At 40.5% G+C, this 72,089-nt stretch overlaps 1 protein-coding gene across 6 annotated transcripts; it reads left to right on the top strand.

Moving 5' to 3' along the window:
• Window positions 1-29,275: 29,275 nt before the first annotated feature.
• LRRN1 (leucine rich repeat neuronal 1) lies at window positions 29,276-68,083 on the top strand. Of its 6 annotated transcripts, XM_046654688.1 has the most exons (4): window positions 29,276-29,397; window positions 29,726-30,222; window positions 33,306-33,391; window positions 64,841-68,083. In XM_046654688.1, the coding sequence occupies exon 4, from the start codon at window positions 65,123-65,125 to the stop codon at window positions 67,271-67,273; it is 2,151 nt and encodes a 716-aa protein (XP_046510644.1). In that variant the 5' UTR covers window positions 29,276-29,397; window positions 29,726-30,222; window positions 33,306-33,391; window positions 64,841-65,122; the 3' UTR covers window positions 67,274-68,083. The 6 variants fall into 6 exon arrangements, with proteins under 6 accessions (XP_046510644.1, XP_046510625.1, XP_046510634.1 ...); XM_046654669.1 differs by lacking the exon at window positions 29,276-29,397 and having other exon boundaries at window positions 29,676-30,222; XM_046654696.1 differs by lacking the exons at window positions 29,276-29,397; window positions 29,726-30,222 and adding an exon at window positions 30,552-30,666.
• Window positions 68,084-72,089: the final 4,006 nt, after the last annotated feature.

Here is a 72,089-nt window from a genome sequence, read left to right as displayed (position 1 = left end):
TCCAAGGACAACCAAACCTCTCTGAAGCTTGAGTTTCCTCTGCATCTTTCAGAGTTGGGAAATCGGGACCTACTACCGCGAGATAGCGCGTACACAGTCTGCCTAAATTTGATGAACATTTGAAAGGTTTTACAAAAAGCCAAAGCAATGCAATAGGACAGGGGTCTTTTTGCTTGTTTGTTTTGTAGGTTTTCTGGGTTTTTTGCCTATTGAGAGGGTGGAGGAGAAAGAAATGTTTTCAAGCACTATGATGTGTGATAATTAGAGCACTATTTCTGAAGTATATTTAATTACAAATTGTCTTAAGCTGTCAAAAGGACAAAGCTTGTAGATAGATGCATCCTGAATATGAAACATTATGGTATTAATCATGTATTAAATCATTTTTTTAAAACAAAAACCCCACTACTTCTAGAGTATGTAAAAAAAAGTGTCCACAGCTTTTCATATATACTTTGTGAAGGAAAGGGGTTTTTGCAAAATTTTAAACATCAGTGAGTTCAAGGGAATAAGATCATCTGTCCAAAGCCTTGTGAGGGTCTAGGTTTCATTCATTCATCCCACAAGTATTTTTGGGAGCCCAGTTGGGCCACCCTTCTAGGTTCTGAGGATGCAGCAGTGAATGAAACAAAGTCTCTCTTCTCCTAGGGCAGGTCTATTACGGGGAAACATTATAAACAGAGAGCAAATAAAAGTGCAATAAAATGTGAAGGAGGAATACAGTCTCTGAAGATGAATACAGCAGCCAAAGAGGAGGTAAGTGAAGGAAGGGCTTATGAAAACGGTCTGCCAATGTCTTATCTTCTGACGTCATCCCCCAGGAAGCGAATGGTGAAACTAAGAAACAGCTCTGGGTTAGGAGCCAGGACATATGGGCTGTAGTTACACCCTTCTCAGCAAGGGCTCATCTTTGTTAGAGACAGTTATATTCAAGATCTCAGGCAAGTCTGGAAAAATGAGAAGGCCTGAGAAATTAAGAAACAAGAAAGAACTCCCTTGACACTGTTTGTTGAAGGCCAGGTCTGTTGCTTTATTGGGAGGCAGGAAAGAACACGGGCCATGAAGCAGAAAAGCCTAGTTCAATCTCTTCCTAGCTGTGTGACCTCTGGCAAGTTGCTTCATCACTGTAAGCCAGTATCCTCATCCATCATATAGAGTTATATACCTACCTCAGAAGGTTTCCGTGAGAATTAAACGGGAATCGGGCATGCAAAATTAGCTCAATGCTTGGCTCATGGTAACCACTCAATAAATGGGATACCGTGTTATTACAGTAGATAACAAATAACACAATGACTAACACCTTCAAAACACAGCCAACAAGCCTTTTTTATTTTCTCAAGATGTCCCTTTTTTCCAGGTGAAATAAACTGATCATTGTAAATTGCTTTCTTTAGGCTGGTAAATGGTACCTGTCATGTTATAGATTGGTCCACTAAATATTTTCATTTTTAAAATAATAGAATCCATTTGCAGCTATTCAGATAAGCAGAAGGGGAAAGAATCACTGAAAACTAATGCTAGTCATTTAGATACTGGGTCTGAATCATTTACAGCTGCAGGGGCTGGATTTCCCTAGGTTTGGACTCACATGCAGACATCAGCCATGGAGAGAGGAGCTCTGGTACTAAGTGAGTGTGTTTACATGTGTGAGACTGACTGCATCCAAAATACAAATATAAAAATAAATGGTAACTCTGACTCTTTTGTGGATTATTATTACCCAGAGCTTTCTGCTAAAGCTGACAAAGATATTTGTGTTGACTTGAAATACATTTCTGTCATTTATATACCCTGCTCAGAAACAAAAAAGAAGGAAATAGAGAAACATTTTTAAAACTTTTCAAGAAAACAGCGTGCAGCAAACAGAAGATTAGCCATTTGGCAACAGAAGGCAGACAGAGGAAAGCTTACGGCAGGAATGTAGACAGAATATGACAGAGAGACATGGTGTATTGGGATAGATGGAGTTCCCAAGCAGTATCTCTTACTTTTGATCCCTGAAGCGACAGGTGTTCCTGGAAATAGGATCCCATGTTTGGCTCGGGCCGTGTCCTCTGTCAAAAGGGGGACAAAGGATTGGAAAAATCACCACCACATTGACAATTCCCATTAACCTCTCGCATGGAATGGCATGCTATTATCTACCAGCAACTGCTGCCTGGTCTGCAACCCACCTCTTATCTTCGTTTGCAGGCTGCGGAATTACCCCAGCCTCTGAAAATGCACCAAGAGCAAATATTGCTGCAACCTGAACTTCTTTGGTGATTAAGACCTCCCTGAGGCCCAGAGAGGAGGGTTGCAGATAAATGTTTATCTTGATGAGCACACATCACACTGTCTGAGCTTTTTTATCCAGGCCAGTAATTGTTCTTTGTTCCAAAAATTCACAGGGACTGAATATCAGTCAAACTAAGAGAGGAAGGGAAAGGAGAGTAGCAGTAAGAAGAGGGTTGTTGTCACATGCCCATGGCCATCCTGCTGTCTCAGTCAGCAAGGCGAGCATTTGGGACAGAAGTGACATCCTTCTTTCACCTGTAAGAAGCCTCTAAAGAAGGAATGGCCAGAGCAGGACATTGCCCAATCACTCACCTAGGACAGACACCCCAAATCAGTGAGGCCTCTTTCACTTGGTCGTACATAAAGAGTCAATCTCGACCCAGTAGTCCAGCAATCACTTCCAACCGATCCAAATGGGCACACGAGAAGAAATGTGCTTCATATGTTTTAGATAAGGACACAGTATAATTACCACACACACTTTTCCCTATGGGGGATGAAATCCTAAAACAACCTTAAGCTTAGGAATCTTAAACACCATTCCTGGCTAGATATTGACTCACGTGACATCATTTTAGAAACCACATGGTCTATAAAGGAAAATGTTATTACAAAGTAGCAGATGTGAAGCCTTGAAATGTCAAGTGGATTTAGAGAAAAACTGTACTCTTAAATGGCAACAGGTGGCCTTTACTTTTCGTACTCATTTTAAGAGAGAAGATGACAAAAGAGAATACATTTTCTCATCAAGATGATGATGGATAATCAGGCAAGAGGTGAAAATATAATGCTACAAGTCAAAACATTTGAAAAACTTAAAAAAATTTGTTTTCCATGATCCTGAGTGGTTTTCAATCCTTTTGCGGGAGGAGCGTGCACGAGCATGCATTGTGTCATTTCAACTGTGATTTCTCCTTTCAGGTAGAAAAAAATGGGTTTTGCAGAGAAGGCTCAACTTGTATTTCACGAGCAAAGCAAACGGAGATGGTAGAGAATGAATGACAATGAAAATACTGCATGTGTCTTCTCTACAGTCTAATCCAACTCTCTGACGAAAGTTGCGTTTATCCACATTTCACTAGATTCACAAGTGGTCTCCTACTTGGCAGAAAATCAAGCCTTGCATTCAGCAAGGGGCTCATTGTGAAGCCAAGTCATTTGGTTTTGTGCACAAGTCATTGTCCTGCAGCTTTTTATTGGCTGTGTTTTCAATTACTCAAAGCTAGCCGTTTTGCATAAGCAATTTTCTCAGTACACGATATGATGAACTAATGTCTTGTGCTACCAAAATAGAGAACTTCAAGGTGGAGAAACTCTACGGAGGCACTGACCCATCTTCCTGCCCAAGTGGTAGTCTTGCTTGGCAGGTATTTTTCTAGTGCTTTGTTTAGTCTTGTTTTAAATATATCAAGCAAGGAGGTTTCCACCGCCTAAGACTTCTCATTGTTCAAGAGGTTTCCTTTCTTACCTTTAAATGTACACTGGACTATGTTCATCCCATTATTTCCTTTTACTGCTTCTCACCAGCACTCATTTTGTCCCCATCAAAAGTAGATACAGAGAGATAGAGAAAAAGAGGGACAGATAATTGATTGTCAGAAGGATTTGAAAGGAAAAACAGAGTTGAAGAAATAGCTCTTAATTCTGCCAAAGAATGAAGAATACATGAAGTGCTTTATAATCATCAGCTAGTTGATCTCCTGCAGCAGCAGGTGAATTTCCTACTCTGTGCCCCAAATTTTTAATGCCTTTTTCTGCTTTCTTTACTTCCAGATGTAAAGTCTCACCCCACTACATTTTCCAGATGTTGATTCCCGCAACTGACTTAACCCAAGACAAAAGAGTCACAGAAATTCTGAAAGAATTTCAAAATTATATCCATATGACAATTGTGAATAATTTTTTTCTGCCAAAAATTCCTAAAGGAATATTTTTATCTTCGGTTATTCATTTTAATGACTTTCAACAATTTTTTTATTTTATTGTATAATTAAATTCTACACAGTTAATAATCAAAATGAATTCACAAATTAGGTAAAGCAACATTTACGTTTTGATATTTGTTGCATTCTTGCCGGGTCTAATTAATGACATTTCAATGAAAATAAATAAATGAATCTTGAATGATAAAATTACAGGGGCTGGCTCCGTGGCCAAGAGGTTAGATTCATACGCTCTGCTTCGTCAGCCCAGGGTTTCACCAGTTCGGATCCTGGGTGCAGACATGGCACCGTTCATCAGGCCATGTTGAGGTGGCATCCCACATGCCACAACCAGAGGGACCCACAACTAAAATATGCAGCTATGTATTGAGGAACTTTGGGGAGAAAAAGCAAAAGAAAAAAAGATTGGCAACAGTTGTTAACTCAGGTGCCAATCTTTAAAAAAAAAAAAGATAAAATTACAGATCAGAGTCATATGATATGATGATTTCTAAGCTCCAGAGAGACCACTCAAAATTCTAACATCTTTTTCTTTAATTTTGCAACAATCTGAATTCAAGAGCAAAGAGGGATGAAAGGACTGACTATCAGAGAGGCCATTTCTTACGGAGAATTTATAATAGCCAAGGCCCCTCCTTTATAAATTATACCTTTGGAAAGACTCAGAATTTTTCACATGTCTCCTTTCCATTTCATGTCCTGTTTCTATCCTGTGTTCCTTTTAAGAATATGTGTATGTGTTTATTGGAGAATACAAAAATACTAAGAATAATAACAAATGACATCTAATGGGAATTTACTCCAATCCAACTACTAGTTTAAGCTCTGTATGTGATAATGCATTTCACTTGATTATTATGCCCATTTTATGAATAAAGAAATTGAGGTACAAAAAATTAAGTAACTTCTCCAATCTCATCCAGCCATGACGGTGGATCCAGAGTCTAAAATCCTAACCACCACATTTCACTGTATTCCTCAAAAGAGCAAGCTAAATTGAAGTCATCTATTATTCCCTTGTTTTTTCCTTTCAGTCTATTCAACATGAAGAAGCAAACACTTGGTAGCAATTATCTGAGTTGTTTGCCTTCAAATGCTGCTGAGGCCAGAAGATAATTCTAAGTTGCTCTGCCTAGCTCTACAAGTCCCTACACGTTGAATGTTATTTCACTCCAACTAAAATGCTATACCACCTCAAAATGGTGTGCTTGGAAATAATTGGCACTATCTTGTCCATTTCTGAAACCTAAGTAGAAGTTAGAACTCCTGATTAAGAGTCAAGGCAGTATTCCAAAGAATGGTGGGGAGATATCTTGCACTGACATTGACCTTGGAGAGAATTAAAATACCAACAAAATAAAACAAGAATAAAAAGCATTTCTGACATCAACCCTTCACCTTCTCTACTCTCCCTTTTGTTTCGGCTTCATCCAAGAAACCTGTCCCTAACAGTCTGATTCCCACAGATCTCTTCTTCTCACAATCTCTGCAGAGTTGATGTGCCATCCTTGCTTTCGCTGTCATCCTATGAAACTTGCGTAGTTACTGAATGGTTCCATGCATGTGCCCTCCCTACAAACTCCCCTGAGGGTTTCTTCTATATGTTAAATGGATTGCTTATGATCATGATATTCTAGAACAAGAAGGAACTCATGGAAAGCATCTGGTAGATCCCATTATTTGCAGAGGAATGAACTAACGCTAAGGAGGCTAGATAGCACATCATAGGTCACATAGCTAGATAAGGAGCAGATTAACCACCAGTATCTAGATGTTTTTATCCCTGGTCCTGAACTCTTAACCTGAAATCAAGTCTTTCAGCTGAAGAGAAGCCCCATAGAAAAGAAACGATACAGAAATACCTGGCTGCTTCCATATGTCCATATCTACACATTCAAGCAAATTATATATTAGAAGGTCTGAAAATGAAAAGACCATCAGCAACATTTGAGAATTTAAATAAACAGGAGACTAGCCAAAGAATTGAGTCAGATATATAGGATGACAAATTTCACCCAAGATTAGACTGCAGAAACGCAGGGACAGTATATATATGACATCAAACCCATGCGAACTACAAAAATCAGTGATCAAAAAATGATACACGGGCATTTAGAAACAAATCTCCTCTCCCCTGGGTGCCATTGTGAATTTGTTAAGAACAAGTCATCCTAAAATAATCTCATTCTTTTCTTGACAATCTCATTCCTGATAATAATTAAAGCTACCATTTACGGAGAGTTGCTATATATAATGCTGTGTTCTAATTGCTTTAGTAAGCGAGGCACCCTCGATTCACAGCATCCTTACCACCATGATGAGGGGTAGAAAACCACTGTCTTAGGGGAAGTGGCAGACACTGTTTGAACTCAGGTACCTCTGATGCCTAAGATTTCTCCTTTGACCCTGCCGTACTCACAGACAGCCTGATGGGAACCAATAAGCTGCTGGATCAGGGGAAGGGCTTAGATACAGTTTGTATCCACCTTAGCAAAGCACTTCACACAGTCTTCCATAATCATCTGTTGGGTTAGCAATCCACCCACAAGGATTAGCAATTATTTGAACCATTCCCAACGAGTGCTGCTTAATAGAGCAATATTGAATTGGAAAGAAGTCTCTAGCATAGTGCCACGAAGCTGTTGGAGGTCCAATTCTCTTGAATATTTTAATCAGTACATCAGGTTGAGATGTAGAATGTGTGTCTGCAAAAAAAGTTTTAGAACACACACACAACTCTGGGAAAGACAACAGTAATTTTCAAAGCCGTCTCCACAGACACACTGGGCTGAAACCAATCAAGAAATTTCACATGCATTAAAGCAGATTCCTATAGTTAAGCTTCAAACAAACAACAGCAAAAAACCAACTACACAAATGTAAGATGAGAGAGGCCGAGCTTGAGACCCCTCCTTTTAAAAACATTAATGACTTTTATCTCTTCACTGTCTAAGCTCCCTTTTCACAAGAGAGTACAAGGGGTGCTGTCATGGACGGAACGTTTGTGTGCTCCCAACCTTCATGGGTTGAAATTTTAACCTCCCAATGTGATGGTATTAAGAGGTGGGGCCTGTGGGAGGTGATTAGGCCATGAGGGTAGAGCATCATGAATGGGATTAGTGCTCTTAAAAAAGAGATCCCAGGGGCCAGCCCGGTAGCCTAGTGGTTAAGTTCCTACACTCCACTTTGGCGGCCTTGGGTTCTCAGGTTCGGATCCTAGGTGCAGACTTAGCATCACTCATCAAGCCACGCTGTGGTGGCATCCCATATAAAATAGAGGAAGATCGGCACAGATGTTAGCTCAGTGACAATCTTCCTCCCTGTCCCCCCCCCAAAAAAGAGATCCAGAGAGCTCTCTTGCTCCTTTCCACCATGTGAGGACACAGCAAGAAGATGGCTATCTATAAAGCAGGAAGCAGGCCCTCAACTGACACTGGATGTGCCAGGACCCTGATATTGGACTTCCCAGCCTCTAGAACTGTCAGAAATGTTTATCGTTTAAGCCACCCAGTCATTGGTATTTTTTATAGCAGCCCAAGCTGACTAATAAGACAGATGGCATACTGGCAGATGAGCTGGAGTCAGGGGTGGGTAAGGCTAGATCATGGGTTGGAGAGCTGTCCTGAAAGGAAAAAATTGGCCATTGGGCCATGCAGAGTCCTAGTGGAATATCACACAAAAGGGGCAGGAAGAACAGAGGAAAAGAGATGCAGGGCAACGGGATGTGACAGGAACAAGAGGTCTTAGGGCAGTGCTAGAGAATTCGCAACTGTGAGAAGTAGGCACAACTCCTGAGGTCCTAGACTGGACATGTGGTGTTTATAGGCCATGACCTGCCAGAGATAATATGTAGACAGATGAGTGTGGCTGTGTTCCAATAAAACTCTATTAGGACACTGAAATACGAATTTTATATAATTTTCACATGTCACAAAATATCATTCTTCTTTCATTTTTTTTCCCCTAACCATTTAAAAAATGAAAAAACATTCTTAGCTCACAAGTAGCACAAACACAGGCTGGGGCTTTAGTCTGTCAACTCCAGTGGTAGACTATAGCTGAATGAATGAATGAAAATGACTTATTAGGTGTTTTAGGGAACAGAGAAAGATAACACCGGGACCAATGGAAGCTGGACTTCAAGAAGAGAAAATAATTCTATGATAATCCAGCTACTATAGGAAAATTCTGGGGGAAAATGCTAATTTGTGAAAAATACTAAAAAAAAAAATCACAACTGTGCAGTAGAAACCTAGGCCAAAAATTCACCCCTGGAAATGTGGAGCTGCTTCCTTCAAAAGAAAGGAATTTCATCATTCCGCAGCTTAAGACATTCCTTGAAGCTGAAGTCAGGAGAGACACATGAGGGTTGAACATGTGCAAAGGACAGAGGACAGCAGCTCCTCTAGGACAGGACTGAATTCCTATGACATTACTTCAGACTGGCAACACAACACTTTCTTCCCCAGAAGAAAGCCTTTTTAGAAATAAACACAAATTAAATTCTCTTCCAGAACACTTCGAATTACCATAAGGTTAGTTTCTACCCCAACTCATTTGTCTATTTTAATTTCATTCTCCTTGTACTTAGAAGTTGAATGAAACTTAGCAGCAGAAATGGCAGCTGTTCCCTTGCTGAAAGAGAAATATGAGAGCAAAGCTAATGGGCTTCCTTATTAGATGTGTGCTTTACACAGAAAAATGTGCTCCCAAGTTTTAATACCATGGAATTGCTTAGACTTAAAGATTTTCCCATGAATCATGTACTGCAATTAAACACTTGAATGCTATTTTCAACAAATATTGCTTTTATGTCAAATATTATGTTCATAAATATGGTGGGTAGTTTACTAGTTTCTAAATGAACAATGTTAATACAAATTCTAGGGTAAGAGTGACAGTCTGGTTGTATATTACACTGCAGAGTTTGCCATCATCCTTTTTACTTTAAAAAATAATGAATCTGGTCTCATTTGTAGGTTCTTAAAAGCAAGCATTATGTGGCCACGTGACCACGTGAAACCACAGCTCATAAATAGTAAATGCAAATAGGATTTTTTTACCTTTCTGAACAAGAACGAGTGAAAGCTTTCTGGTCCTCCAGGGACTCAAACTTCTTTACAAAAAGTTTGGAAGTTAAAGGGGAAAATGAAAAAAAAAAGAAACAACCCCAGAAGCCTCTGAGGAGTGTGATAGATCAAGGATTTGTTTTTCCCTCTTTTCCCTGGAAGTCTACCAGTCATTCTACAGCTAAAATAGTTTTTAGGATGGAAAAATCCAGTGACTCTGGAAAACCTCCATTTGCTCATTTTTATGAGTATCACAAAAGTTCTCTTTTTTCTAGAGTAACTTTGAGAAGTCACGGTCATTCAGTTGAGCGTAACACATATCAATTTCTTAGGGCTGCCGTAACAAAGTACCACAAACTGGGTGGCTTAAAATCATTTAGAATGTATTTTCTCGCAGTTCTTGGGGCTAGAAGTTCAAAGTCAAGGCGTCAGCAGGGCCGTGCTCCCTCTGAGACTCTGGGTTGCAACCTTTCTTGCCTCTTCCCAGCTTCTGGTGGTGGCCATCAAGCCTTGCTGTTCCTCAGCTTACGGCTGCATTACTCCAGTCTCTGCCACCGTCATCTCGTGGCGCTCCTCTGTGTGTGTCTCTTTCTCCTCTTCTAATAAGACATTGGTCATATTAGATTAGGGGCTCACCTTACTCTAGTATGACCTCATCTTTACTAATTACATCTGCAATGAGTCTATTTCCAAAAAGGTCATATTCTGAGGTTCTGGGGGTTAGGACTTCTATAAGTCTCTTTTGGGGACGCAATTCAACCATCACAGTACTTAAAGAAATCTGACTCCAAAAGATTTCAGGACATGTGAATGAAGAATACTGAACAGAGGCCTAGACCATATCAACAGACATTCATGTTGAACTCCTTCCATGTAACACTAATCCTACCCACCTCTTCCTGAGCATCTTTTCCATCACAGGCACAGTGCAACATGTCCCTCACTCAACACTGTTAATTCTACGACTACACCGCATGGTAGATGTTTCATCTCAGGTTTACAGATGAGGAAAATGAGGATCTAAGAGGTAGGTAGACCTGCCCAACGTCAACTCAAGAGAGCAAGAGAAGCAAGCAAGCTTCAAACCCAAGTTTGTCTGATAGGCAAAGCAGTGAGTAAACTTACAGAGCCACGTGGCTAAATAACAATAAAATAAATTGCTAATTGACAGTGAAGTGATCTCATTTGGAAAAGTTGTAAATGTTCAGAGAAATCAGTGTGTGGGCTGACCATTTTATGAGGCTTTCTTCTGAACCCTCTTACAGATTGAATTACGTTGAGAATTACCAGTTCTTGAACACTTATTATCTGCCAGGCCTTGCAGCAGACACTGGAGATAGAAGATTGAATAAGACATAGTCTCTTCTTTCAAGGTGCTCATAGCCTAGTAGGTAAGAAAGACAAGTAAATGGACAATTAAAATTTGATGTGGTAAGATAATAATAGGTAAGATTTATGAGGACTTTATTCCATTCTTGGGTCTACTATAAGAGCTTTTCATGCATAAACTCATTAATCCTCACGTGAGCCCTGTGAGGAGGTACTACTTTAAATCTCTGTTTTACAGATGAGGAAACTGCAAAGCAAGGTTAGCTTACCTAGAGCAACATTGCTAGAGAGTGGCAGAGCCAGGTTTAAGCCCAAAATCTGGCTCCAGAATGCACACCCTTAACTTGCTAAATTCTACCGTCTTCCCAATAAAATATGAAAGAATGGAAGTAAGTATATTTGCTGCAGAAGCTCAAAGGAGAGGGGTAGGCCAAGGCTATAGATTAGGTAAGGAGTGCCTCACAGAGCAAACAATAGGTAAGCAAAAACATAGAAGAGAGGGAGTTTACAGCAAATTCAAAGACTTGGGGCAAAATGTGTATAATAATCTTACCTAGCTCCTGAGATTGTTATATGTATTAAATATGACAAATTAGATAAAGCCCTTAGTTTACTGCTTAACAATTAGTAAGTACTCAGTACATTTGAGCTTCCTTCACCACCACTAACGTTATCCCTAGGCTGACCCCCAAGAGCTGCGCTGTCGGAGGGAGTTCAGGCATCAGGCAGGATGGAAGGAGGTTAATTTGATTAGGATTTCCCAAACCAGAATGGTTAACAAAAACACCTAGGAACTTTTTTTAAAAAAAAATATACAGATTCTGGAGTCCCACAGCAAACTAATAAATAAGAACCTCTGAGGGGTGGAATACAAGAATGTTGCATTTTGGAAAAGTGGCCCAGGTATGAGATTTGGGAACCACTGAACTCCATGATCTTTATCTTTGCTTGACATTCTAGGAGTCCAACCTAACATCTGATCTGGTATCTAGGAAGTAGGAAAGACTGATACAAGTGGAAAAGAGAGAGGAAAGAACATTACAGTTCTTCTCAACAACAACACAGGTGAAGTAAGCAAGATTCTGGCATGGGATTATTTCGCTGCTGCTCAAAACAAGATCATTAAATCTTCTTTCAAAAAAATCACACAAGATATCATACTGTCATATTCACCCAATGCTAAATTTCACTCCAGGCCTGATACTCAGTCCACCTGTGAACCTGACTTCACCTCTCACCACATACTTGAATCTCTCATCATCTTTGATTCTCATACTGTCCCTGAACCTCAAACTATTCTTCAGTCTTGTTCACAGTGAGGGTGCAAGAGGGGTTCATGGATAAAGCATGTCTAGGTCTCTCTTAGTAATTACATAAAGTATTTTTACTGTGACAGAGCAAAAGTGATTTAAGTATTACTATTCCTAGCCTTACCTTCCTCAGTTCTCTAATGAGAATTCTGTCTTTGACAGCTTGGTTCCTGGGATTTTGTGATGGAGAATCTGGGCAATGCAACAACTAGAGAGAGGCAGTGTCAAAAAAAATTCATGATTTGCTTATGGAAGAAGAGAAACAAGTAGTGGAAGGAAAAGGGATAAGGTATTGAAAACAATACCTTAAGCTTGCTTAAACTATAAAAGGAAGAAAGTTGAAGTGTTGACAGTGAAGAGAAAGAGAAAATTTTAAGATCAGCTACTGGTCTGAGAGATATCATGTTTCAGAGAACTAGGAAAAGACAATTTTAATAAAAAATTAATAGGAGTTTCAGATTGATTCTGCCTTGATATTATTCAAGAGATTCTGGTAAATATTCAAATCGCCTAAATTACTTTTGATTGCTGGATTGAAATTTTCTTCTAAGGCAACATTGACAAGGACTGGACTATGTAGAGTACCAGGTTTTATTTGGGTTACATACATTTTGACATAGCCATTTTGATGAGATCAGATCTAAATGGCTTGCCTAAAAGTTCCAGAAGTCTAGTCACCTAGATGAGTGCTTTACTCAAGGCTCGATCTACATCTTCCTAACGTAAGAGCACAGATCCAACTATCACATCTCCATAAGGAAGACAGTAATTTCTACTTGGTCACATCTGTTAACTTGACTAAAGACACATTTGTTGACTGTATTCCTCTTCAGTTTTAAATTTAATGGAAACCTGGGTTTGTGCCATCTCTTTGTCTCAGGTATTAATCACCGCCCCAGTTTAAATGTATTTGATAAAAATATCTGGACTCAAATTAACTATATTCTGGGTAAAAGGAGTTTTTCTGAGACCTAAACAGGCTGTGTGGATATTTCATAGCTGATAATGGAGTTGCTATGAGAATAAGACAGAGCTGGGTTCAAATACTGGCTCTTAAAGTTAATACACAGCAAGATTTCAAGCAAGCTGCTAATTACCCTCAGCCTCCGCTCTTGCAAAGAAAAGCAGCAGAACAATATCTACCTCATGAGATTGTTGGGATGAATAATGGGTTGATATTTGTAAAGTGCTTAGTGCTCAGAAAACACATACACACAAAAGAACTTTGGAAAACATACTTTGCATAAACATCAATAAAAAGGCACAAAAACTTCAACTCCCCGTTAGAAAAAAACTACAAATGTTGAAAATGTGATAGACTTGTCAAAAGTACTTTACATCACTCACAAATAATTGTGAAACATAGCTTACTCTTCTATTTATTACGTAAAAAAATGCAAAAGTCACAATTTTATTTTTGAGGAAGATTAGCCCTAAGCTAACATCCACTGCCAATCCTCCTCTTTTTGCTGAGGAAGACTGGCCCTGAGCTAACATCCATGCCTATCTTCCTCTACTTTATATGTAGGACGCCGGCCACAGCACGGCTTGATAAGCCGTGTGTAGGTCCACGCCCAGGACCCAAACTGGCAAACCCTGGGGCGGCCAAAGCAGAAGACGTGAACTTAACTGCTAAGTCACTGGGCTGGCCCCCCAATTTTTTTCATTAAGAAAATAAAAATGAAAATGCAAAGTCCAACAGCTGATAATGCTTCAATTGCTCATTTTGTTGCCAAGTATAAAATGTGTTCCTTGTTCCTGCAGCCCCTCGAAAAGCATATGAATCATGCTCTACCTATGCTCGTGTGGGATGGCCTGGCTAATAAGGAGACTGCCCAACCCAGGTGAACCATGGGTAACATAGTTAAATGCAGTCTCTGTGTGGGCCACAGGTTCTGCCTGAATTCTAGCTTTCCCATTATAGAAAAGGTAAATCTGAACAAATTTACCAGCTGAATTTTCACTTCCCGTAACTAGTAAGCAATCATCCTCCATTGAAAATGGCAATCGTTACTCCATTTATTTTACTTAAAAAAAAAAAAAGCAACTGAAGCATACATCATCTACCTTCTCTGTTCCACCCTGATGAATAAGGTGGTAATCATTATCAGATTCGGTATTGCAAATTTATTGTGATAAATTAATAACCGAGGAGAAAATGGCCCACTGCCTCTCTTGTTAACGGGGCTAGTTCATGGACCTGGTTTAGTCAGGGCACGTCTATCTTTGGAAAGAGATGGGTGGCAGATAAAGAGGTGGATTTGCTTGTAGCCCATAAGGAACAGAGGTTCCATCCAGGCAATTCCAGAAGTTACTCAAGAGCCACCAAACCAGTAATCGAACTCACACATTTCTTTTGCCCAGACACAGAGAAGGCAAGCTCCTTTGTAATGGATATGATGCCCCAGACATAAGTTCAAAGCATCAACAGGGAATTTGGCCTGAGGTCACTATAAATCCATACTGAGAAACCTCCAGAGAAATAGCTTTAGTCATCCTCAAATTAGCAAGTGGAGTCCAGGAGAATAAAAATTCCTTACCTGTCCCAATGGAAGTATGAAATGCTTCCAGGTCACAGGCAGCTAAATATGCTAAAACTTTCCACTGTGAGTGGAGAACCAACTGCCTCCATCAAAATCACATGAAATACACATTTGTCCCTCATTTATCTTCACCTACTGGTTACACTAAACAGAGTCATTCTTATTACAGAGTTCTGGCATTCTATACCGATTGGTTATTTACCTGAAGTTTCAAGTAAAAGAACTTGTCTAAATATTGGCAAATATACCTGGATTGGGTGAACCCTAGCGATTAGAGCACAATTTAGAAACTGGAAGCCCAGGAACAGGATGGGCCCAAAGACATGGAAGATTTCTATAGAGTTCTAAACACTTGAATTAGCTACCATCTTGGCAATATTTTTAAATGAAATATTTCACATAAAATTCTGTATCTCTGCAAAGAAGATATACAGATGGCCAAAAGACACATGAAAAGATGTTCAACATCACTAATCATTAGGGAAATGCAAATCAAAACTACACTAGGATACCACCTTATACCCGTAAAAATGGCTATAATCGCCAAGACAAAAAATAAGAAGTGCTGGAGGGGATGTGGAGAAAAGGAAAACCTCATACGCTGCTGGTGGGAATGCAAACAAGCACAACCACTATGGAAAACAGAATGGAGAGTCCTCAAAAAACTGCAAATAGAAATACCATATGACCCAGCTATCCCACTACTGGGTATCTACCCAAACAACTTGAAATCAACAATGCAAGGTAACATCTGTACCCGTATGTTCATTGCAGCACTATTCACAATAGCCAAGACATGGAAACAACCCAAATGCCCATCATAGATGATTGGATAAAGAAGATGTGGTATATATACACAATGGAATACTCCTCAGCCAGAAAACAGACAAAATTGTCCCATTCACAACAACATGGATGGACTTAAAGGGTATGATGTTAAGCAAAATTAGCCAGACAGAGAAAGACAAACACCAGGTGATTTCACTCATATGTGGAAGATAAACATACACATGGATAAAGACAACAGTTCAGTGGTTACCAGGCAAAGGGGTGGGCACCGGGGGTCAAGGGGGGCACTTATTTGCTGACAGACAAGTAATAATGTACAACTGAAAGCTCACAATGTTTTAAACTATTATGAACGCAATAAAAATTTAAAAATTAAAAAAAATTTTTTTAAAGTAAATTCCTTAAAAAAAAAATTCTGGATCTCTAATTTCTCTTGGCAAAACTAGATCCACATTCTCACAAGACGACAATCTAATAGTACTGAATAGCAGCTGCCCACTTTACACACGACCTATTCTTGCCAATTCGTCACAGTCCCACCCAGGCCATTTTACTCACTTATCAGCCAGCCTCCTGTAGACATCCTGGTTTGTGATGGCTGTATGAAAGATTCTGGCAGTCCCATGAGCCAAACCAGAAAATCAGCCTTCCCTTCACAGAACTCTCATTTAACATGGTTTATATCTGTCTTAGTGCACTACTTATTATATTTGTATCTTTCACCGCCCAGTGTCTTTCACAGAATAGGTGTCATACATTTTAGTTGAATAAATCAATAATTTAATTTGAAGACAGCTGCTTACATTCTGCTAAAACTTCTCCTCCCTTGTTTCAAACACAATACTTCTTTTAATACAGCCTGAGGTCACATTAGCTTACATTAGCTCACATTATAATCATTCAGCTGGACCCTCCCCCCGTTTCCTACCCTAACAATAAAACACTAAGAATGACCTCTTATAATCCGTGGGCACAAACTCAGGAACATCCTTCAAGCATCAGAAAGGAATGGTTCTAGTTATGCGATTTTAGTATCCCTCCAGCCTCGTTTAAGGGATGATCCCAATGACCTGGTGATGAGCCATCTCTCGGAATCTGCAGTGCCTTAAGCCATAAGAGCATCTGGACCAGATGATTAAATCATCAGGAGAAGAGACCTAATGTGAAGACCAACGTAGCCATCACACAACAACATATGTCAAGATGCTGGATGAACATTTGGCATAAAATTCGTGGCAGAAACTGCCTGATGTGAAAGAGATGGAGAGAGGTTGGAAAAAGAGATAAGGGGAATTATTACAGGAAGAGACAAGTTAGCTACCAATGGTTACATTTTATCTCCTGACTGGTACTTTTAAGGAAAGCTTTTTAGGGTTGCCTAAATTAGCAGATCTGCTAACCTATTACATTACCAGGAAATTAGAAATTACAAATACATTTATCTCCGGTTGGCTAATGTGGGGTTGTATGTGCAGGCTTGTTGCTGCTCATAAACTCCAGGAGCCACACTGCTAGCTTTGACATTTCAGCTGTGCTTTCTCAGGCTCACGGGCACAGAAGGATTTCTGTCTACTTAACAAGGCAAGGTATCCATCTGTCCTGTCTCTGCCACCTTCCCCTGCGATTAAATTTGCAAGTGGCGAGGAAATCACACAGATAAAAGGATTAAAATGCAATAATTTAAGTAAGGGCGAGGCTTCAAAAGGATATGATCTGAGTTGTCTCCTTCTCTCTCTATAAAAATAACATTCATAGTAGTAGACTCGCAGTTTAAAATGCAGATAAAAAAATAAATGAAATACTCATTGCATATTTTATCCCCAGGGCAATACAAACCAACCGGATCACTCTGTCTTCCCAAAACTTGACCATGCTAAGCTCTAGAAGCTTTTAGGAGATACCCAACATATTAAAAAAAAAAATCACACTTGCACTTGGGGAGTTTACAGTTTTGCTAGTAACTTGGAACTCACCCAATGAAAACACTTAAAGAGTATTATCGGGCAATACACGAAGATGACGGAAGGCTAAGGCAGACAAGCATAGGTACATGAAATTTCTTATTTTTAAGCCGGTGGAGAATGTTTTCTTATTTGAAAATAGAAAATTAGAAAATTCTTACACTCCCTTGCTGTGCCAGGCACTCTTACACGTATTATGTCACTGCACCTGTTCAAACAGGCAGCGGCGATGTGTCCCGGCTTCTCTAGGTGAGGCAACTGCGGTTCAGAGAGGTAATTAATTTGTCAAGGCTCATCACAGTAGCAAGAGCCAGGGTCAGGGGCTCAGCTGCTCTCTTCCATCCTGCTCCAGACCTCTTTGCACCACATCACGACTCCATCCCGGCGCAGTTTCTCATTTTAAATGAAGGGAATTAAACACATCAATGCTAGAGAGGCTGTCCAAAAGGGGATGTGAAACATGTTACTATGACCAATTCACCCCAGTCTAGCCACAACCTTCCTGGTTTTAGCACCAAAATACCACACCCAGGGAAATCATTAGGTCTCAGTTTAAAAAAGGAAAATTTGATGCACCAGGCAACCCGTCAGTTGTAGGTAAACTGGAAGGGTTGGTCACCCTACCTGTGGCTTTCCCACATATATAGGGACAGAGTCAATTCTAATGTCTGCCTCTCTAACATCATTTCCCCGTGTCCCCACCACAGCCCGCATCTGATCCTAGAGGACCTAGCTAAAGCTCAGAAAACTCAGAGCCGAAAACAGCCCCTAGAACATGGTAGAAACTCAACAAATATTTGCTAAATTAGTGTCCATGTTTGTCCAGTCTCCCAGTTCATAGGCCATAGTGCTTTGCAAGTAGTCAATGCTCATTGATATTTAGTGAATCAAATATAGATGAAATTGGTCCATGATAAATGGGAAGAGTGATCTTAAAGAGTTAAAGACAACTCCAAGGAAGCGGAGTGATCCATCTCCATGACCCGGTGATGGCAGAGGCCTTGTGGCTTGATTGCACATTTATGAAGATCACATCTCTCTCCTCTAGAAGACCAACTGGTGGAGCCACATTTCCTCTCCCGGGCAGCAGCCTCCCCAAATCACGGTTCAGCTGCCAACATCAATTGGCTTCCAAAGGACCAAAGGCCAGGGTAGGTGCCCCAATGACTGTACTGGACAACATTCCTTATGTCCCAGGCAATGTGCTAATAATTTAACACACATTATCCCATTTAAAATTTACAAGAACGTGAGGCCATGGTTATCATAATTACCATTTTATGGATAAGTTACCTAAAGCTTCTAAAGGGACTGAATCTAGAGCCCAAGCTCTTAGGCACAATGACATAGTTCATCCCAAGGTGTCACACAGTTGATGGACATTCTATGCCTAATAATATGGTACCTCACTGATTTCTGATGTCTTTGGGGCGCCTTGATGATAACTAGAATAGTTATTTTCTGGAAATTGAGAGGTGTTAGCAAAAGATTATGTAAACCCATCTCTGTATAATTTAAGGTAGCTCTTTCTTTTGCTTTTTGGAGCTTGGAGTTTGTAGATCTGAACTTGTGCCAAATGCTGTAAGCAGTTTTCCTATAACTGCATCTGCAAGTACTCACAACTTAAAAACACTTCCCTTGAAAGGCCCAAAATACACCCTTCTGAAAAGAAATCCCATACAACATCTTTGTCAAATGTTCCCTTTTTCCCCCTTCCTTTCCCTTTCCTTTCCTTTTGTGTTAACTGGATGTTCTTGTACTAATATACCTAACTGAGTGAATCAACCAAAATGTAAATGTAGATGAAGCCGTACTCCTTGGGTATAATATTCTTAACTACTGATAATTACACAGAATATATTGGAATTAGCCAAGCCCTACAGGAAAATACTTCTTTAGACACCCCAACTTTAATTTAACCTTGGAAATGCGTAAAATCAAGGAATTTTAGCACTAGAGAGAACCTTAGAAATAATCTAGTTTGGTGGTTTTCTAACTTTGGTCTGCAGGGCCCTTGGGAGCCTGTTTAGCATGTGACCAGCCAACAGTGTCCCATCATCTTTAAGAAATGGTGATGGTGAGGGTCGAGTAGGGGCTCCTGCTCTGGCCATCTTCAATGAGCGCTGATGGCGGATATTGTGAGTTGGCCCATCCAGCACCCAGTCCAACCCCTTTCTAGCTGGCTTCCCATTCTGCACAGGGCCTGGGTTCGGTCAAGCAATACATAGGTACTTAGGAACTACATGAAAAGGCAGCCACAGACTGGGGGCTCAGATCTTCTGGCAGGGACAAGGGCAGCATCATTATGGAGAGCTGTGTAGAGTTTCTGGATTCCAGTCCATAGGGTGGTAGGTATCAAGTGACGGGCAACAGCGACAATGGTGCTTCCACAAGAATAGGTGTGCAGTGGTGGAGTATGTTCTCTAGCTGCTTTGCTCCTGGCTGGGCAACATCCATGCTCAGCTCTCCAGCTCTTCCAGAGACCCTGTAGACCAACTAATACCTTTTAGTAAATCTTTTCCTACCTAAACTACCTAGAGTAGATTTGGTTGTTGAAACCAAGAACCCAGACAAATTTGCTTTTATGTCTTGATGTAGTGTGTCCTTATAATTTAATTTAACCAAGGAATTCTAGAGGGAAGAGAATGTGAAAATAACGCATTCTATGGGCTGCCTCACTTTACACATAGCGAACTTGGGGTTCAGAGAAATGAAACTATTAGTGCTAAAGCTTCATCTGGAATCCAGTTCTCACTGTAGGCTCACCAAGCGATGTTCCAGGAATGACCAACACCGGTCCTGGGCAAACCTCAGCCCACATGATTGCTCAGCCCTTAAGAATAAACTAGGTGGCCCATGGCTGGCCTTTCCTGCACACCTGTCAAAAAGCTCCAGTGTTTCAAGTCAAAATTTCATTGCCTTTCACATTTCAAAACTTGTCAAATCCCCTGCTGTTGACTTTCAAATCTTATTATTTTGTGAACGTCACTGTTATTCTAATAAAATGCGAGTGGTGTTCCTCGTCCTCCTCCTTTCTGCAGGAATTAAGGTATTTGGGAACAGTTTCTGGGACACTTCTTAAATCTGTTTTGTTTTTTTTTATTTTTAAGTTTTTTTCCAAACAGGCGTATCTATGTCAATCTGATCAAAATGGTGCAACCTTTCAGATCATGTTATTCGAGCACAGATAGGATCAGCGCCTATAGATTATATCATAGCCAGGAGGGTGAGTTCTGGTATCTGGGGCAAGTTATTGACCCCCGTTAGGATCTCAGTTCTCTCATCTGAAAAACCGAGAGTGAGAATCATACCCATTTATCTCATAGAATTGTTGTAAGAATTATAGGGAATTCATGCAAAAATTGCACAATGTCTAGTATGTAATACATGCTTAATAAGAGTGAGCTGCTATATTTTATTATTATTATAACAAAATCTTAACTATGATGGGGAAAATTCCACAGAAAATTGCTTCCTGCCTTCCAATCCCAGACTCCCTTCAGGCTTCAAGAGAAACTGTCCTACATGGCATTTAGTCACTTGTCCCAAAGTCTTCTAGTACCACGTTTTCTGCCCAGGAATGAGAACGAAGGGAGCAGGAACAGTCGGCTGGTGCACTCTACATTAGATACCATCCACGTCACACAGACGGTCACGATCTGTGGGAACCTCATTCTGGAAACTCATCTCTCAGAGAGGCTTCCACTATCCTGGCATCATGAAAAAATAGTCCACATATTCCAAAGTTTGCAAAATGCTTCCTTGATTTGATTAAATCAAAGTCTGATTTGATTCAGAAAACAATCCTATGAGAAGACAGGCTGGACATATGTCTTTACTCTGACTTTTCAAAGGACACATTAAAGGTAATGGCACATTGAGAGGTATAGGCCTAGTCAATGGCACACTTGTGTCTTCTGACTTTGGTTCAGGACTCTAGAGATCTGTATGCATGCAATGCATGACTAATATATTTGAATAGCCAATTTTGAATCAATTTATAAATCAGAGGTTGCACATCCGAAACCACACAGGTGGGTAACATAAGTGTGTGACTCAAGCTTGGTGTAAGGCAATAGGCAGGATGGTGACTGAGATCATCTAAAAATTCCTACCTCACTAAAGGTATTCACCTTCCAGAGTTTTTAATGTGCGAGCCAACTGGTGCTCTCACCCTGCTGGTGGGAATGAAAAATGCTACCACCACTTAGAAAAACAGTCTGGCAGTTTCTTAAACAGCCAAACTTACACCTACATATGATCCAGTCATTTCATGCTTGGATATTTACCCAAGAGAAATGAAAGCATATATCCAGACAAAGACTTGAACACAAATATCCAAAGCAGTGTTAAATGTAATAGACAAAAGCTGGAAACAAATGTCTATCAACAGGCGAATGAATAAACGCATTGTGGTATATCCACACAATGGAGTTCTATTCAGCAACAAAAACAAACTATTAATACAAACAACAACATGGAAAAATCTCAAAATAATTATGCTGCATGAAAGAAATTCTAAAAAATACAAATTAATCTATAACGACAGAAGGCAGGTAAGTTTACTGAGTGTAGGGATGGGCAGCAAGGAAGAGGCATGGCAGGTAGGAAGGAATCGAACACAAAGAGGCACAAAGAACCCTTTGAGGGTGATGGATCTGTTCATTGTCTTGACTGTGGTGGTGGTTTCAGGGTGTATACAAAGGTCAAAATTGTATAATTTAAACATGTGCAGTTTCTCGTATGGCAACTGTATCAGTTTGCTAGGGCTGCTCTAATAACTACTGCAAACTGAGTGACTTAAACAACAGAAATTTCTTTTCTCATAGTTTTGAAAACTAGAAGTTGGAGATCAAGGTGTCGGCAGGGTCGGTTCCTTCTGAGGCTGTGAGGGAGAATCTGCTCCAGGCCTCTCCACTAGCTTCTGGGGCTTTGTTGGCAATCTTTGTTTGGTTTGTTCCTTGGTTTGTCGAAGCTTCACCCTGATCTCTGCCTTTGTTTTCACATGGTGTTCTCCCTGTGTGTGTGTCTGTGTCCAGATTTCCCCTTTCTATAAAGACATCAGTCAGATTGAATCAGGGGCCCACCCCACTCCAGTACGACTCATCTTAACTAATTATATCTACATTGACGCTATTTCCAAACAAGGTCACATTCTGAGGTACTGGGGGTTAGGACTCCACATCTGGGAGGGACACAATTCACCTCATGCCAGGAATTACACCTAAATAAAACTGTTTAGAAAAAGAACACAAAACTACCAAACTAGTTAAACCCAAATTCAACCATCAATTTTATGTAATAATTGAACTTTTTCCCTTCTTTTTTCCAAAAGGAAGTCACCTCTCGAAGTGTGAATATGGTACTGATGCCCAGTCTCTCTCTCTCCTTTTTTTTTATTTTTTGCATGCTTAGACTACTCCATGTTATGAGGTAACTCAGTTCTCTCACCCTTTTTTTCGCCTTCCATCACCTGTAACTCATGAAATTTCTGTGGACCCTTCTTTCTTAGAATGTGCTGGCCTTCACCTGGTGAGAAGACATCATTTATACATCAAAACCACCCTATTTTTCTCTCACTGGTTCCAAATACTTTCAGTGGTACTGCTTGGCATGGACGTGATCATAAACACAAACATAGCCACTGGCATTAGATTCACCTGTCTGCATTCAATTATAAGAAGATCACTCAGATGATTCAGAATGTGCTTATGTTAATCTTTCAGATTATTGGAATTAGAAAAATAAATTTCTTATAGCAACCTAGTAGACTCTTGAGAGTATATCCACAAACTTCTTGGAGGCCTGAGGATCCCAGTTAAAGTTACACTAATATCAGGGAAAGATCCCTCATGTAAAAATCAAGAGAACTAGATTTTAGACTTAGCACTCCTATTAACCAGTGGGATGACCTTAGGTAAGGGTTTGAATCCACCCAATTTTCCCAGATGCTCTGAAATACATGGAAGTGTCAGTGTTCTTGAGACTTGACTTTGCTCATCTGTGAAATGAAGAGGTTGAGCCAGATTATCTCTAAGGTTCTTTTCAGCCCTCAAATCAAAAAGTACTCGCTGAATTGAATTGCAGTACAGCCTTGCTTCTAGCGACTAGCGTAAGCCACGATTATATATCACATCTCTCTCTGCAGCTTTTCTTTTTCCAAAGTTACAAAACTCAAAAACTAAGTCCCTTTTCTGAAAGACAGGGTGTTGCAGTGCCAGGTTTGGGCAGGGATAGACTCAAGGGTACAAAGGGAATCAAATTTAAGGGGATAAGGATTACAACAGATGACTAGTCTAGTAGACGAGTACTTAGTTATCCATGAAAATGGAATACCGGCAATGTTTTACTCAGAAGAGACTGCTAACACTCAGAAAGTGTGAGCGTCTCTACTATAAAAATAAAATGAAGTGCAGCAAAATGCAGACAGACTTGACAAAGGAAGGTGTTCGACGAAATGGAGGGAAATTCTGTGAGTCCATGGTTTCTGCAGAATGTGTATAAACCAGCTGTGTCTACTTGACCTGCCAGACTTTCCTTTGTAGCCTGGTAGGCCCCCAGGCCTATGTGGATATGAAATTTATGATAATGGGGCACTGAATTCCAGTGCAGTAGTCTCTAAGCATTTTCTTACGAGGAACGATTGTGAACTTTCTAAAAGTTTTACGGTTACTGAAAGAAAAAGGATGTTACTGAAAGGAAAACGAGTATAAGCTGCTGACGGGGCAGCTGACGGTCTTCCTCTTCCAGCCTGAGGTCTCTGGGAACTTCGAGAAGGCAATGTGGTGATGCTTATCAGGCTAGTAATCATCCAAGAACAGTTTTAAGAGGAACTGAGAATTGGAAAGCCTGCCTAGCAGCTGTTTCATATATATTTTGTTTGCTCTAATGACAGCCTCTTAGTTGCTGTGTGACCCTGATCCAGTCATTTCCTCCCTCCTACCTCATCAGACTTGTTATGAGGACTAAGTAAGATGAGAACCAAGAGTAGGAGACATTGCTGTATTTCTAATGTATATTGCTTTACTTTTCAGATTGATTGCTAAATGTTGCAAAATTTCTCCCTCTACCTTTTAGGCACACACCTGGTCTACACTCCCCAGCTTCCCTTGCTGTTAACTGTAGCTACGTGTCTGAGTTCTTGGCAAAGGAATGTAGGGGGAGGCACATAAGGCATTTCTCAGTCGGGTCCATAAAATTTTCCCACGGGGTGCTTTCTTCACTCTCTCTTTCCCATCCTCTGTGTAAATGGAAAGACGTCTGCAGAAATAGGGAAGAACCAAAAGAGGGAAGCAGCCTGGGCTCTGAATGACCAGGTGGAGTCTACCCAGCCAGGAACACACTCTGTTACACTAGTGTGAAATAAACGTGTCTTATTTAAGGCACTGGGGTTCTCTGGTTTCTTTGTTCCAGCAGCTAGCATTATATTAACTAGTGTGTTACCACTTAGCGAATGCTTGCTACATGCTGGGCACATAGACATCTCTTTAATCCTCATGAACCCTATGATATAGATACTATTATAAACACAGAGAGTTTAAGTAACTGTTCAAATTCACACAGCTGTGTTGAGCTGGAATATAAAGCTCATGGCATAAATCAAGAACCATAACTCTTAACCATTATACTATACTTCCTCTCTCAATATAGGAAACATTACTAACCGTAGGATCTGACACAGAGTAAGTACCCGATTTATGGTAACTATTATTATACAGGCAAGACGGAAATCAGAATGGAGAGCAAATAAAAGAAACTTGATTTTAAAACTCTCTTATCAACTAAAATCTTTACAATATAAAAGCAAAAAACCTAAATAACTGTTTATTTTTTAGTAAAGTGTGACTGTGTAAAGGTAAGTAGTAATAAAAAAAACAGTAGAAAAAGTTGAATATGTTAAATTGGTAATCCAAACTGTAGTTTATGTATCTATAGTTCAATAACCAAAATGGGCATTTCTAATAAGTATGTTTATTATAATATATGCTATAGCAAATAATTGTAAAGCCCTTAGATCTCACCAACAGAAGACTGGTGGAATTATATAGGCATTAAGCATTATAGTTTCAAAAATTGTTTAATGATACAGAGAAAATGCTCATGATATAATGTGTTCCAGCCACATAAAGACATTCATTTATTAATTGATTCAATTCATCCACTCAAAAAATGTTTACTGAGTACCTATTACATGCTAGGGGCTGGGCTTCGAGCTGGCCATCTGGTCTCCTCCTTCAAACGGTATATAGTCTCATTTTTTTAGTGCTGGCTTTGTCAATAGACTAGCAGAGTCCTTTTCTAGGGCTTGGTTTCCTTATCTATAAAATAAAGAGTTTGGATTAGATTATTATCAAGGGCTCAGCAGCAATTAAGGTCTACAAGCAGAAGCAGGATTCTCAACCCAGTCACACACAAAGACATTTTCTGGTGTATCTGCAAGGGTATAACTCAACTAAAATTGCAACAGTACCATAAACTTATTCACGTGAATTCCATCTAGAATAACAAACCATCTTGGTTTGCCTGGGACTGAAGGGTTTCCTGAGATGTGAGACTTTTAGAACTAAAACTCAGAGAGCCCCAGATAAACTGAGATGGTTGGTCACCTTAGTTCCATGTCAAATGATTAGACTTAAAAGCTAAAATTAATTTTAATCATATAAACCTCAACGAATATCTTTTTTGTGTTGAAATGATTTTGTATGCAGTACAAAACTGGAAGAACAGGAACTATGTATATGTAGCAAACCCTCTCAATTGTCCAAAATTTTTAGAGAAAACGCATTTGGCGGGAAACTTGACAACAATCACAGCAGTCACACAATTATGAGTTGCGCAGTCACCATCAGCTTGGTGGTGGTTGTTTTAAAACTATAATATTAATTCAAAGACTGAAAGGACACTGACTACCAGCACTGTATTAATACTTCAGTTAGACAGAAACATATTTTCAACTTTCAAAAACTGGTTTTAAATGGCATCTTATAATTTTGTTCTCAAAATACAGATGTTCTTTTAAAGATTATCCTAATACGATCACCCTTTAAAGTTTCATTGCTCTTTCCTTCCCTCATTTACCACATAGATCAGTACAATTAGGCTAATACCAATTATAATGTTTCTTCAAACCGAAGCTAAGGAACCTCAAGGGGATGGTGAGGCAATCCAGAGGGATTTGTGGTGCCTCAACACAGCCAGCTCCAGAGGCAAGGACTCCTCCTTACATTGACGGTAAGACCTGGCCCTCTTGGGAACGCCTGGGCTCTTTTATCCATTTCCATTCTATTCCAAAGCCTCCAAGGTCTTCTACAATGACTTAAATGAATAAATATTAAGACAAAGTCTTTTTATGCTCATAAATTCAGGACCCCAGGACTGGGTGAGCTCACTAAGAGTAATTCAGGTAGATGTAAAGATTCTAAGAAAGAAACAACTGAGTTGAGTTTAGTTATGCTGGTCCACTGGGAGTTTCCTCTTTTTTTTTTTTTTGCAGGTAGAGATTCGCCCTAAGCTAACATCAGTTGCCAATCTTCCTCCTTTTTTTTTCTTCCTTTTTCCCTTACAAAGCCCCAGTACATAGTTGTGTACAGTTTTTTTTTTTCTTTTTTAAGGCTTGGCACCTGGGCTAACAACTGTTGCTAATCTTTTTTTTTTTTTTTTCTGCTTTATCTCCCCAAACCCCCACTGTACACAGTTGTATATCCTAGTTGCATGTCCTTCTAGTTGTGGGATGTGGGATGCCGTCTCAATGTGGCCTGACAAGCGGTGCCATGTCCACGCCCAGGATTTGAACCCTGGGCCACCGCAGCGGAGTACACGAACTTAACCACTCAGCCACAGAGCTGGCCCCCAGTTTTAAATTTTTCTATGTGAGCCACCACCACAACATGGCTACTGACAGACAAGTGGTGTGGTTCCAAGCCAGGAACCGAACCCGGGCTGCAGAAGCAGAGCATGCCGAACTTTAACTGCTAGGCCATCAGGGCTGGCTCAGGAGTTTCCTCTTCCTTCATCCCAATGACAAGGGGCTTTTAAGTGTTAGTTGGTAAAATAATCCTGAAACCTTTTCACAGAGTTACAAAACAGCAGTTCCTAAAATTTGGATGAATTAACCATTTAGGGAAATCATTAATTTTCCACCAACTACCAAATTTCAGACTCCTTTGTAAATGCTATCCCCACATTTGTCCTTTTCTCTCCCACACCAATTTTTCCTACACACACACCCCTCAAGTCCTCTCCCCATCTCTGACATATACATTTCTTCCTAATGATAATATCCTTTTGTTTAGAGCCAAATAAATGCTGTGATCAAGTAGAAATGGGCAGAGCTTCCTTTCTCATTCTTGCCTTGGGGAAGAGGGAAATTAGTTTAAATAAATGATTCGCTGATCTAAAAACAAATAAATTAAACAGTGGGGAGATGGTCTGTTGCTCTCACTGGACCTGCTGGTGTCTTTAAGATATCCTGGCACTTGTGTCAATTCTTTCAAATAATCATTCTGCCTGTCTGACCTGATGTCTTGCTTAATCTTCACTACCTGGCCAGTAATGCATAGTGCTTACATTTGTTGTATGCTTCTATATACCAAGAACTGCTACATGCTTACTCTCACTTAGCCAGCATGACCTTTTGGGATGGGTACTGTTATTAACCCCACTTTATAGCCAAGGAAAGTAAGACTTAAAGAGGGAAAGTGACTTGCCCAGAGAGACATAGCTCATCAATCGCAGTGCTGAGATTTAAAGCAGTGTTGGCCTGGTTTCAAAGCTTATACACTCAGGCTTGACTTGTTTTCTTCTTAGCTGGGCTTCATACCAGCCTCATGAAGTCTCTTCCAAAACTTGGAGGCTGTTAAAGATCTTGCCTCCCAGAAAGAGTAACTCCCCACCAGTACTAATGGCTACAACTGGCCCCCAAGATCTACCTCCGTAAAGCTCCACTCTGCAGGGTACAGCATCATCTCCCTTTCACTCTCAGAGAGACAGGCCAGAAAACCCAAAGGAGACTCCTAAGAAACTGTGTTCTCTCTTTCCCCGATCATTCAAATTCTGTATTTCCACCAGAGGCTCACCTTTTTTCAGACAAACTCCAAGCTACACATAATCAGCATGAGAAAGGGTGAAAGAGGCAAAAGTACGACTCTTGGGAAAGGTTCTAGACTCGACTTGCTTTGAAAGTTCTTCAACCTTATTCATTTATAGGCACCCTCCCACCTTTTGAACACTAGTTGCAATGAGTCTTTTTGTATAGCTGTCCTTTTACTCTTCATTCTACCTTCTACTCTGAATCCTAATATCTTCATTCTCTAGAACCTTCTAAGGCAAGTAAGTAGATCACCTACTGCTGTCTACGTGACAGTGTCAGGATAGTTACCAAGTAGATGGACATATAGGAGCATCAAACATTTATCAGTCATCTATGAAATACACCAAGAAGTGCTATACAGATCAGATAAAAAGATAAAAGATTATTTTTATTAAATTCAGACTATGTCTTCAAGGAATTCAAACGATGATTCTGTAATATTATGTCCTTCCAAATTCCCCAGAAGCTCTCAGCTTGGACATCATGAGGAAATGTCACTACGTTTTCTTGCTCAAAGTCGTTCAGTACTGAGGGGTTAATAATGCCCTAGCTTAAAGCAGATGCTCCAGCACAGGTACCAGGGTCTTCTCCTGAGCCTGGCTCTTAGCCCGCCACTCGGAAGCTGAGGCTCAGATTCATGTGCAGTTTCCAAAGACCCCTTTTCACCCCTTGCTCTGACACCTCCCACTTCGGACTACATTCTCAATCCTCCACTTATTTGAACACAACTTTCACACCTAACAAATCAGAAAGCTGTAATTGCAAAGTTTCAGAAACGTTTTCCGAAAGCCTTCCTAAATTGGAAGTGGCTTCGCCATTCATTTAAGCGTCTGAATACCACTTCCCGCGGCGAGGGCGCGGACCAGTTCCCCAGCCACGCGTGTACGCACACCCAGGCGTGCACATACAGCCCAAGGGATCGCCAGGCATTTCAAGACGAAAGGTCAGATTCCATACTGAAACTTGGCGCTCTCTCGGGTTGAATTTTGTCTGCTTCTCAAGCCCTGAGCCCAAGTTCCACACTGCGGAGAGATCTGGCCCCATTGTGCCCAGCTGACCTCCCAGCACCGGCATTGTTTTTTCGGTATGTCTTTTGCTAAGAAACGGCAGTGTGCTTTGCCTCCCTAACCCAGCCGCAGCCTGTCGTCCCCCAGACAAAAAGCGGCGGCCCGCTGCTCCCTGCAGCGGCCGCGGCGACGGCGCAGGACGGCGGGGCCACCCGAGACCCGCGGCGCTGCGCCTTTGTTGGGCGGGCTACAGATGGTGCCCCAGCACGGGGCTGAGCCGGGGGCGGCGTGGGGGGCTGGAGGCCGGGAGGGGAGGCCGGGAAGGGGGTCGGGCGGGAGGGGAGGAGACCGCAGAGCAGCCAATCGGCGCGCAGCCCATCAGCTGACCGCTTTTGCTTACACCAGGTGCACGCCGGCTGCGGGGAGCACAAAGCCGGGCAGACCGAGGGCGCCGGCAGCGAGCCGGGGAGCTAGGCGAGGCCCGCGCGCCCGCGCCTGCAGCGCCCTTCGGGCGAGGAGAGGAGCCGGCGGCGTCAGCCCGGGCGGTGGCATCCGCGCGGTGGCATCCCTAGGCGCCCCAAGCGCATTCCTCGGGACCTGGCTGCTCGCTGTCCTTCCCCCTGCACCCCACTTCTCCTACCCTCTTGCCCAGCCCTGCCTGCCTCTGCCCGGCCCCCGAGAGCCGTATTGAGCCCAGGCCCGCCCAGCAGCTGTTGCTCGTGTGTCGCTGCCTTGCCTCCTGTCTTGGTGCTCTGCCGGGGGCCCCCAAAGAGCCAGTGAGCGCTGCGGCTTCGGAGGGAGGCGCCGCTCAGCCGGTGCTCCTCCTCCTCCTCTTCCTCCTGCTGCCGCCGCCGGTGCCCAGTCCGTGCGCACCCCGACACCCCCGCCAGCCGGGCCTCGGGGTAAGTGCTCTCGCCCAGCCGGGAGGCGGCGGGAGATGTGGGCGGCAGCAAGGGGAAGTCGAGGCAAACTTGGTGGCGCGGCGGACCGAGAGGGTCTGGGGAATCGCAGGATAAGATCGCGGGCCTTAAGAGGACGAGGGGGCGCGGCTCACGGAGCTGGGGAAAATGACGAAGTCGGAGAAACGGGAATCTAGTAACCCCCCCCCCCCCCCCCAAATGACGGGTAGGGGAGAGCGATAGTTCGGAAGGAAGGCCAGACAGAAATGGGCAAAAGGCAGTGACAGGAGGCGAGCCCACTGGATTTCAGGGAACGACGCAGGGGTGGGTGATGCCCGGGAATCCGGAGGAAGGAGGGCTGTTGGGATGTGAACTGGGGAAGGCAGCTCGGGCCAGAGAAGAGCGCGGAAAGGGGACCCGAGGAGTTGGAAAGACGACCAAGAAAAGGTAAAGGAAGGTGGCAGGTTGTGGGAAGAGAAAAGAGGAAGGACGTCTTGGCGGTGGCCTTGTTGGCCGAAGAAGGGGGCAAGGGGCATAATTCACAAAGCACCGAGTGTGTTGAGGTCAGAGCATTCTGAAGAATCTGCTCAACTGTTGGGCGGTCTAAGTGGGGAAAAGACCTCACCCTACACATTTTGAGCCCAGAAGAGGTGGCAGCCTCAGGAGGCTTGCCAGAGATGGTAAAATGTCAGGGAAGCCTCGGTCCGCTCCAGGAACGCAGCCGGTGCTGGGTTCCCCGCGCGGTCGGGGTCGGTAGCGAGGAAAGTTTGCCAGCGAGTGTCTTTTGTGCCGCGTGCAGAGGGGTGTGGGCAGCCGCCGACTCGGCGCTTCCCAGGGCCCAGCCGCGACCGCCTCCCGCGGAGGGAGTCTCTGCTGGCTGGCTGGGGTGAGGTGGAAAGATCCAGCAGCGGGAGGGGTGCCGCGCACTCGGGACAGATGGGAAAACCCGTCCCGGGACGCTGGCGAGGGAGTCGGCGTGGATACGCGGACTGGGAGATTCGGCGGTTGTACCTGCTTTGCGAGAGGGGGACCTTGCCTGCTGGGTTCACCACTGTAGCCCCAGCGCCAAGAAGAGTGCCTGGTACTGGGTGAGTGAATGCCCGAGGTGCGAATGGTTTTGAGGCATCTGAACCCCACAGGCAAAGGCCAAGAGTCCAGGAAAATGGACCCTTCTCTCAATCTCATGCCACCATTAGCATTCTCATTCTCAGATCTAGATAATAAAGGAAAAGTGAGATTCTGTGTGAGAACAGATATTGCTGACTTGGGCTTTTGCTTGTAGGATTTTCTAAAAGACAATATGTTGTTTTCTTTTGCAATTTGCTGTGCCACGACGGTCTAAATAATTAATATTACTTGAATATGCTTATTACTTCATTTTTCCGAGGTAGGACTAGAGGAGTGGAAAGTTCAGGAAGGTACTTTGATCACTGTTAAGTCTGGAGTAAAAGTGGTGTTGTTGGCTCCCGGGCCATGTGTGTCCCGAAGTCTCTGATTTGCATGCAAATGTGAGCGAATCCTGGCAGATGTCTGGCCTCATCCATTCACATGAAGGAATTTGAAAAGACAAGGAGTCTTTAGTTAACAATAGACCTTAAGAAAATGGAATAAAGGCACAGTGTGAGTTTTTCTGTTTGGAAATTCCATGTCTTGCTGATACCTTTATTCAAGAGCCAAATTCTCTGAGTGCTGTTGTATAGAAAGCTCCAAGTACTGCTTGCTCTTTACCTGGCTGTGTGTTTTTGTGCAACATTGATGCTGGACGTTCTGAGCTAGTGAGGAAAATGTTTATCTGAAGCAGACAGTAACTTTAATCCACTTCTGGTCATTGAAGTGATTTCTGGAATTGACCCCTCAACTTTTAGAGTTTCTTTTCTGCTTCCTTTAGTAATTCCACCTCCTGCTCACATTTGCTCTCCACCCTCAGAGATGTACAATGTAGGAGAAGATAGTTGTAGTTGACCGACATGAAGATCTCACTCGAATGTTCACTGTCCAGTCAAAATTATTTTAGTTGTTAAGGCACCAAACTTGTAGAAGTGGAGGTGATGAAATCGTCATGTTCTCAGTCACCTGAGGGGTTTTCGGGTCACAGGACAGAACAATGAATGGGGACGCCATCATGCAATAGACTCCAAAACAGGGAAATTTCAGCCTTGTCTAACATTAGCTTTAGACAACAGCACTGCTCACCTCCTGGCGCTGTGCGACGACTGAACAAAAGGCGGGTGGTGTGGCCGCACGTGAGCCCTGGGATTATGCCTACTGACAAGCCAGCCCAGTGGCCTCTTCTTTTGTCAGCCTCAGACACTGCTCAAGGGAAAAAGAACCTATTCACTGAGCAGCATTTGCCCCTATATTCTATATATTCACTGAAAGGGGCATTAAAATACAACCGAAAAAAGAAAAAGACAACATTGTTTTGAGAACTCAGTTTTGGGGGAGGAGGGATGGGCAACAGATGTTAGTCTGCTATTTTACTTGTTTCCTTAAGTTATTTTTGCTGGTTCAGTGACTTTTACACATAAGGCAGTATTTTCCCAGGAGCAGAAAAATGAATTGAGTCAAATTTAAGTAAGAGAATTTTATAGCCAAGATTACATTTTCTGTCTTAGAGCTATCTAGAAATCAGAAAGTAACAAATCATTATAATAAACTCTTCTGTGACTTAACCCTGGGATTCTGTCTTCATTATGGACCTGAGGGCTAACTATAAAATACAGTTGACATTTCTAAACTAGGCTATAAACCATTTTATTGTCAAGTTATCATCTAGGTTTTTTTTAAATAAACCTGGTAACTTTAAAATGGCCAAAGCCTCACCTTTGTGAGAACTTCTCTTTGGCTACTGTCCTGCCTGTGTGAAATCTTTATTCTGCAAGTCTAATGAAAGGGAAGATTAGAGCTCATTCGTTGGTAAATAAAAGTAATAAAGCACTTAGCAAAGGATCACTGTGCTAAATAAAATCTTAGACCAGATCCAGCTGCAGACTCCGCTTCTGAATAACACAGGTAGCTCTGGGTAGTGTCTGGAATGCCCCAAAAAGCAAGGGAAAACTCAACCATTGATCTCTCTCTGGTTTTAGACCCTGCTAAGGCTAGCTTCTTGACCTCAACTGCTGGAACAAGTACCACATATTCTAAAGCAGTGACACTCATGGGAACAAACTCGGTAGGTACTGAAGAAAGGCTGCCTCTACAGAGTTGTATTGTTACTTCCCAAGTCAGTTGGGTATGACTATAAATAATCAGAATGGTGGGCTTTTTATGCCACCATAAATAAGCCATAAGCCATAAATAAAATATGGTAAATTATAGGACCTAGATGGCATTTTTTACTAGACTTTCTTAACGCTTTCTTACAATTTATTTTTAAGTTATAAAATAATAGTTCTTTGAATGATTTCCTTGAGCACTAATGTAAGGTTGCTCAAATATTGTATTTAATTTTTCAAAATTATTATGTTGAGCATCTATTTTCGGCTAAGCCAATCTGGAGATACAGCAGATTCCATTTTAGAATCATATTTTGGTTTCTGGGAACAATGGAATTATCTTTAACTCATGAATAGAGCTTTGATTAATATTTTATTCAAGATGAAATTATAATTATATAGATGAAGTCAGGAAAACATGTATTCTCTCTTGTTTTGGCTCAAAGTGCAGAACAGAGACAAAAGTTAAACCCTATCTGTAAAAAAAAAAAGGGAACCATTCACTTTTATAAGTCTTCTTAAATGAATTTTGTTTTATAAGTTTTCTTGTTTTCGCATATTACCATTCCCTGCTTTATGGATATGTTACAGAGTGTAGCCTCTGAGTCTTGAAACATAGGCAAGTGCTTAATAAATGGTTTGTTGATATTGCAACTACAATACATGATAAAATAATATAGAATATATTTACAGACTTTATGGCCACCCTATAGAACTGTGAAGCATATTACTCAATAATTAGAACATATACCTTTTTATGTTACAATAATTTTTTTTAGAGAAACAATATGCAGGCTTACATATTGTTATATTTTTTACTTTTTGACTATTTTTTCAAAAGGTCTAGAAAGGAAGGATGTTATTAGCAAGTTTATCAGTTATTTGATTGGTAAGCAAGCTATTTTCTAGTCATGGCAAGGTGATCTTGGATCAGTTTCTTAACCCCACTAACCCTCAGTTTCCTCATTTATAACATGACAGGTTGGGCAAATAGGGCTGGAAGGACTGACTGCCACAGTCAGTGAGAGTGCTAAAAGATTTGTAGAGGCTGTGCCTCCACTAGCACAACTAACAAACATTGAACTTGGATGGAGTCATTATACTTAATACACTGAGAATCATCCCTGAGATGCAAAGAAACGAGGTTTAAACTTGCAGTGATACACACTGAAGGTCCGTCAACTCTGACTTGGGAGGACCCTCCAAAGATGCTGTTGTATTTACTTTTGACATTTAATTTTGAAAGCTGTGGAGTGAAAACTGCCTTTATGGTGGCTTATTGCCTTCCATTTACACTCTTTATCGCACAGGGGTTGGAATGTTATTTGAAAGCTCTGATTAATATAAATGAGTCGCAATTTTCTGACCCCAGCCGTCCTAGCTCACATCTATTATCCCACTGGCGGACATGTGGACTCCACAGCTGTCCCCTCATTTGTGTATGAAACAGACACACTGGTGGCATTTTTTGGTTACCATAGTTACATTAACAATATACATGTGGCACGACATCCTTCCACATGAAAGGTTTTTGTGGCAGATATTTTGTAGACCTGGGACTAAAGGACAACTACTTAAAGTTTGGGGAATACGTAAATTAATCTGCCGTGTTTCATGGAGCCACCATTTCAATTATGGGAGGAGAGCCATCCTAGAGTGGTATCCAGCAAAAGCAATTGCAAGTCTCTGGCTAACAAAGATTTCTAAGGGAGGCATTTCCAACAATGTCTAACCTCTACAGGAGGGTGTCTATTAAATATTCATTTCAAAATATTTGCTCCTCCTGTTTATGACTGCCTTTTGTGAGATAATGTATTAGCGCAGTCATTTTCAATTCATACAGGAAAAACTGGACAGCATCAGTATAAGCATCCATCTCAGTAAGACCGAGGAGACAAAAAATCAGTTTGCACTATTAAGCAGTAAGCACAAAGAGAGAATCTTCATTTAGGAAAACTAAAAAAGCTTTACCAAGAAAGAAAGGTTGCTTAATTGGTTTCATGCCTATAATTTTCCCCTCTAGAAAAAATGTTAGCATGGCAATAAAGAATATCATTAACCTGCATTGTTATTTCACAATAGTAATAAGTCTTAATTTGCATCCATAATAATCACTGTAATCAAGTATTGTACAGGGAGTCAGGAAGGCGCAGGCTCATTTCCCAGCTCTGACATTAATGACTCAATGTGACCTTCTAGATGTCCTGCAACCCTCCTGCTGCTTTGTGTCCCTATCTGAGTTGTGTTTTCAAGGATCCAGGAGTGCTGGTAGATGTTTCTAGCATTGCTGCTGTAAAGAATTTGATTTCTGCCCCAAAGGCCATGATTAAATGGAGAGCTAAAGGTCTAGGGGACACGGCCACCGTGCTCTTTTTGGCGAGGTGATTCTTCTGCTTCCTAATCCCACAGCTGAGAATTTTTTTTTTTTTTACTATAATTGCTTCTTGACCTTTTGGCTAAGATCAAGTGTAGAAATTATTTTTATCATTTTAAAAATTTCTCCCTCTAATATGGCAATTCCCCACCACCACACCTGGTCCTTCTTGAGGGAAAGAATTTTGCCTGGGATACAGGAAGCTGCTAATGATCGTGGAACACTTGTCCACCCATAGAGATACATTGAGTGCCAGCTGTGTGCCAGGCATTATAGGACGTACTGAAAACAAAAGAAATTAGCTTGATTTTTCTGCAGCTTATACATTGAATCCATCATAAGCATTTTGTTTCCATCAGTCATGTATTCTACAAATGTTTCTTGAGTGCGTGGTATGAAAAAGGCACTCTGCTAGATCTAGCATGGAGGTTTTCAACCAGGGGTGATTTTTGCCTGACAAGGGGGCTTTTGGCAATATTTGGAGACATTTTTTGTCAGTTATCATCACAACTGAGGATGGGCGTTGCTACTGGCAGCTAGTGGGTAGAAGCCAGGGATGATGCTAAACATCCTAAAATGCACAGGACAGTGCCCAGAACAGAGAATTATCTGATCCACATTGTCAATACTGCCAAGGTTGAGAAACCCTCCTCTAGCAGACATTGGCTCTGCCTTCACTGAGTTTAGTAAGGGTTACAGAAAGGAGACTGACAAGTGCAGTGAAGTGTGCTGTGATGGCGAAAGTGTGAGCTACAGAAGTGCAGAAGGAGTCTTCATTCAGATTTTGGCTGCCAGGAAAGGTTTTAAGAAACATACTGGTTAATACACAGAACAGGCTATCACCTGGAACACAAGTGTTCAGCAGGAAACAATTTTGAGGGTTTTATTTTCCTTTTTCTCCCAAAGTCCCCCAGTACATAGTTGTGTATTTTTAGTTGTGGATCCTTCAAGCTGTGGCATGTGGGACGCCGCCTCAGCATGGACTGATGAGTGGCGCCATGTCTGCGCCCAGGATCCAAACCGGCGAAACCTCGGGCCGCCGAAGCAGAGCGCGTGAACTTAGCCACTCGGCCACGGGGCCGGCTCCTGCAGGAAACAATTTTAGATCTAATCTCATTGAACACAAGTGAGTTGGTTGGTTGGTTGAGAGAGGGTAGACTCCTTAAGTTTGTCGAGAACTCCAAGGTGAAAATGGACTTGTTAATTTTTTGTAGGACTCAGTCAGTATTCGGAGTATTGTGAGTAGGCAGGAGACTGGAAACAGAATGAAAGTCAGTAGTAAGAAACATAGGACTGTGCAAGCGGCAGAAAGAGAAGATGGGGCTGAATTGCCAAAGCCTCATGTTTTAAAACTTCAAATTTTGCAGAGTCCTTAGTTGACCTGTAACGTTCTGAGACACTAAGGATTATTCCTTCTCCCTTTTTTCAATAACTAAGGGATCAGAGCCATGGAGAGGTTCAGTGTGACCTTGGACAAGTCTCTTAATACAGCGAAGGTTTAGCTGTAAAACAAGAGGGGTTGCAAAGCTTCTCTTCCTGGAGCAAGTTGAATTTGTCGTAGGTCAGGTGTCCAGGGAAAGACCAAAGCTGGGGTAAGCCCCAAGGCTCCCTGCCTCTCTCAGACCCAGTGCCTTTCCCACTCACACAGAGCCTGCTTCCTGGGCCGTGGAGTCAGAACAGTGACTCAGCATTCTAGCTCTTGGCTTAACAAAGAGAGCAAGGACCTAGGATGCGTCAATTAAAATGTATCATGCAAGGAAACTTAACTTGGGTTTCCCAGACACCTAAGGACTAATCAGACTTTCTCTCTAGTATCTTATCTTAAGCTGACTTTAGAAGCTTAAAAAAGTACTTGTGACAAGCTGGAAGATCGCTGCTAGGTAAGAAAATGAGACAACCCAGAACATGTGGAAAGATTAAGGATGTTCTGCCTAGAAAAGAGATGCAATAGTGGCATGGTTTTCTGGTTTTGTTTGATTTTTGCTTTTTATTTTGGCAGAGGTATTTTAACTTTTCTCCCGGAGAGTGCTGGCCAGGGTATACATACACACACATGCACACACACATATATACAATAGAGGAGACATTAGATTCCATACTTAGAAGGTTATGTTTTGGTTTTAATAATAAAACTTGCATATCAAAATGTGTTTTGGAGAGAGCCTTCTCTGAAAGTCTTAAAGATGTAAGGATCTCTCACTTCTCTGGCATGGTGTAATGCTTTCCTATGAGCAGGAGGACTGAGAAGCTGCATGATTGCTCAAGGTTCTTTTCGTCTTCTTGATTCTGTGATTTCCAAGATCATGAGCAAGAGTTATGTAGGACTTCAGCCATGTCCTCAGAGTTTCCAGGACACTAATGGAATCTATATTAACTCATCCGACCATGATAGAACCACTGAAGACGCTGGGGTGGCAATTAACTGGATCTCTCCACTTGTTCTCCCAGCTGATTATGGTTCTGTGCAGTGAGGACTACATGTAAGGTTTAAACACTGCCTCCCCCCTCCCCCCCCGACCCCAAAGGACCAGTTAGCTTTGCTGTGTCCTGTGGGAAGAGCCTATCTCTGGAATCCCAGCCAACCTCCTCACATACTCACAAAATCATCATTTCTCACCTGGGAGGCCAGGTGAAAAACTTGAGTCTTTTCAAAGCTAAAGACACCAAGTATGTGGGCAAATGCTGGTGGGATGTTTTTCTCTTCATGCATGAAGGATAGCACTGTCAAAATGGAACCTAGTGAAGAAGTTTCCAAATGGCTTCACCCTAAGGCTTGAACAATGGAGTGAGAGATTTACTCCAAGTAAATGAGAGGCTTTAGTAATTAGGAGGAAAATATTACATAGGTCTCCCAAATTGTATCCCCAGAGTCCACCATATTACCTAATATAGAGTGTGGTAGAAATAGGAGAAAGACAATGATATCCAACATCATCGTGCCTTTCCAATGTGTGCCAGAATCCCATACCCCTAATATGTATTAACTCATTTAATCCTTGTAACTACTCTACAATGTAGGTACCCACTTTATAGCTCAGGAAACTAAGGCACAAAGCAATTAGTTAACTTGCCCAAGGTCACACAACTAGTGTGTACTCAGTAACTGTTTGTGAAATGAATGAATAATGAATGAAAGAATATACGTCTGTTTCAGAGGAGAGAGTCCTTTATTCAAATTCTCAGTTTATAGCAGTCCTGCTTTCTAGGCAGGGCATTTTCATGAACTGGCTCTGTGGCTGGGTGACAGATGAAGTCTCAGAGCTGGTAAGTGGCAGAGCAGGGATGTGAACTTGCCTCTGTCTGACTCAGATCCGCACCGTTAAAGCACTGGGTTATGTTTTTTCTTCAACTGCAGCTATAAAACAGAAAAGACTAGACTAGCTCTCATAGGTCCTCTGCCTCTAAAAATTCTATAATTCCATTATTAAAGTAAGGTTTATGTAAAATGAAACATGGTGTATTTTTTACTTTAAGTTTTGAAATCTAGCTTGGTATTTTTATTTAACCAATTATCATTGAATTATCCTTTAAAATTATATTGTAATTATTAACAGAACATTTTTATCTCGTATTTAAGGTAATTTTAAATGGATTAAAATGCATACTTAAAGATTGCACTCTCCTAACCATTACCATCACACTGCATATTAAGTTATATCATCGTCTAAATTTAGAAGGTTTCTAAAAATTGAAAAGCATCTTTCTGTTACACAGAAAAAAAGACAGAAATAAAATGATTAATTTTGAAAAAAGTTAGTCTTTGATATTTGCATAGATAAGTAGATTACTGAATCTTATGAGAAGTGTGGAATGATTTTTACAAGAGCTTAAAACTTCTAGCAATATTAAAAACTACTCAAGATTTGCTTCCAAAGATTGTTTTGCTTTAAGGGATCCTTCTGACATGCAAGAGATGCATCAGAACAACGTGAATCACTGCCATGGTGTTACAAGATGTGCAGCCCAAGGCAGGGCAGAGAGTGGATAACTAGACGGGTCTTAGAGTTGGGAAGCATTAGTTCCAAAAGTGCATCTTAGCTCTGTGGTCTGAAGTGATTGCAGTGAGCCTCAGATTGTCATCTATAAAATGGGGAAAATGGTAGAACCCACCTTATAGAATCATTGGACTTCTTCAGTGAGATCGTGCGTATAAAGCCCTGTGCACAGTTTCTGCACCGAGGTAAATACTTGGTAAATAGTAGCAATGAGTAGAAGTGGTATTATTCTGTCGAAATCTGACACTTCCGACTGCTATGGTGTCTGCATTCCAAGGATGCTCATTCAGAGGCAAGTAGAGGGATTTTAAGAGCCAAGATTCAGACCAGATGTTTGTGAAGTCAGTAGTTCACGTGGTTGTCACCTTTTGTGGTAGACCCCAAGAGAGGTTTGTATCTGTCCAGACGTGCAAGAAATCTTGAGTCAGCTGACGTGCTTTGAAAGAACTGGCGAACAGATGAGTACATTAGAGACTTTTTTGTTTGTTTCTAGATTCTTTTCTCTCTCTGAAAATATTATAATGTTGCTAAGTTGTAATTCATAGAATCATATTTTCCAACCAGAGAGAACAGGTTTGGTTCAGAGCTACCATTCCCCAAAAAGGAACTGAATTCAAGACATTGTCAGAACTTACAGACCAAAAAGCTTCAACTCTCTGGGATCCACTGTTATATAAGAAAGTTGCTGAAGCAAGTAAAACTCTTAGAACAATGGCTAGCATCTTGTAGGTGCTCAATAAATCATGCTGCTACCATTGTTATCGTTGATTCTTAGTATCAGCATCTTCATAACATCATCATCTTGCTTCTTGACCAAACTGCAAGGCTCCTGGTTGGGACCAGATCAGAACCCAATACAGTGTAAGCAAGAGTCCTCCTGGGAGCAGGATCAGTCACAAAGTCATCAGGCCAGCCAAACTGTGTGACCCGTAAGGAGACCCCTGGTAGATTGACACAGGGACAGGTTGCTGTGACTTATCCTTTCCCCTGTTACAGCTGGCAGATTTTTATATACATGTGAAGGGGAGAGTTGAAAATACTATTAATTAAGTACCTCGTTTTCTTTGAATTCTTGAGGAGCTGGATAGAATAATTCTTTACAGAGAACTTTATTTTCATCATATTGTTTAATCCTCCTAATCAGAGCTTCCCAACTGGTAGGTGGCTGCATTTACAGGTAATTGGAGATGTCAATACTCTTAGCTCTTGGGGACAGCCAGTACCACTCAGCTAGTCACGTCTGGCTACCCCCGTGGGCCAATAAATAGCATTTTCCAAGTGTGCTGAGAGGAGTGCGTAGCAATTCTGTGAGGTAAGTATTACCCCACTTTAAAGATGAGGAAAAACCTGAGACAAGGAATTCAGCCACTATCTTGCAGCTAGTAAGTGTGTAGCATCAGGTACTCTTAGCTCTGGTTTTCCCCCAGGCTGAGTTAGTCACACTGTCCTTTATTCTCCCACATCTCCTTGTCCTCACTTCCAGTATGGCACGTGTTATCTGAATTTAGAATTAGTTATTTGCATTGCTCTGATACCGTCACCACCACCAACTGCCCCTTGAGGGAAAAGTGTATAACTTACTCAGCCTTGGGCTCCTGGCACCTAGAAGAGCACTTGGCACGTGGAAAATACACTTAGCAAACATTCAGTGAATGCTTGAAGAAAGGAATTTCCATATCATATGTCTGTTTCATTTTGCCGTACAACTTCCTCTTAACAATTTTTACAAAATTATTTCCTATATAGTGTGTTTGGTGGTCTACTGGTTAAGATTTGATGCTCTCACCGCTGTGGCCTGGATTTGTTTCCTGGTCAGGGAACCACACCACCCATCTGTCCAGTGTCATACTGTGCATGTTGCTGAGACTGAAAGCTATGCCACTGGTATTTCAAATACCAGCAGGGTCACCCATGGTGGAGAGGTTTCAGCAGAGCTTCCAGACTAAGTCTAGGAGGAGAAGGACCTGGCCACCCACCAAAAAAACTGGCCATGAAACCCTATGAGTAGCATGGAGCATTGTCTGATACAGCGCGCCAGAAGGTGAGAGGATGGGGCAAAAAGAGCAGGCAGAGTTCCTCTTCACTGTACACAAGGGTCTCTAGGAGTTGAGGAATCAACTCGACAGCACTAACAACAAGTATAGTTTGTTAGAATTGAGCAGATCATAAACCTGTATTATAGCAGAGATGTTAGTGCATTACTATTTTAGAGAGGTTATTATAGAAAGTTGAACTCATTTGGGGTGGTTTTGTGATATTAATGCCAAGGAAGTGTTACTAATCAAAATTATTCATTAAATGCATGTAGAATATCAAGTGCTATTAGAGGGGTGATGTGGAGGATGAAAAAAATGTACATGGTATTGCTTCCCCAGATGAGCTTCGGGACTCACTGGGGACATAGAATGAATAGAGACAAGTCAGAAAATAATTGAGTGATCATCTGTGGAAATTTCACAACAAAACAGAAAAAAATGGACTCAGATGAGACGGGTCTGTGTTTGCATCTCAAGTCTATCACGTACCAGCTCTGTGATCTTGGTTAAAAGACTCAATTTATTTGAGCCCCAAGCTCTCTCATCTGTAGAATGGAGGGATGATATGAACCCACAGCGTTGCTATGAGGGTATGGGGGGAAGCACTTGAGACAGTGCTTAGAACATGACAGTCATGCACTTCAGTCATTTGGCAAATACTGGCCGCACCACTTCTGTGCAGATATTTTTGTCTTAGGTGAGGATACAGTAATGAGCAAAACAGATGAAATGTGGTCCCTTCCCTTGTGGAGCTTGCCATCTGATGGGAGATGAGCGTTAATCCAATTATCACACAAGTGAATGTGAAACTCTGGCTGTAGTAAGTCTACTGAGCAAGAAGAACATGAGGTCAGAAGAGAATATTACATGGAGGCTTCTAAGAGAAGACCTCCCTGAAGAAATGACTTTTAAACCAAAGTCTCAAGGGTAAGTAAGAGTTACCCAGGCACAGGGGGTTCCCGGGTAGAGCTTTGCAAGTCAAGACCCAGAAGCTGGAAGGAGCTTGATGGATTTGAGGAACAGAGAGAAGACCAGTGTGGCTTAGAATAGAGCAAAAGGGGGAACATTAACCCCAGACCTTCCTTTCCCCCTTCTCCAAAGTATACTTGGAGGTCAGAGAAGACAGAACTAGTATGAAGTTCCACAAAGGGAGAGTTTGTGTTATTATACAGAAGGAATGGGATGTGTCAAATCTAGTCGTGGAAGGGGCAAGACCACAGAAGGCTCAAATTCCTGGAGAAACAAATCGCATGAGCAAGGGTTCAGGGGTCTCGGCTGGTTGAGTGGCATGCCAGTGCCTGGCGTATTTGGACTGGCACATGTCAAGCTCCAAAAGCTGAAGGACACACTAGGGAGAAAGTCTTCTTCATTTCTGTGTGGTCTTGCACACGTTGTTTAACTTCTCTGACTCTTGGTTGTGAAACAAAATAAAAATATGTAACATCACAGCGTTGTGAGAATGGAAAGATATATAGTTGGTGTCTGGGAAGTTAGTTTACTTTCTTTTATTTCCTGCATTCCATTGCCTTTTTTCCCCCCTGTAATGCATTTTCCTTTTATTGTGGATGAACTCCTGAGTAAGACACTGGCTTATTGACAACACATCACCTGTGTTGCCCACAGACGTAAATTTTTTAATACTAGTTTGAGGATAGCTCAAAAAATCCCTCTCGCTTGGCATGCAAATACTTGATGTGTAGAATATCATTCTTGTTCACTATCTCCATTATGTAAATTGCACTTAGCCACATCTGGCTGGTGTTAACATGAAAAAGGTGACTGGTGTTGAGTTTGCAAGATCCTCCAAGAGATTTAGATGGTGAGTAATTTGATTAGGGTGCTAATGACCATAAAACCTAGTTGTTATTGATTTGGCCTCCATGGACAGATCTACTTTTCTGCCTTATCTCAATTATTATGGTTCATAATACAGAGATCATTTCAACACTGAGTTAGCCTGCTGCCCCTGTAATAATTTGTTGTAGCTCCATCTTTGTATTGACATATAACTAAATTCAGACACTATTACCAAATAGTGATCAAAGGAGGTGGTAGAGTTAGAGTCACTTATTTTTCAGCAGGACGCAGCATTACCCTTCATAGTTGTACTATGCTTTATGGTACATCTCTGGCTCCCCTGCACCCTTTCATTACTAACTTGCTTCTCTCTCTGTGCCTCTTAAGATCTTAAGTCCTCTATTAGACGTTTATGAAAAAAACATTTCTCTCTAGCCGTAATCTCACTCCCAAACTCCAGTCCTGTATTTCCAAATGCCTGCTGGATATTTTCACTCTAAAAATCACAACATCACTGAAGGGTCAATAGGGGGCAGTGGTTTTCAGCACCCAGAATGACCTGTGGCTGTACAAGAGGATGCGTAGCCTTCTGCAGAGGAACAAAACCACTACAAACTGGCCCAGAAGGGAGGGAACCAGAGGGAGAAGTACTCCAGCTTTTCTCTTCCCACCTGTAATCACTTAAATGGAAATTCATCCCACTTCCGAAATGAACTCTTGCTCTTGTATGACCCTATCTTGTTTTGGGTTCCACTGTCATCGTAGTCATCAGACTCAATGTCTTGGCATTATTTTTAACTCTTCCCTTTCTCCACATCTAGTCATCTGTAGTATCTAATAGATACTTCTCTAGTTGTGGTTCTCTAATATCTCTTAAATATGGCCCTTGTCTGTTCCTATCACCACAGCCCCAATTCCAGTTCTCATTACCCCTTATTTAGCTTTTTGTAGGTGTTTCTTAATGGGGTTCTCCATATCCATTATGTTCCCACGCTAGTCTCTCTTACACACAGCTGGTGGGTTAATCTTTCTGAACTATAGAAATTATCCCATAGTTCCCTAAACTAAGGACAGGGAAAGACATTTATTAGTCTCTGTGCCTATGTAATTATGCTGGATGTTTCCATGCTACCCTTCTCCACTTTATTGTACTCTGGGAATTAGACTTGTATGGACTGTATCAATGGGTCTTTTGCCATCTGGTTTCTTGTTGGGTTCTGCTTCCTACATTAGCTAGCTCAGAGGGCCTTGACCATCCTTTGTAAGTTTACCTTAACCTTGTTCATGCCTTATAAATGGTCCCTTTTTAAAACTTTATTTACTTCCTTTTGAGTGTACCATCTGTTTTCTGCTAGATCTCTGACATGGATAATAAACTGAGAGAAGGCTCATAGCAGGCCTCGTCCTACCTCTGTCTTGATTTCCATTGCTATCTTGGCAGCCCTTACATCCCATTCAAAATGAAACAGTTCCTACTCCGTGTACTTATTCCAGTTCTGCTGCTTTGGTGTCTTTACACCAATGATGTGCTGGTTAATGTTTAACAGCCAGCTCTCCAAAAAGCTAATCTCTGATTTGTAGTGTGTGCCAATTTCTGTGGTGTAAATACACTCACCATGACCAATTTTAAGTTACTAACATGATGTCTGTGAACTTGAATTTGGAAAAAAATGCTCACAATTCACTCAAGACACCACTGCCTTGCAACAACTTTCCCTCTACCTAGGATGCCCCCCCGCTGCACTTCCCGCCCCCAACCCCCAGTGCCCAGTGCCTTACTCAGAATTGCTGCTCAGTAAACTACTCTAACTCATTTCTGTTACTCCTGTGGGCATTTGGAATGGTACCGAATTGCTAGCCACATGCTGATGGTAATACTTACTAACTTAGAATTTTCTTGAGTGCTGACATGACTGCTAGTTAGATTTTTAAGACTTAAAAGCCCTCAAGCGAAAATAAGCTACCTGTCCACATTTTATGCCAAGTTGCCAGAGCCTACTACTTAAAGTTACTTAATTCTCCAAGAAAATCATTCTCATCCGCTGGTCTTATTTTCAAATTGTGCCTTTATTATCCTCGTTCAAATATGATTTGAAGACATAAACCACCATGAAAATATATTTCCTCACTATTATAACCATTTGAACATTCCACAGTTTGACTTGTGACCCCTTAAACCTAAAACTCTACAGAAAACTTTTAATGTGCACGTTGGTCCTAGATATGTAAGATTGCACTGCAATTTACTCTAAAAGATACTTTATTAGAAAGAACGTTTTTATTTAGTCAACCTTACTAAGAGATAACTTTAATTTTGCTTCATTAAAAAAATGATTCCGGGGGCCGGCCTGATGGCTCAGCAGTTAAGTGTGCACGTTCCGCTTTGGCGCCTGGGATTCGCTGGTTTAGATCCCCAGTGCCAATGTGGCACCGCTTGGCAAGCCATGCTGTGGTAGGCATCCAACATATAAAATAGAGGAAGATGGGCACGGATGTTAGCTCAGGGCCAGTCTTCCTCAGCAAAAAGAGGAGGATTGGCAGCAGATATTAACTCAGGGCTGATCTTCCTCAAATAAAAAGAAGATTCCTATATTTAAAGTTCAAAAAGTAACTACAATTTCTATTAGGGCAGTAGGAGGTAAAGTAGTGAAGATGATTTTATAATAGCATTGGATTATTTTGTATTTTAATGGTTAATGACAATATGGATATTCAACTAAAACTGTTCTTTTACTTTTAATTTAATAAAACACATGAATTGAAGAGAGACCGTGGAATGTACTATGATTTATAATGCCTGCTGGCATTTTAATATTCTTAGCTGTTCCTTTGCACCGTTTGATTACACAAAGCCTAAACTGTGTAATTAAGGACCATCCCACTAATGTGCTCTGGTGGATTTATGGCATCCAGGTCATTGACGATCTGAGCACTTTGAGTATTGGACCATTAGTTTGAAATGCATACTAACATCAGGGAACACATTGGCATCAAGGAGAATCTATAATAAGAAACTTTCCAATTCAAGGAAACAGCTTTCACCTGATTTTAATTTACCAAAACAATTTAAAAACCTGATTACCAGAAATCCTAATTAACTGGAATTTTTTTCCTCTGCAGTCCACTTTTAGAAGCAAAGGGAACATTGGAAGAAAATAAGCTAATAACCAAGACTGTAGATTAAAAACAAAAAGATTTCCAATATGAGTTCTCTATCAGGGCTTTGAAGAAAAATATCTTTAAAAAAAATCAAAACCTTTACCCTTATTAAAGGCAGGAAAGTGGATATTAAAGATTGAAACTAAAAGCTTTCTAGGTAACCTTCAGCTACCCAGAAAATTAAATTTGCAAATTCCCAGAGCCTAATCTTCTGGTCAACCAAGGTTTTATTCTGCAAGTTGGTTTTCTTCTGTGTACCTCAGAGCATGCTGCCGTGCACTCACAGTATTTACTGGAGGTCCAATAAGACAGTTGAGGCAGGTGGTATCACAGAAAGGACCCTGACTTCAGAAGGCAATAAATTTGGGTTTGCTCTCAGCTCTTTTGCCAATTAGCTGTGGGAATTCTGACAGGTCACAATCTCTGGGCCCTAAGGTCACTTGTAAAATGAGAATAGTCAGATCTACCTTCATGGGTGCAGCAAGAACCTAGGTAAAGCGCTCTCCACGGTGCTCTCCCTTCTGTTCTGTGCCCTGCGCCCCACCCCTGTCCTTTGGCCATTGTGAGATCTTCCTTAGAAAGCCCCTGCAGCCCCCGAGCTTTCAGAGGGAAGGTCTGAACAGGCAGCACACTATTCATTCTCTCCCAATGAGGAAGAAAACCGAGTTCTTTAAGTCCTTATCAGAACAGTTATATAAAAATAGTTTAGAAAAAGAACTTGAAACCAGGTTTATTTTAAGAGTTCGGGGACAGATGGCTTTATTTTGCTTCTATGAGAAAGATGGCATTCTGTAGATATACAATGTACTTGAGGTCTATCGAGTCGAAGGGCAAACACTGTCATTCACCCGAACACTGCTGTCTTTAACCTTGAGTAGCGGAAACTTCTATGCTAAAGATATGTACATTTCCATATATTGGTCTCCAAATTTTAAAGGAAGATTTTAATGTGGAAGCGATATGTTCTTGACATTTTCTCAGTCTAAAGTTTAAACAGCACTTAGTCTTCTAATTGGCAAATTCTAAGCAGACTCCTTAGAGAAATATCACCAGATCAGAGCTAAAAGTAGAGGCTCCTGTCTTAAGGACATTGGATGTTTTATTTTTTTAAGTAAAAATTTTGTTAAAATGTCAGATAGTTAATAAAGATTACCACTAGACTAAAAATATAACAAAAGACATTATAACAGAACTCTCTTTGAGGAAAGAAAAATGCAATAAATATTCTGAAATAGTTGGGAAAATGTTTGCCATTTTCTTGATGAGAAGTTATTTTCACTATTACAGACTAAATTTTACTTTGTCCTGGGAGCAAAAGCAAATCTGATACAGTAATGGAATTGCTTGCCTTGGTGAGCATCCAAAAATCTACAGTATTGGTATTAGCAGCCAACATATTGGCACTTCCAGTGTCAACCATGATGAATCTATTTTCTCATTGGTCTATCTGCAGTTTTGAATGTATAATCAAGAGCCATTGTAGCAACTGGCTCCTTCTGCAACATTTATTAACGTGGCAATGGTGAAGTCTCTGTCTACAGTGAAAATACTACACAATATACTGTGAAGTACTTAAAAAGAAGTCATGAAACTGAGCCTTCTAGGCATATTAAGGCTGCCAAACTCAAGATTTCACATTTATTTAACATTTAATCATGTCGGTAATTACAAAGCAATTATTTCATATAGACATATTACGGGAGTAGAATTAAAATAATTTGTAAAAAGACTGAAATTAATTGATTTCATGGTAGTTTTTATATCACTGCACTTTCTGGTACTAAAAAGGAGCAATAAAAATAGCCCAGTCGTTGGTTCATGTTTTGTTATGTCTAGCCTTCTGTCAGTTTCTCGCTTCGATAATGTTAAATTGCTACTTTATGATTCCAGCTTTGCAAATAGCTCATTTCTTACAAAGAAGGAATAAAAAACACACTTTCTTGATCCTACAAGTGATTTAAACAGAAAAAAATTTTTCCCGGTCCTATTTTCTTTGCCTATCACAGAATCTCACGTTTAAAAGGAATTGGAAAGACCAAAGGTTCAAGAATTCTTCAAGCTGTATCTGGCATGTGACTTTCAAAATATTGGAGGAAAAGTAATTTTGACCTAGAGCTGAGGTAGTTCATGAATAAGTATTAGTCTTGCTTGCCAGGTCCTAGAAGAAGAAGCTGCAAAATTCATCAAATTTACCACAGCTTTTAAAATTAAGGAATGGGTATTTCCCTACCCATAATATTTATAGGCAACGGTAGCAAACAACCTCCTTTCGTAATCAGTTCTTATGTGTAATAGGTGTGCAGTGGGGAGGGGGAAGGTGAGAAGAGTCACCGTAAGTATTTAACAAAATAAGCATTCATATAAAAATAATTAGGAGAGTAGTTCATGCATCTACAGCACTGTATTCGTTTTCTAGGACTGCTGTAACAAAGTACCGAAAACTGGGGGGCTTAAACAACAGAAATTTATTGTTTCACGGTTCTGGAGGCTACAAATCTGAAATCAAGGTATCAAGATATCAGCAGGGTCAGGCTGCTCTGAAACCTGCAGAGGAATCCTTCATTGCATCTTGCTAGCATCTGGGGGTTTGCTGGCAAACTTTGGCATTCCTTGGCTTGCAACTGTATATCCCTCCAGTCTCTGCCTTCATGGACACATGGCATTCTCCCTGTGTGTTCCTGTCTTCACAAGGCCATCTTCTCTGTATGTCTCTGTCTTCACATCATCTTCCCTCTTATAAGGATACCAGTCATATTGGATTAGGGCCCACCGTACTCCAATATGACCTCATCTTAACTAATTACATCTGCAATGACCCTATTTCCAAAAAGTTACATTCTGAGGTCCTGGAGATTGGGATTTCAACAGATCTTTTTGGGGGAGGACACAGTTCAACCCATAGCAAGCATTTTGTTCCGGATCATCAGACGCATGGTGAGTATCCTAGGAATTTTACATATCTTAACTCGTTTGAGCCTTTTAACAACCCCATGAAGAAAGGATGAGGACACTGCTCTCAAAGGAAGACCTGGAAACTAGAAAAGTGATGTGCATGCATGCTGAGCTGGATTTTTAATTCAGTCTGTTGCCTCCGAACCCTGAGTTTATTTTAATATTCAGAAGAGCTGCCTTCTTGGGTGTCACGTTTTCCCATCCCCTTTTCTTCTAGTGAGAAATATACAGATGATTTCCTGAGTTCTCAAAAACAATTTTCACCTTTCCAACAATAATATCAATTTGCCTTGCTAGTTTTTACAATTATTTTTATCTCGTATCTTCTGCAGTTATCTTGCTCAAGGATATGATCCAGAAATGACAAATGTTTCTTTTTTATGGGAGGAAACTAAAGTGCCTCAGATACAAAACAAATAGGTACATTACCTCCTAAAAAGGGCTATTCATTCAGCAACCATGTTTGAGTGTCCACTCTGTGCTCAGCACTCGACTGGGTACTGTGTAGCAAACTTGCCATCAAAAGTTCTTAATTTCTAAAATGTTTCAGACAATCAGCTTTTCCTTTAGGGAAGATGGTAAGAGTCATGACATTTGGTACAGGGTTAAACACTTTTGTTTAGGTTATTTTCTATGTAAAATGTTCTTTGCTAACTAATGCTTTCAAAGACAGTAGTGAGGAGAACAATGGTGCGCATTGATACTTGGTTTGAACACAAGAGCTCTATTTGGATGAAAACTTTTGTTTGCCTCATCCTGAGATTCCAGACAAAAGAATTATTTGTTTATGAATTTCCGTCTGGGGTCAAATTATGAACCTTTTTAAGAGTGCATTGGCTTTCTTGTGTTTGCTTTTTGTACTCCATTGTCTATACACCTGTTTCAGGTGGCCTTTGTTCTGTGGTGCAGCAGGCCCCAAAGGTGGAAGACCATCTAAAATGTATCTTGTGACACACCTTGGTTGCTTCAGCCAACATTCACTGAACACTCGTAGGCCAGGCACTGTGTTAGGAACAGTGTCTACCGAGATCAGTAAAACATAACCTTGGACCTCAATTATATGTTGGCTTGGAGTTTAGGCCACCTCTGAGAACACTAGGATGAGTGGGTAGAGGAAGGAAGCAGAGCGGCTTAGAGCAAAGCCAAGTCAAGCCACGTCTTTTCAGTTACCAGGCCCAGGCCAACGTGCCTGCCAGACTCTGCACCTGTGAGCAGTGGTAGGACAGAGCTGAGCCATGATGGCCTAAGGCAGGAGTATTTAAATTTGGTCTGCATTAGAGCCCTCAGTGGAGCTGTTTAAAAATATATATATGTGTATATTCGCAGACCTATGTCATCAAAATTCCCATAAGGCATGAGAATCTGCGTTCTTAATAAAGCTCCCCGGGTTAATGCACAGCTAGGTTTGGGGTTCTAGGACTGTGCTGCCCGATATGGTAGCTGTTGGCCACATCTGGCTACTTCAATGGAATTGAAATAAATTGAAATAAAATAAAATTTTAAATTCCATTTCTCATTTATGCCAGCCACCTTTCAAGTGCTCAGTAGCTACCCTCTCTGGCAGTTGCCAGCACAGAACATTTCTGTCATCACAGAGAATAGCACTGGACAGTGCTGATGGAGCCATCACAGGTGGCAGCTCTCATCTCTCCTTCCCAGGGATGCACATATCTCCCCACTCATTCCTCTCTTTTAACATATATCGTTTACAGAGTTACTCGTGTATTTGTCTTATTCCCTCCCCAAAGGATTATAAGCTCTTTAAGGGCTGGGTCTGGTCTTTCTGACCCTGTGACACAGTAAATACTCAATGAGTATTTGTTTAATTAAATTAATCTGGTTAAATTAGGCACCAGTTTATTGGACCTCTTTTGCATTTAGACTGAAACCAGATTTCATCAGGATCTGGAGAAAGAGATAAGTCAGAGAGCAAGTTTTTCCTAAATTACAAGCATTAGGATGGATGGGGAGCAGACATGTGCTAATTTGCAAGGTTTAAAAAAAAAAAAAAGATACAGCTTTTAAAAGCACAGGGTTTGTATCAGTCCAGGTGTAGAAGAGACCCAGCAGAACTGTGAATATTTGCAAGCTTAATATTGTTGTCATATTCAGGCACCTGAAAAGCACATTTTAATTGATTCAATCAGTTATTTTATTTGTTTATTGGGTGCCCACTATGTAGATGCCAGGCCAGTGCCTGACCCTGGATGACTCATTGTGAACAAGACAGAAACGGGGTCCCTGCCCCAGGAGACTCAGTCTAGTCCTGGCAGATTACAACATTGGCAAGGACTCGCCCTGCCCAGACAGGTTGGGATAGCAGAGTAGTATGGTTTGGGCTCCAGCCTCAGATGCCTGAATTCACATAGAACCTCCTCGTTCTCCTGGCTCTAAAGACCTTGGGCAGGATGTTTCATTTTCTTGAGGCTCCATTTTGTCATCCATAAAAATAGGAAAAATAATGGTTCCCACCTCATAGGGTCGTGAGCATGAAATGAAATAATTTACGTAAAGTGCTTAGTGCAGTGAGTGTGGCATAGTAAGAGCGAACTGCTATTAGTAAGTACGAACTACTATTATTCTTATGACTACTACTCAGTCAAAACGACCCTGCAGTGAACATTAGATGTAAAACATGAAAAATGTCTATAAGTCTAGAACATACTTCACTATTTGCAAGAAAGTTTCCTGTCTTTCTTGGGCTAACAATTTAATTCTCTTTCCTTATTGTTTATGTCTTTGCATCTAGAGTAACTAAGATTGATATATAAATGTGTTGGTAAATGCCCATCTCTTGTTTCATTTTTTGTTTCTTTGCTTGGGATTGAACTCCTTAGGATTTAGCTCCTTTGGAACACTTGTTTCCAAGACAGTTAGGAATGGAAATACTGTGGGTGTCATTCTACCGCTCAGGGTAGAGAGGTATGCACTTCTTAACACAGGGCTTGCAAAGGAGAATCCTTTCAAGAGGCTTACCATTAAATTACAAAATTGAAATCCCAAGTAACTAGCATGCAAAGATTTAATTAGCATTGTCTCGTTAAAATAAATGTGTGACTTTTTTCTTACTTCCAAAAATGACATAGCTTTGAAAGTACATTCTAGAAATGAGCTGAGAAAGAGAGGGCATTGAACTTTGAAGGCAGTCATGTGATACTTGGGGAGTTTGCAGGTTCAGCCTTTTCTGAGTCCTGAGCCCATTGTTTGGTCTGAGGGAAAACGATACCTGCTTATATACCTATATATCATATTAAAACAAAATAAAATGAAAATCTTGGGACCTACCAGATTCTCCCATAAGATTGAATGCAAACCAAACTGCAGAAATATTCATGTGCCTTTGCTTTAAAACCTTTCTAGCATTCTAGAAATCTGGCTTTACCCAAGGAATAGAGGATGGCTCAGTGGTACCCAAGCTGTTTGGCAAAGAGAGAAACCATCCCTAGATCTTCACTGTGATTCGTGGAGCTCCAGTCGTTTGGGAAGAATCTCGATTGCCTTCAAAAGCTGTAAATGCTCCCAGCCAGCTCCCTCCCCATCTATACTTCTGATACTTCGTTGACAGTCCCATTCATCAGAGTCCAAGTTGGGGTTCTTTGGGATGATCATGTAGCGTGTGGGAGGTGGTGTTTAGGGCATGGGCTTTGGAGCCAGGCTGTCTCAGTTTGAATCCTGCTCTATCACTTTACAGCTGTATGTTTGGGGCAAATTGCTTGATATCTCTAGGCATTGGTTTCCTCAGTGTGAAAGAGATGATCATACTGCTTACCTCCCGGGGATGTTGGGAGGAAAAAATAAATCACCAAATAAGGGTTGAATTTTAAAAAAAGGAAAGAAAGAAAAGAAATCTATTCCAGATAATTTTCAGGAAGTGCATTAATTTCCTTATTGGGAGAGTAAATATTAACTTAGGTTTTCAGCACCCAACTTTTAATTTTCTGCATTGAGAACGTCAAAGAAAATTTATGATGGTTGAGATTCTACTATGTACCAGGAATTGCTTAAGACAGATTCCCTCATGACCTGAGAGACAATCTTGAGGAACCCACATGATGCAGATACATAGCTATCATCTTCTAACAGATGAGGAAACCATGGCCCAGAGAGGTGGACTAATTTGTCCAAGGTGCCATAGGTAGTGCCAGGATATGGGCTTAGCTCTCTCTGCCTCTTAAGACTGTACTTTTCTTTTTTTAAAAAAAATACTGAACACAGTTTCTCTTAAAAAGCCAGAATCAAGCATTTTGCCCCAATCATAAGGAGTACTGCTTACGTGAATGCCTTTAAGAGTACAATCCCAGAGAAGAGGCACCAAATACCTAAAATCCTGGAGCGGTGGAGTCATAAGGTATCTTCTAGATTTAGCCCAACCTCATCACTCACAGGCAGGGAAGATGGCCAGCATGATGTGAGTTGGAGGCAAACCCAGAGCTTAGGACTCGAACCCCCTAACTCTTGGTCCAGTGCTCCAGTCTGTGTACCACACCGCTTCTCAAACTACCTGCAAACCAGTAGGATTCAGAGCTGGATAGCATTAGGGCATGGCCCTATGGCCTTGACCATTGTCTCACTTCAGATCTTGGACAAGTGACAACTTCTTCAAGAAAAGTAGAAATGATCATACTTTATACCATATACATGTAAGTCACTCACTATAGTGGTTGATACACAATAAGTCTTTTATTAAAGTAAGCCTATTAGTAAAGTTTTCTATATTCATATTATTATTATATTATTCACGAGACCTTGCCTATCTTGAATGTCCACTTCCAACTCCTACTCATTATTCAAATCCATTTTACACTTATTATATTTGAATTTCTGTGCCCTTATAGAGTTTGCAAAATACTTCATCACATTAGGAGAAATTTAATTTATGCATTTTACAAATTAAACTTGCAATTTGGCCGTGCTTATGTAGAATAGATCAGCCATTATGATCAATTCACTGCCATGTTTAAAAAAAAAAAATCAGTGAACATTGTTTAGCTGACCTGACTTAATTTTTTGGAATAAGTTGGCCATCAGCATGATTGATGGAGCTCTCCACTCTATCCCTGATCTGCCTAAGCAAAGGTCAAGATGGAGGTTATTAAAGAAAACAAGCCACTGCACTCTCCCTAAATTATTAGGATGATGTTTCCCTCTACTTCCAATAAATGGTACCTGATTAATGGACTACTGGAGGCCAACATCCTTCAAAGAGCTTTAGACCCTGCCTAAGTGATCAAAAGTACAAATTTTAACTACACCTAGACTAACCGTAGACTAAGGGAAGCAGTGCCGGGTTCTGTAGAATAAAGGATTGTGTGTTTGGAGAGTGGGAATGCAGTCAAGCTTGGCCTCCAATGTGTGGCGTCACCTCACTAAGGTGTCATCCTCTATAAAATGAGAGGTTTTGGGGGCTGGCCCCGTGGCCGAGTGGTTGGGTTCGCGCGCTCTGCTGCAGGCGGCCCAGTGTTTCGTTGGTTCGAATCCTGGGCGCGGACATGGCACTGCTCATCAAACCACGCTGAGGCAGCGTCCCACATGCCACAACTAGAAGGACCCACAACAAAGAATATACAACTATGTACCGGGGGGCTTTGGGGAGAAAAAGGAAAAAAATAAAATCTTTAAAAAAAATAAATAAATAAATAAATAAATAAATAAATAAAAAAAATGAGAGGTTTTGTTCGATGTGCCAGGTGATCTCTAAGGCCTTATCCAACACTCACAGTGTGTGTTTCTCATATCTCACAAGGAGGCAAGCTTGCTTGCCTTTGATCAGTTGAAGCCAAATCAGAGTCTAAAGTAGATGTTATTCCCTAGGGCTTTTTCCAGAAACACCTTTCCCGACTCTGCCACGCCACCTACTTGGATTTGGATTCATGCCAGCTGGCTCTGTTTGGACTTTTGGCTTTTCAATTTTCTATCTTTCTTTCTTTCTTTCTTTTTAGTTGTCCTTTGTAATTCTTCAGTCCATCCAGTCCAACCCTGCCCTGTTTACCAGGCCTGGCCAACCCTCCTGCAAGGGCTAATATGCTGTCCATGCCCAGCTCCTCTCAGGAGCTGAATGAATTGTGACCCCAGCTTTTATGCTCAGCTTGGAGACCAGCTGCGTCTTTGGGCTTTTCCTGGAGATGGTAGCCGAGACTGCTCCTGCGGTGAGATGGATTTGCCCGGGCCCCAAAGAGGAAGGAAACTGAGGGCGAATCAAAAGATCACTTGTGTCCACCCTCTTCTGTGCACACTAGTGCACTTATTCCGCCCAAGCATACCCGAGAATTTTTGAGACTTTATTAACTAATAATAACAAATACAAGATGAAAAAGGAGAAGAAGAAAAGAAAATTAGGGAGAAGACAATCAAATTTTTCTCCGGGAGCCAGGCAAACCAACACAGAAATTTCAAGTGGTCAGATTAGGGAATGTTGAATTGGGGATCAAGGCATTTGGGTTTTATTTTGTTCCTCTGCCAATTAACTGGGTCATCTTGGATCACCTAGCAGATCTCCAAGGTTCTGCCTGCCTTTAAAAGTAGGTCTTCCGACAGAAAGGAGTGTAAAATGAATTTTTGTAAATGTAATGCTTTCTTAAAAAGCACTAAAGAAGTTTTCTTCAGAGCAAAGATTCACAGTGTCCTACACTGAGTTTGTAATTATAGGTTTTCACATCTGGAGTATTTGCCAATAATATTTCAAAATTTATACCTAATCATCTAGTTATCAAATACTCCCATTAGCTCAGCATTATAGGTGATATTATTATACTTATTTAGAGGTTGCACACTGGCCATAAATGGCCTTAGAAAGCAGAAGGGTTTGGTTTGGCCTGCACAGTTAAAAACATTTTCGGATGCCTTTTGGAGGGCATGCAACACTCCAGCTGTTTACATGACTAGGTTAGACTCAGCTGCCTTCACCTACCTAGCCCCTGGAGGCATTGGAGTTTGAGGTCCTTGGCAAAATTAAATTCCTTGCTTTCATGAAAATTAAATAACAAAAGGGAAAAAAAGGAAAGAAGGGAGAGAGACAGAAAAGGGAGATAAGAAGAAGAAGGAAGAAGGATCACCTCTGAAAATGGCTACAAGTATGGTTTTTCATGACACCAGGAGAATGGGTTGATAAGATGACTCCCTGAGGTTCCTTTGGGCCTGGGAAGCTGTGACTACCTTTTCCCTCAACCTACTTACTCTAAGATAAATAAAATAGGACACGAATTTACTAGACTTGCTCAAGGTCACCTTGGAAGTTTGTGGTGAAGCCAAAATTAAGACTCCCTTTCCTGGCGTCCTCGTTCTGTTGCTCAACCCACTCAGGCGGGCTGCTGAACTGCTGGTTGATGAATAACATGGGCTCTCAGGAGCAGTTCCTTATGCAAAAGAGCCTCAGCAAGCTCCATTATGTCCTTGCAAGGGAATACACTTTATTGTTTCCTTAATGCGTTATGGAGACTGTTATAGCTCTTCCTCCCATACGCACCCTCCATCTGCGATCACTAACACACACTACAGGGTGTTTCGCTTTGGATAATGTGTGAACAAGGAACATAATTTTGGAAAATGGTTGGAGAAAGAAATCTAAGAGTCAGAAAGGGTCAGGGGCCAGACAAAAGTCCAAGAAACTAATGCCTTTAAAAATAGTCAGTGCAGATTCAGCCTTCAGAATGCATTTGCAAGACCTTTTTTCCTTCCCCAGGGAAATAAAATATACCCTCCATAAAGACTTTGCTGTAATCTCTCTCTCTGGCTCTACCTGCACTAGCCGTCTACACATTGTTAGAAGGCCTCTGGCCAGCCCCTTTTTAGAACTTGTAGTTGTTAATACCGCAAAAGGCACCCTCTGCTGATTTCAACTGCCCACTCTTTCCTTTCATCCTCAACACCCATAAAAAGACTCAGATCCAATATGAGACATCCAACCTGTAAATAATAATGGCAAACATCTACTGGGCACTTGCTATGTGCCAGGCCCTCTGCCAAAAGCTTTACATTTAACATCTCTGTCGAATTTTCTCACCACCCTTCTAAAATAGGATTTGTCCTCTGCATTTTCTAAAAGAAGGAAACAGACTCAGAAAAAAAGCTTTGATAATTCGTCCAAGGTCACAGAACTGAATTTGAAACCAGGTCTGTTTCTCCTGAAGCCACAGTCTTAGCTCTATGCTAAACTCTTGTTTCAGAAAGCTTGCAGCCTTTGTGAGTCACAATCAGCCACTTGTACCTGCAGCAGAAGTCAGGGTGGCCTCAAGGCACAAGGGGATTCCCTCTGGGAGGTCGATCCTTAGAGTGGCTACATGTTGTTGCCCCCAACCCCACCCCACTCCCTCCCATGAGAGTGGCTAGAGGGAGAATTTTTATTGAGACAATGTATTTTTTTTTTAACCAAAAGACAAGCTTACTTGAATGAAAATCTCATCTCCCCATTATTTAAGCCGTGCACAAAGGAAGATAAGAAAATTTGAATGCTGTATTAGCCCTGGATCTATGTGGGGGACCAACAGAGCTAAAAGAATGATTTTTCTAAACATGTACATGGTGTGAATTTGGTCACCAAAGAAAGTACACATAAAAGCGCATGTCCTAAGAAGGCATTTTTCTTCATATTTTGGGAATCAATTTTAATTCTTCATGGCTGTGACTACATGTCTGAGATGATGTTAATCTCCAGGTTGGAGGTCTGTATTTCATAATTTGCTTGCCTGCGTAGGATTTTAATTTAGCCCCAGTGTAATTGGTCTCTGGACTTCTAACACTTAATTCTAATAATACTGGTTGAAAATATAATGGAAATGGTAAACAATAATAATACTGACTTTTTCTAAACACCTGTCATGCCCAAGGATCTTAAAGAGAGTTGCTTATTCACTCCCTCCCAATAGCCTGCAGAGGGAGCATGAAATTTAATGGCAAACTTGATGAGGTTCCAGAGATTCAAATAAGTTATTTGAGGGCTCACTCTGTGCTGGACTCTTTCCCAGGTTCTGGGCTGAATACCTTCATATAGATTATTTCACTTATTTATCACAATTTTCATATATGAAGTATGCATACTTAGCCTTAATTTTAGCTATGGAAACGGAGACAGAATTTACATAGTTTGTACAAGGCAACAAATCTAATAAGTGAAAAAGTCAGAATCTGAATATGGATCACTTGATCCCTCAGGACAGAATTCTTTCTATGAGCTGAGAGCTATCTGGTTTTTAGCATAAATAGAATTCACATAACCATCATATTTTGGTGGTTCCTTATTTCTTTCGCCCAACTCCTTAAGAACTTAGCGCATAGGGATCCTAGCCCGAAGTCCTACCGAATATTGTGATTTTGTTAAACTAACATCCCATCTGACATAATTCCATGGGAAAATGGGGGTCAATGCCAATTCACTGATGGTGATGACCATGCATTCCATTTCCTTTGGAATTTTATATTCAGATCAGAGTGTCCCAAACGCTTTCCACTTCTTATTGGAAAAAGAAGCACCAAATGTAATTATATAATTGTTTGTGGAGCCCTTTGAAATGCGTCCCTTGCCAATGTGGGGCCTTTGAAGTCATGGTTTGTTATTTAAGAGATTGTTTCTTTAAATTGCCAGGCTTGTTTGTGGAACATCATTCTGGTAATTAGCAGGAGATTTTCTTCTCACACTTGACCTACTTAGTCCAGTCAGCACTAGAACGGAGCAATTTCACTTTTTAAAAATCTATGCCAGTCATTTTTTATTTGTTGCAGAATTTAAGATAATTAATTTGTATGTGTGTGATAAAAGTTGGCCTGAATTATAATGGATTTACTTTTTTATTATGATATAAAAACAGTAAATTTTCCACCTTCCATTTTTTAATTTTGCAGTTCAGTGTGATAAATATATTGACATTGTTGGGCAACAGATCTCTCAAACTTTTTCATCTTGTGAAATTGACACTATACCCATTAAACACTAATACTTCCTCTCCCCTTCCCACAACCCTTGGCAAACACCGTTCTACTTTCCGTTTCTATGATTTTGACTATTTTAGATACTTCATATGAGTAGAATCATACAGTATTTGTCCCTTTGTGACTGGGTTATCTCATCTAGTATAATGTCCTTAAAGTTCATCTATATTGTAGTTGTGATATGATTTCCTTTTTTAAGGCTACATAACATTCCATCTTATGTATATGCCATATTTTCTTTCTCTGTTTACCTATCAATGGACATATGGGTTGCTTCTATTTCTTGACTATTGTGAATCATGCCGCAGTAAGCATTGGTGTGCAAATGTCTCTTCAAGATCCTGCTCTGAATTCTTTTGGATATATACCCAGAAGTGGGATTGCTGGATCTTATGTTAATTCTATTTTTAATTTTTTGAGGAACCTCCATACTGTTTTCCATAAGGGATTCACCCTTTTACATTCCCACCAATAGTGCACAAGAGTTCGAGTTTCTCCACATCCTCACCAACGCTTATTTCCTGTTTTTTTTTATGGTGGCCATCCTTAAGTGTGTGAGGTGATATTTCGTGGTTTTGATTTGTATGTCTCTTGGGGTTAGGGATGTTGAGCATCTTTTCATATACTTATTGGTCATTTGTATCTCTTCTGTGGAGAATTGTCTATTCCAATCCTTTGCCTATTTTTAAATTAGATTATTTGTTTTTTTGTTGAGTTGTAGTTGTTGCTGTAGAGTTGTAGGCGTTCCTTATATAATCTGGACATTAACCCCTTAGCAGATTTTGATTTGCAAATATTTTCTCCCATTTTGTAGATTGTCTTTTCACTCTGTTGATTGTTTCCTTTGAGATGCAGCAGTTTTTAAGTTTGGTTTAGTCCCATTGGTCTATTTTTGCTTTTGTTGTCTGTGCTTTTGGTGTCATATGCAAGAAATCATGCCAAATCCAATATTATGAAGCTTTTCCCCTATATTTTCTTATAAGAATTTTCTAGTTTTAAGTCTTGCATTTAGGTCTTTAACCATTTTGAGTTAATTTTTGCATATGGTGTAGGGTAAGGGTCAAACTTCATTCTTTCATCTGTGGATATCCAACACCATTTGTTGAAGAGACTATGCTTTCCTCATTGTGTAGTCTTGGCACTTTTGTCAAAGATCATTTGATCATATACAGAAGAGTTTACTTCTGGGCTCTCTCTTCCATTGGTCTATATGTCTGTCTTAATGCCAGTACCACACCATCTTGACTATTGCTGCGTTGTTGTATGTTTTGAAGTCATGAAGTGTGAGTCCTCCAACTTAGTTCTTTTCCAAGATTGTTTCGTTTTGGCTATTTTGGGTCCCTTGAGAGTCCATATGAATTTTAAGATTTTTTTCTCTATTTCTGCAAAAATTGCCATGAGATTTTAATAGTAATTGCATTGAATCTGTAGATCACTTTGGGTAGTATGGACATTTTAACAATGTTAAGTCTTCCGATCCACAAACATAGGATGTCTTTCCATTTATTTGTATCTTTTATTTCTTTTAGCAATGTTTTGTCGTTTTCAATGTACGTGTTTTTCACCTCCTTGTTAAGTTAATTCCTAAGTATTTTATTCTTTTTGATGCTATTGTAAGTCAGATTATTTTCTAAATTTTGTTTTAGGATTGGTCACTTTTAGTGTATAGAAACAACTGATTTTTATGTGTTTATTTTGTGTCCTACAACTTTGCTGAAATTTTTTATTAGTTTTAACAGTTTGGGGTTTTATATGGCATCTTTAGTGTTTCCTACATATGAGATTATATCATCTGCAAATGGACAGTATTACTTCTTCCTTTCCAATTGGATGCTTTTTATTTCTTTTTCTTGTCTAATTGCTCTGGCTGGGACTTCCAGTACTAAGTTGAATAGAAGTGGCAAGAGTGATCATGCTTGCCCTGTTCCTGATCGTAAAGGAAAAGCTTATACTCTTTCACCATTGAATATGATTTTAGCAGTAGGCTTTTCATATATGGCTTTTATTATGTTGAGGCAGTTTCCTTTATTCCTAATTTCCGTTTATTCCTAGTTTTATCATGAAGGGGTGTTGAATTTTGTCAAATGCATTTTCTGCACCAACTGAGATGATCATGTGGGTTTTGTCATTCATTCTGTTAGTATGATGTATTACACTGACGGATTTTCATATGTTGAACCATGCTTGCATTCTTAGTATAAATCCAACTTAGTCATGGTGTGTAATCCTTTTAATGCACTGTTGAGTTCAGTTTGCTAGTATTTCGTTGAGGATTTTTGCGTCAATATTCATCAGGGCTATTGGTCCGTAGTTTTCTTCTCTTGTGAAAATGGATTTACTTTTAAACACTGTTAGTTAAGAGCTCCTGAGACATTACTTATGTTTTAAATGTATAAAATGGCTTAAGAACTCTATGAAGCTTTGTTCTATATATAATGTCGTGTTCAAAAATTAGGCAGGGGAAATAAACTAAAGAGAATTTAGAATTGTATACAAATAGAAACATTTTAAGCACCTCCTTTCGTGTTAAGGAAATTTCATTCTCTGCTCCCAAAGGAGCCAAATGCAGGTTTGGAAGAGGAAAATATGTGTTTGATATGATATCTGACATTCTGAGCTTGTGTGGTTTGTTTGTTTGTTTGTTTGTTTGTTTACAGAGGTATTTGTATCAAAGAGAAATTTGATTATTGAAATACAGTTATCTCAAATCAGATAATTTAAACTAAAATGGAGGCATGACTCATGAAACTATTCAAAGTGTAGGCCCATAAAAGATATTTTTCAATGGTAACAGATTGTTCTAGGAGGCTGACACAACTTTAATGCATATTTTACTTCTTGCTATGTTTCTTTAAATTCAGTCAAAACATAAAAATTAGTTGAAATTCCATCCCAGCATTATGAAAAGTAGATTTATTCTTTTGGTTTTCTGTTTTGAATTATGAATAAGGAATAATGCAAATTCCTTTGTGGCAGGAATTTCCTTAACTGAACATTTATTGTGGTCTTTGCACCTGCTTTAGGATTACTCTATGTGGAAACAAAAAGCATGGAATTAATTTGTGGAGGTAATAATTTGTGAAAAATGTTATTCTCTGAGGTGTGTTTTCCTTTTATGGAATTTCCTGATAAAAGTCAGAATCAGGTAGTTTTATAATATTGAAAAGTTTTGCACATACATGATACATGGCAAAGTAACCAGATTAGGGAGGATCCCAATGTGGTTTCTCCCCGTAGAGTATAGCAGTTACCCAGCATTATGCAATACATTCACTTCCTTCTCCTCCCTCCAACTTGCCAGGTCTGGATTGGATGATTTTTTTAAATTCCATCTTGTTAAACCAGTATCTAGGTTTGCATATTTTGTAAACCAACAACCACAAAAAAAATCTAGAACTTTTCTTTCCTTCTACCAAAATATGACAAATATAGAACTTTTAAGACTGGCTATTTGTATTGTTATACTTCTTTATCAATCACTAGGATAACTATTTTTCAAAGTAAAAAGATAATAGCAGCTCATAGGAATTGAGAGCTTGCTATGTGTTGAGTGCTAAGCTTCAGGCACATTACGTGCTCTATTTTATTGAATCGACAGTAATCTTCTGAGGATAAAGAAAACACTAGTCTCTTAAATTCCTTTAATACTCAAAGCTGAAGTTCATTACAGAAAGACAAGTGTAACGAAAAAGACCACTCTATTTTTAATACCTTAGCAAGTGACTGGACTAGTCTTGGGAAAGCAAGACAGATTCTGGATCCATGATGGCTTTTACACCTGAGTGGAATCTGGAAAACTAGAACCATTAACTACTAATACTATCTTTACAAGCAGGTGAGCAATACATATTTGACCTCAGAAGACCTTATTAAAACCAGTAGATGATGGCTAAATAAAATCAAATGTCCCAGCTTTGCTTCTTTGACTTGTCCTCCAACAAGCACTATTTAGCTAAAACTGAAATCGATATGAGATATAATAAGGTGATAATAAATATAATTAACTTCTACAAGCTTTAATATCTTCCAGGCACTACACTAAGAGCCTTACATAGATTCCTTTAATTCTCTTTAATCTTATGAGACAGAGGTACTTTTATGACAGACCCTATATTATAGTTGAAGAAGCTGAGGCTTCAAGAGGTTAAATAAAATATCCAATATCTCCATGGTCTATAGCTACTAAGTGGTCGGTGACATTCCCATGAGACTGATGAAATTATACATATGAGATATATATCTGAGTATAAATATGTTTGTGTTTGGGGTGGGGGGGTTGTTTCATCTTTTTTGATGAGGAAGATTGTCACTGAGCTAACATCTGTGCCAATCTTCCTCTATTTTGTATGTGGGACACCACCATAGTGTGGCTTGATAAGCAATGTGTAGGTCCATGCCCAGAATCTGGACCAGTGAACCCTGGGCCGCTGAAGCAGAGTGTGCGAACTTAACCACTACAGCACCGAGCCAACCCCAATATGTTTGTGTTTTTAATGAAGATCAGTGGTATAACAGAGTAGAGTCCTTTTACTATTTTATTTGGTTAAGATCAGATGTGGCTATTAGAATATAAGAAAAAGTGATATTTTCCTTTTGTAGTTGTGTTAAATTAACTTTTTGCATAAGGATAATTGAGCTAGAAAAGCATTGGCTGAATATGTCCACAGAATGTACGATTTGGAAAAGGCAGACTTGCTGAAAACAAATGAGGTGTTAATTAAAATATAAATAAATAAATATGACCATAAAAATAACCAAAGCTGCCTTTCATGTTTTGCTTTTGACATTTGATTTTTTTGAACCATAAATATAATGTAGTTTCTAATGTAGTTTAGATACTAAGTATGTACTAATAGTGAGGTTTCACCTTTGTTTTTAAAGAAATGGCATCTGTGGGTTTTTCTGAGTATTCCTATTAAGTGTGTGTATGTGTCTGATGATTTTACCCAATAATACAAGCAGTCCCAATTTAATTGTAAAAGTGGTAACCAGTTTTAGGGCAGTAAGTGGAATCTAGTAAAAGTGCCCTGCAATTTAAAAGCTTTTTTAGTTATTTTGAACATTCTGTTATTAGATTTGTAAGTGATTATGCCTTTTTAGTAGACAAAAGAAAGGCTTTAATGTCGAAAGTATGTGGAATAAACGTACTGTCTGTCCTAATCTGATTTTCAGGCACATCTCCAGACTTTGATTTGGCTGAAGTAACTTATACCACAGAGCCGTGGGCATGCCTGGAATTGAGAGGCACAGATGAAAGACTCCAAATTGTGTCCTGCCTTTTGAAAACTCCAGAAGACTATCCCTTCGGACTCTGGAATTCTACACATCTCAACAGAGACTTCGCTTGAATGTTTACATTTTCTGCTTGCTGGGCTACATACATAGCACTATTTAGTGTTCACCTTTTGTTAAAATTTACAAGTGTCAGGGGTCGAGCTTGCTCAGCAAGCCAGCATGGCTAGGATGAGCTTTGTTGCAGCAGCTTGCCAGTTGGTGCTGGGCTTGCTAATGACTTCATTAACTGGGTCTTCCCTACAAAACAGCGAGTGCCCACAACTTTGCGTGTGTGAAATTAGGCCCTGGTTCACCCCACAGTCAACATACAGAGAAGCCACCACCGTTGATTGCAATGATCTCCGCTTAACCAGGATTCCCAGCAACCTGTCCAGCGATACACAAGTGCTTCTCCTACAGAGCAATAACATCGCCAAGACCGTGGATGAACTGCAGCAGCTTTTCAACTTGACTGAGCTAGATTTCTCCCAGAACAACTTTACAAATATTAAGGAGGTAGGGCTGGCAAACCTGACCCAGCTCACTACTCTACACTTGGAGGAAAATCAGATTACGGAAATGACTGATTACTGTCTGCAAGATCTCAGCAACCTTCAAGAACTCTACATCAACCATAACCAGATTAGCACTATTTCTGCTAATGCTTTTTCAGGCTTAAAAAATCTTTTAAGGCTCCACCTGAACTCTAACAAATTGAAAGTTATTGATAGCCGCTGGTTTGATTCAACACCCAACCTGGAAATTCTCATGATTGGGGAAAATCCTGTGATTGGAATTCTGGATATGAACTTCAAACCCCTTTCAAATTTGAGGAGCTTGGTTTTGGCAGGAATGTATCTCACCGATATTCCTGGCAATGCCCTGGTGGGCTTGGATAGCCTCGAGAGTCTGTCTTTTTATGATAACAAACTGATCAAAGTCCCTCAACTTGCTCTGCAAAAAGTTCCAAATTTGAAATTCTTAGACCTCAACAAAAACCCCATCCACAAAATCCAAGAAGGGGACTTCAAGAATATGCTTCGGTTAAAAGAACTGGGAATCAACAACATGGGGGAACTCGTCTCTGTGGACCGCTATGCCCTGGATAACTTGCCTGAACTCACAAAGCTAGAAGCCACCAATAACCCCAAATTATCCTACATCCACCGCTTGGCTTTTCGAAGTGTTCCTGCCCTGGAAAGCTTGATGTTGAACAACAATGCCTTGAATGCCGTTTACCAAAAGACAGTAGAATCCCTTCCCAATCTGCGTGAGATCAGCATCCACAGCAACCCCCTGAGATGTGATTGTGTCATCCACTGGATTAACTCCAACAAGACAAACATCCGCTTCATGGAGCCCTTATCCATGTTCTGTGCCATGCCGCCCGAATATAGAGGGCAGCAGGTAAAGGAAGTTTTAATCCAGGATTCAAGTGAACAGTGCCTCCCAATGATCTCTCACGACACATTCCCAAATCATTTAAACATGGATATTGGCACAACAGTTTTCCTAGACTGTCGGGCTATGGCTGAGCCAGAACCTGAAATTTACTGGGTCACTCCCCTTGGAAATAAGATAACTGCGGAAACCCTTTCAGACAAATACAAGCTAAGTAGTGAAGGTACCTTGGAAATATCGAACATGCAAATTGAAGACTCAGGAAGATACACCTGTGTTGCCCAGAATGTCGAAGGGGCAGACACTCGCGTGGTGACAATTAAGGTTAATGGAACCCTTCTAGATGGTACCCAGGTGCTGAAAATATATGTCAAACAGACAGAATCTCATTCCATTTTAGTGTCCTGGAAAGTTAATTCCAATGTCATGACGTCAAACTTAAAATGGTCATCTGCCACCATGAAGATTGACAACCCCCACATAACATATACTGCCAGGGTCCCAGTAGATGTTCATGAGTACAACCTAACACATCTGCAACCTTCCACAGATTACGAAGTGTGTCTCACAGTGTCCAATATTCATCAGCAGACTCAAAAGTCATGTGTTAATGTCACAACCAAAAATGCTGCCTTCGCACTGGACATTTCTGATCAAGAAACCAGTACAGCCCTTGCTGCAGTAATGGGGTCCATGTTTGCCGTCATTAGCCTTGCGTCCATTGCTGTGTACATTGCCAAAAGATTTAAGAGAAAAAACTACCACCATTCATTAAAAAAGTATATGCAAAAGACCTCTTCGATCCCACTAAATGAGCTATACCCACCACTCATTAACCTCTGGGAAGGTGACAGCGAGAAAGACAAAGATGGTTCTGCAGACACCAAGCCAACCCAGGTTGACACATCCAGAAGCTATTACATGTGGTAACTCAGTGGATATTTTGCTTCTGGTAGTAAGGAGCACAAAGACGTTTTTGCTTTATTCTGCAAAAGTAACAAGTTGAAGACTTTTGTATTTTTGACTTTGCTAGTTTGTGGCAGAGTGGAGAGGACGGGTGGATATTTCAAATTTTTTTAGTATAGCGTATCGCAAGGGTTTGACACGACTGGCAGCATCTCTAGGCTTCCAGTTTGTGTTTGGTTTTTATTCTTATCATTATTATGATTATTATTATTATATTATTATTATTATTTTGTTTTAGTTGTTGTGCTAAACTCAATAATGCTGTTCTAACTACAATGCTCAATAAAATGATTAATGACAGGTTGGGGTTCCCCTGCGCTTTTACCAGTAGCATGACCCCTACTTCTGAAGCCATCAGTAGAAAATACCGTGTCCTCCAAAAAGCTAACCGACAGTTGTGAAGCAGCATTGAACCTTTTGTAGCAATCTGGTCTACAGACTTTTAACTCAAGAAGCTAAGGCTAGACTTGTTACCTTGTTGAATGATGTTAGTTGACTGTACTGTAATGTTGTATCAACTGAATTGAAGGTTTGCCTTTGAACAATGACTTTTCTTTTTTTGTAATAGTTAAAGAGGCTTAGAACAAGCTAACAGGCAATAGAAATATGTATATCAGATTTTTTAATGTAACAACCTACATGTTAATTGTTACCTTATTCTTTTTATCTTTAGTAGACACTTTTAAAAGAAAAGACAATAATTTTGTTGTGTTTAACTCACCAACATGTGGTGTATAATGAAGACAGAACTACAATAAATTAGTTTTGTTCTGATTTTTTAGAACACTTGCAATAATGTATCATTTATACTTCTTGCTAGTTGCAGTGGTGATAGTTTTCACATCCCTAAAAACAACCACTAAAATAAATCAGCTACGGAATCTTGCTTTTTAAAATTAGGCCCTAAAAAGTTTTGAATTGTTTCTCTAAGGGAAGAAATATCTATTTTAATGAAGATCTTTTAATGAACAGGATTTCTGTATTTTAAATATTACTGACTAGAACTTAATGGAGGGAAAAGTTGATATGAAGAAAAAAGGTATATTACTGTATCCCATGCATAACTAAACACGGCAAAATATAGATATATACATACACACATACATGGCATATGTCACATTCCTTTTCCGTAAGAGTTTTGTTAAAATCTGATATCTTTTTAGTAGTACCCATACTTCCCATCGAAGTCTAAATCATAGAGCTATGTAGTATTCCAAAATGTATTACATGTTGTTTTTTAACAGCTGTCTATATGCTTAGATCCATATTACTCCATATATCAGTGTAGAGATATCTGCTGAGACAAGTAAATGATTAATAGAAATCAGAACGAATTTTTTACAATTGGCATGTCTCATCCAAATAATATATATAGCCAGTTTTGCAGAATTAAGTGTTTTCCAGGAAATGTGTGTGTGAAATTTAGAACAGAAGGAGCTAGATTTAGGTAGGAGGCCAGTTCCACAAAGTGTGTGTGTGTGTGTGTGTGTGTGTGGTGGGGGTGGCTAAAGATACAGTTAAAAGAGAAAAGACCTATTTGAAAGTGCGGATTGATAAAGCAGAAAAATAAAGAAAGGCTCTACCAGATGGCACCCACTGCCAGGGACATGGTGTCACACCAGAAACAATGAGATTGTAAAAAGGGACTGAGAGCAAGCAGGTGCCAGCTGAGCAAAAGCAAGGAAAAGGGAGCTGAAACAAAGTGCAGGTGAGGCAGGTGGAAGAGTTTCTTTCTTTGTAAAATTCCTTGTTTCATGAATCACTTAGACAAAAAGATCATCACTTCCTTTCCCATTTCTAAGGGGAAAGAAAGAATTTCAAATGCTGAAGCTGTAGCAGAGAAACGACGATTATCTGAGCTGGAAGCATCTCTTCCTAAAGTCTTCATTTGTTGGCGAGAAAAACTTAGGCCCAGAAAGATCTGTAACTTGCCCAGGTCAGACCCTCCTTCACGCTGAGAACTCTGCACTCTTACCTGTTGCTCTGGATCCAGCAGCCTTCCACATTCCTACGCAGAGCTCATCTTTTACAGTTCTCAACAACCTCCGGTGCCCCTGCTTCAAAAATGCACTTGATCCTCAAGTTCCCATTTACTCAGGACCAATTTTAGCTCAAGGACAGACCAGGGGGTCAGGAAGGGTTCTGCATTGTTGGCATTGCCAAGTGCATGTGGGAAACACAGAATCGGAGGTGCTTGGGATGCAACCTGGGGGCCGGGATGGTTCCTGTCAGGGAATTCTTGCCTTCAAATATCTACAAAGAATGGTGGATCTTCTAACAACTCTCCTGCTAAATCTGCAAGCAGTGAAAGGGGAGTGACATTGCAGTATTAGGTCCAGAGCAGGGAGAAGGCACCGTTTATCCTAGAAAGCAATGATTTGAACCTGGCGCAAAATCGGCACTCAAACATAAATGAACGAAAACAACCATTTCTCTCTTCTGGATATATAGCAAGCACCAGTGAATCCAAGTGTTTTTGTGAACTACCTTTTGCCAGGCTAGTTTGGGGGGGAAATCTCTTTTAATTTCCTCCTCCAATAAAATATTTGGGCTTAGTTTTCCTCTTCTGTGCTAATTGGGTTGGCTTTCAGTTGATAGAAAGCAAAATGGTATAGCACCTTTTCCCTAGCCAAGTATTTCCTCATTTGTACTTAATTTAATTCGATAAGTTAGATAGCCAGTGAAATTAGACATCAAACTAGGTCCTAGCTGATAATGGAGGTTACGTCATCTTTACCAGTGAAGTGACTATTACAGGTCACTTTCTAATTTCATATTTTCCCTTTTGCTTCCTGCTGTCCTCAGGGCATGTATCTCTAACCTGATTTTACAAAGGTATTTTTAGAGCAGTTTCTTAAAACAGGCATTTCCTAATTTGCCCATGTAATTAATGACAAGTTGAACTGATGCCATGAATGTGAAAACAAATACAATGTTTGGTTATCAATTTTTCTAATTTGGCTGTATGATTGGAAAAAAGGAATCATCTTCATGTACAAAAAAAAAAAAAAAAAAAACCAAAGTCCTTTATTCTCTCTCCTGTGGTTTTCTACTTATTCATCATTCAGTCATTTATTTATTTGCTCAGGACACCACAATCAGTCCTTTTCTTGGTGTTCGCTTTCTGTCTCTGTATTCATTTTCCAAGGCATTTTCTTTTCTTCATTGCTGTTCTTACCACTTGGGAAAAAAAAAGTTCCTATCTAACACTTTACCAGGAAAACCATACTTTTTGCCTTTCTATTCACTGAAAAGAGGAATTTAGCTCCTTCTGATGCATTCTAATTACAACTGAAAGTGCTTTCTTTACCTCAATTCTTCCACTCTCACCCTGCTTGCAAATAGAATTATTATTACTATTATTCATAAGGCATTAGGCAGAGGGAAAATATTTCTTTAAAGATGAGTTTTAGAATCACCAGCTGGAGCTCTAGAATGATTTTGAGCTAGAATCTTTGCAGAGTTGATCTCATCTGATGGGCATGATTTCTCCTCCCTGCCCTTCTGCCCCACATGTGCTGGTATCAGCCCCTGCTCTGTGTACTCCGTGTGGAGAACTTAGGGTACACGACAAGAATAAGGAGATGGCAAGGGAACTCATCATTTTGTACTTGCTGGTTCAACATCGCCCAACAGAGATAACAGAACTAAATGGGTTTCTTGTATTGTAGAACTCCTCAGAGATTTGACAGTACTAATATAAAGTATACAACATTTCCCACAGCCATTTGACCACTGGTGTATCTGAGTTCTATTCTGTACTATAGATCCTGAGGTATTGAGGATTTACTTTAATCCTGAAAACAGCCCAGGTAAATTGGGTATTATTCTTCCCAGTTTACAGATAAGAAAACCAAGTCCCATAGGAGTCATCATTTTCCTAACACAGTACAGCTCTGTAAGTGGGAGACGAAGATGGGGCCCTCCACTTCCAGTTTCCTCTCCTTCCATCCAGGGCCCTTCTAAAGGGGAACAAGCAGCATCTGTCAAGGGCAGAGGCTGGAGGTCACAAGGTGCATGGGAAAGGCAGAGTAAGTACGTAAAGGAGAGCTCCTGGGAGATGACACTGAAGGCTTGCTTTATGTTTTCAAATGCATTTCTTTTTTCCCTCTTAAGAAGTCTGGGATCTGTGAGACACACATCAAAACTATGTTTACATTGGGCTAAATTTTAATTCTAACCTTCATTTCTCCCAATACTATCCTCTCTGTTACCCATTCAGAAAATTAAAAATTTTAGAGATTTGTGGAAGAGATTCCATGCTTGTTCTTTCCTTTGCAGTCAACCACGGAAGGCTTATGTAAAATTAGTGACAAACTCAATGTTTAGCTCAAAACTTAAATGAGGAAATGTGAACTTCATATAATTGGGCTGTTGCAAGAGTGGTATTTGACACACCTGGAAACAAATGGCTTTTGTACAATTACCAAGTCTGTGGAGTTTGTGCGATATGTATACTCAGAAAACTTTGTTTCCCCGAAAAAATGTCCATCTGGAGGCCATAAGACATGAGAAGGGTCTTTTTTTTTTTTTTTTTTTGATAAACACAATAGCCCTCATGACATACCCCATTTTGTCATCTATTTGCTTAATAATAAAGCAAAACCAGTTTCATGCACCTCGTGAAAGTAGCCCTGGCTGCCAAGTGGGTGAGACCATGCCACTCTTCTCCTTTCCACCTTGGCCTCCCCATGTCTCATCTGTAAGTTTAAACTGACAAGGTAAATTTCAGCCTGGGCCCTGATAGAATGGTCACGAATTCCAATAAGGGGTCCGTCCT

Source organism: Equus quagga, chromosome 1 (genome assembly GCF_021613505.1).
Source record: "Equus quagga isolate Etosha38 chromosome 1, UCLA_HA_Equagga_1.0, whole genome shotgun sequence".
Taxonomy (NCBI): Eukaryota; Metazoa; Chordata; class Mammalia; order Perissodactyla; family Equidae; genus Equus; species Equus quagga.
Note: the sequence above shows the minus strand (reverse complement) of the source record. Positions and strands in the feature narration are given on the sequence as shown.

What these genes read in the sequence shown, in the direction of transcription:
- LRRN1 (XM_046654688.1), top strand. Translation starts at nt 65,123, where the DNA reads ATGGCTAGGATGAGCTTTGTTGCAGCAGCTTGCCAGTTGGTGCTGGGC.